The sequence below is a fragment of the Lontra canadensis genome, unplaced genomic scaffold (genome assembly GCF_010015895.1).
Source record: "Lontra canadensis isolate GAN:19392208 unplaced genomic scaffold, GSC_riverotter_1.0 scaffold24, whole genome shotgun sequence".
NCBI classification, from domain to species: domain Eukaryota; kingdom Metazoa; phylum Chordata; class Mammalia; order Carnivora; family Mustelidae; genus Lontra; species Lontra canadensis.
In genome coordinates, this window is record NW_022631018.1 from 20,932,705 (window position 1) to 21,004,793 (window position 72,089).

The window sequence follows — 72,089 nt, forward strand, 5'->3', positions numbered from 1 at the left end:
AAGCAGGGTACAAGAGACAAAACTCTGACTTACTTTACAGAGTAAGGGATTAAGGGTTTTGGATACATGACTTTATTTGATATTGCCAAGAACTCTGTAAGCTGGGTATGATGATTTCCAGTTTACACATGAGAAAATGAAACTTCAGAGAGGTTAAATTACTACAGTTTGTTAGGGACAGAGCCTCAATCTCCAACCAAGTCTGATTCCAGCTTCTCTATTTTCTATTATCCTCCATGGCCTTCAGGGACCAATGAAATCATGAGTGATCTCACAAGGCAAGGTAGCCTAGGCTGCGCATCAGCTGAGAGGAATCCAGATGAGAGCAATCTGGCAAAGGCTAGCACAGCCCATGAGAGTCTCATGGAGGCACCCAGACTAAAGGACAGGAAGACAGAGCTTAGGGAAGAAAGGGAAACAGTACAGGAAGGCTCAGAGGCACGTAGGGGTGTGGCCAATCAGAGACAAAGTTAAAGTGGCTTAAATGAAAAGACTCTTACAGGACCGAACTGGGAGCCAGAGCCAGAGCCAGAGCCAGGACACACAGTGGCATACCAGAGTTGGTGCTGAGTCTTAGGACACTGGGGAATGTGGAGGTTGGACCTAGATATCATGAGAGTATGCATTCCCCGCTCTATGATTGCTGAAAATTGTTTCACCTTTGTAAAGTTACCATTCCCTTGTCAGTAAGAGAGAGGACACGGTTTTAGGTGACTTCAAGAATGACCCACTTATAGAAACACTGGAAAATCGCTGGACAGAAAGGCTAGCATATTATTACATTTCCACCCTGGATGTTATTTTTAAATACCCGCTCAGATTCTTCTTGGGGCCGGCTTGGTGTGCATACAACTGGATACATGAGCATTTAGCCAATAAAACTGGTTGAAGAATGTGAAAAATTTATCTACTCCATGAAGTCATTGTTTCATATTTGTCTGAAGCTCCCAGCGGGCTCCGAACACCAGATTTTTGTTCCCTCTGCTTTCCACATTGCTCTTTCCCATGAGGAGGTTCTTTTGATGTCAGCATGGGGTATATGGAATTCTTTGGGGGGTGAAAGGTGTTCTTTCTATTATAGTAGCTTTTTATTTAACCAGTTCACTTCCATGGAAAAGCTGCTATTAATGCAATAAACTTAGAAGGGGCGTACCAGGTTTGTGTTTTAATTCTCCTCGGCTGGGGCAGTGCTGCTGAGCAAGTTTGGTGAGCAGCTGCAATTGCTAAGGTCGCACTAACACTGAAAAAAGAAGGTCCTGACATCAACATACCCAAAGGTCTGAATAATTCTGGGCTGCCTCCAATTTTGAAATCCATTTCTCCAGGCTGTTCATTTCTTCTTTCCTTCTCCCACACCAGTTTCTGGCTTTTCCCCATTTCCTAATGAACTCAATTTTATGTGAATGTTTTAATTTTGCCTGCTGTAATGCAAACAGTTCCTATGGTATAACCTTTAGGTCGATTCTATCAAGTATTATTTGCTCGGTCTGTTCAGGGGGAAAAAAATCACTTTCTTCTGCCTAGACCTTGTGTAATTGCATGAATTCTCCGGTTTGGTCGGCTCTGCAAATCCATTCCAAGGTGCGCTGACTGCAAGGATGGGAGGGAACTCATTATACATTCCCCGCTGAAATGGTGACCTGCAAATAATGATGGGGAAATCAAGCTTGATCGCTGTGCTTTCTCTTTAGTCTAATTTCTGCTGAACTTTGGACTGTAACTTGTTTTTTGGCTGGAGAGCCCCAGGACATACTGGAGTCTGACCAAGGGGGTGCCGAGACCTGGATTTTCACACCATGAAGCTGGTAACAGTTTTGACTTCAATGCCTTGAAAAGTAGGTGATTTCAATTGCCCTGTTTCCTTTCAGGGGAAAATGCTTTCTTTGCACCTAAACAATCTTCCGGTGCCTTTGACTGACAAGCATATTGTTATGATTATGACTGGACTTCTTGACTCCTACAGGGATAGCATTTAAAACTGCCTGAGACTGGCACAAATCAAAATATTCATCAACTTAAACTATGTCAGCTAAAATGGAAAAGCCAAAATTGTAGTGTTTTATATCATGTCAGAAATCCATGAACACAGTGCAAAACTGCTTAACTCTTTCCTTGCCTGAAGAAAATTGCAGCCCGTAATAGAAGTTATCTGGCTACATTTTCAAAATTTTACCTACCATATAAATGCCCTATTATTCTCTCTTGAAGTATCCATTGATTTGGTGGGGGGGCTTTACTGATTTAATTAACTTTCCCTCGTTCCCATATATTGATTCATTCGGTCTTTCAAAGAATACATCTGAGTGCCTCTGATGTGCAGGGCACTCCGTTTGCCTTTGTGGGGAAGGGAAATTAAGTTCTTGCCCACAGGTTGCTGGTGGTCTCTTAGAAGAGACAGACATAGCCATAACTAGCTATACAGTAAGCAGTATGGTAAGAGCTACGCGATAGGAGAACTACCAACACAGGTTAATGAGGGCGAAATCATCTCCATGCAAGCTGTGGTAGACTAGAGATCTACCACTTTTTCAAGAATCTTCTTCTCCATTGGTGGCGCATGGTCTACAAGTCCTCCCTCAGGTCCAGCCCCTGGGTCACTGACCGCACTGAGGCCAGTAGCCCTTCGACTGGAATTCAGGTAGCAGAGTGCGAGATTTTGGTCTCACCATAGCCGCAGGAGTTGAAACTTAGACTGCGTCTACAGAGAGGCCAGGAAGTGTGGAGTGAACAAAACCAGCATGCAAGGAAGGGCAGAAATCAGAGCAAGCGTGGTCCTGCTAGGAACTGAGGTCTTCCGGGCCTTGGTAAAAAATGTGATTACATTTCTGTCTCTGCCTCCAGTCCTCCCTACCCCCTCTCCCAGCACCTGCATTTCATTTGTAGAGAGATGGTAGGCAAGAATGAGTTGATTTTTATTACTCACATCCCAAAGAACCCTATCAAAAGCAGAAGGCTTTGTAAGAAAGGAGAAGGATGGGTTTGTCTCTACTTAACAGAGAGTACGAAAGAGAATAGAAATCCTAGTGTTGCAGGATCATATTTTGATGTATTAACAAATGTGTTTTTCCCTGTGATTTCCTGTTACCCTTGACCCTCCCCCATCCGGGCAGCTAGACCATGAGTCATTCCTTGCCTCAAGGGAGGGTTGTCACAGCAGAACCAGAGAACAAAAGAGACAAATTCTTGGCTTTTGAGTTTAAAAGGCTGAGCTTCAGGCTTCAGACAAAAAAGATTTGGAAGAATATCTGATCAATTTGAGCCAATTTTTTCCTGCCCACGTAAAATAAAAATTCCCCTGGCTGGAAGACAAGTTGCTCCTCTAAGGCAGAGTAAGAAGGTTGGATGCTGGTGAATCTCTGAAAGCAGTTCTTAAACTGTCTTCTCGCCGCCCCCGCAACAGGCTGAACCCTAGCATGAATGTGGGGTTTTCAGGTTCTAAGAACAAGAAGACATGTGCCTTCTTTCCGGGTTGGAATCCAAAAGATGGCACATGTCAGAGAGATCCCCCTCCACCCAGCACTGTGCCAGAGAAGCTGTTGGGCACATCTAGAGTAAAAGGGGAATGGTTTTTTCAGAGTTTTCCATGGTCCCAGAGTGGTAAAGGAGGCAAGCCTAATGTTTTCTGTGGCCCCCAGAGACATGTAGAAGGGGTCGAGAGAAAGCCAGCCCTGGAGGTCTCCCACAGTCTAGTCTAAGGGATGTTGAAGATGTAATCTATAAGAGTTGAGTAAGAGGAACCAGTGGTAGCATATAGACCTTAGAGGATGTCAACCTGGACAGGTAACAGTCAAGAACCAAATCCTGAGGGGTACCTGGGTGGTTAAGCCCCTGACCCTTGGTTTCAGCTCAGGTCCTGATCTCCAGGTCGTGAGATCCAGGCCCGAGTGGGCTCTGCACTCAGCACAAAGCTCTGCACTAATACTTCCCCCAGTGGATGTTCTGATCGGATGGCGCAGGCATCATTTAGATATGGCGTACACTCCTAGATGGGGCAGAGTTTCTGCTAACCAGCCTAAGGGTGGCCGGCCTACTTTATGGCCAGCTTGAATTTGGTTGTACACACAAATACAAGAGCTCCTGACTCAATCTCCTGAGCTATATCAATTATCTACTGCTGCATAAAAAACTACCCCTCACATTATTCTCCTAAAGTCACCATTTTACTTGTTACTGATTCTGCGGATAGAAAAGCAAAAGAACTAACTTCCCGTCTGATTCTAGTCCGAACTGCTGATACGGAATGGTAAGAAAATAAAATAACGAAGTACCTATTTTTCCTCAAAATCTCGTTTTTGAGGCATGATTTATATGGAGTGAAATTTACCCTTTTGAGAAGCCTAGTTTTACGGAAGCCATATCTGAGTGAGACGATATGTAGATGAGACTCTGGACTTCAGACCTCAGGTGCTGGAACAGGTTAAGATTTTTGGAGCTGTGGGATGAAATTTGTTACAGTGGCATCCCGCTGCTTGCTACCAAAACTGGTATTAGCTTGGGCTGCCATAACAAAATGCCACAGGCTAGATGGCCTGCACACCACAAATGTATTTCTCATAGTTCCAGAGGCTGGAAAATCAAGCTCAAGTTTCCATCAGATTTGGTTTCTGGTGAGAGTTCTCTTCCTGGCTTACAGATGGTCACCTTCTTACTGTGTCCTCATATGAAAGGCAGAATGAGAGAGAGAGAGAGAGAAAGACAGAGAGCCTGTATAAGCTCTCTGTTGCCTCTTATGGGGACACTAATCCTATGGGATCAGGGTCTCACCCTTATGACCTCATTTAACCTTACTTATAAGTAAGCCCTATCTCTAAATACAGTCACAACGGAGGTTAATGTTTCCACATACATATTTTAGGACATAATTCAGTCCACAGTAGAGGCACTGAGTCATATCACCCCGACATACACAAAATCAATAGAGGTTTTCATTAAAAAATAACTGCAAACATGGCTTTGGAATTATGCGTGAACTCCACTAAAAGTCAGAGAACCAACGAAGTTTTAAGAGAGTCAGATCGACAACATCACCACCACCAGTTTGAACTGAAAGACACCAAGACTTTCCAAAATGAAGAGAGGACTCTGGACCCTCTAGTTTCTATGGACAGGAAGCAGGCTGATAAGTTTCTCAGTTGCAAACATGGGTCATTTCTTACGGAAGAGCAAAGGTATCTCCCAGTACAGAGCCGAGAACTGTGGAAAATGCTGAACTGGAGAGCCACTCCCTGAGATGAGAACTAGGCCCTTCATTACACTCCCCAGAAGAGGGGGACGTGACAATGCACCCCAGGTTAGATTTCAGAATGCCTTCTCTCTGCCTCTTGGCCCTCTTCTTTTTAAAAGGGAATGTCCGTGGAAGCTATCCTCTCCTGTCTCACACTGCACGCTGAGGTGTGGGAACAGGTGACTTTTCGTTTTAGCTCACAGGTCTTTAAATGAAGAGGAGCCACACCGAAGGCACTGGAGCTGAGGAATTTCCTTCACATAAGGGCTGGATCAGATGATGAGATCGTGGACTGCATGCCTGAAACCATAACGGGATGAGACTTTTGGGGAGGAGGTAGTACATTCTGTGTGGGAAACAAATGTGAATTACCGTAGCAAATGGGGGCAGATTGTGGTAAATTGTTTGAGAAAATGAGCACCACCAGTCCTCCCATTCCTAGATGATGGTTCCTTTACAATGTGAGTCTCCTGCTCCTCCCAACAAGATGCGAAGTCCACTCCCCCACCACTGGAATCTGGGCTGGTCTTATGACTTCCTTTGATCAGCAGAATGCAGCAGAAGTGATATATGGGACGGTAGAGCCTCATCTATAGCTTGTCTTGCCATCTTGAAACCCTGGGACCTCCATAAATAGAAGTTCAAGCTAGCCCTCTTGCAGATAAGAGACTAACTGAAGAAAAAGGCCCAGGTGACAGGCCACCAACTGCCAGAATGTGAGTAGGGCTCTCCTAGACCATGTAGCCCCGGTGAAGCCACCAAATTACTGTAACCACTTGAGAGATCCCAGCAGTATCAGCAAACTGCCCAGCCTAGACCAAATTATTAATCCATAGAGTCATGAGCAAAAAAGTGGTTCCTGTTTGAAGACAGTTAGGGGATGGTTTACTCTGCAGCCATGTATGTGGCTAGAATGGCAGATGTGGTTTCACTTCTTCAACTACATGTTGCATTAGCAATAGGAAATCAGGGGAGGACAGCTTGCGGTAATTTTCCTCAAATGGAGATTAAAAGGCCATGGGCAATAAAGGCTGCAGGGATTCACGTCCCAGTTCATGGAGTGGAGTAAGACGGCAGGATCCCCTCAAGCCCTCTCCAGGCAGCTTATTCCACCTCCATTCTCACATCTGCTCTCTGATGCTTGAAATTCCTTTGGTTGGGGGGTTAAGATTTCCACTACGCAAGCTAAAATACATTGCTTTAATATATGTCATTGTATTAAATGGGGACACACGAGAAAAGTAACCTACTTAGTTTCCCCAAGACATAACTGTTGTCTAAGTCTGTTTGGGCTGTTGTAACAGAGTAGTACAGACTGAGCCACTTAGAAACAACAGAAGTTGATTTCTCATAGTCTGGAGGCTAGAAAGTCCAAGATCAAGGTGCTGGCAGATTCAGTATCTGGTGAGACCCTGTTTCCTGGTTCACAGAGGACTGACCTCTTGCTGTGTCCTCACACAGTGGTAGGAGCAAGGGAACATTCTGGGGTCTCTTTTATAAGGGCACTAATCCCATTCATGGGCGCTCTACCCTCCTGACCTAATCACTTCCCCAAAGTCCCACCTCCTGACACTATGGCATGGCAGTCAGGTTTCAGCGCACGAATTTTGGAGGGATGCAAACATTCCGTCTGTAGCACTGCCATCAGTTCTTTCCTTAAAAGCGGGTTTTGGGGCCAGGTGAGAGCACTGGTCGCCTGGGCTATCTAAGTTAAAGCACTATTTGGCCAGGATTCTGTCCAGGGTACAACCTTAGCCTGTGCGATGGGAGACATGAAGAACCACAAAAATTCTCGTTTTCTGAGGTTGGTTCCGAAGTTTTAAAGATGTTCTGAAGTGCTGAAGAAGAACCACAGAAACATGGAGAGGGAGCTGGAAGTCAGACAACTGCCTCTGTTGGCTTTTCAAGGCATCTGTCAGTCTGGAAAATTTTCATCCCGCCGCGCTTAGTGGGGATCTTGCTTCTCATCTGGGTGAAAGGCCTGCCTCTACCACAGTGTGGTTCAGTTGCCCACTGGCTCTGGAGTTCTCCCTGACGCCCACCGGCAGCACAGCGCTTAAGGAAAGCTCAGACTAGAAGACCAGCGATGTTTCTGGACCTGTGTGATGGTGGGGCCATGTCTACTGGTAGTTTCTGAGGGAAATGCACGGCAGGTAAATGAGACAAAATGTTGCAAATGACTTGGGGTGGTTGCTTCAGCTATTTTTCAGTTATAAAAGCCAGGTCTATGTTCCCGCACTGAAAATTCTACCAGACTGTGGTGCCATCTACATGGCTGGGCGCTTCCAAGTCTGCATCTTCATGGCTTGGTTTTTGTTTGGTTGAGAAGATAAGCAGATGGACATGTCTGCAGGGTTAGAACATGAGTGAAGGCTCTGGTGTAAACTCAGAGCTTCTGGGTGTAGGAAGCAACCGACGGCTACGCACACTGTACGTGGGGGGGTATTACCGCCCAACGACTGGAATAACAGCCCGTGAAACAACGCTGCAAACTCCGATTATTCATTTCCGTCTCCTCCCTCCAACAGTGTGATGCTGTACATCGCAGGGTTATTACTTCACTCATCACATGAACCTTTGGCCTAGTGACTTATCCCTCGAGTCATGCTATAATCACTGAGAAATGCGTTCCCTGTCACATCTTATTGCTTAATTATGGCTCTATTTTAGGCTCCTAGTCATTTGGCTTGGAACGGCCTCTCTTCTCTGTGATCTTGGAACACACATTCATGTTGAGTTATCCTTGAGTTCACACAGGTCTGTTCCATTTCCACCTTGCTCTGGCTTGGGCAGTAATTACTGCTCTTTGATTCGGCAACACTTGCAGGTACTATAATGAGCTCTTATCTTTATGCTACTCTCCATGTAGGACACCATCAACCCTCTGTCAGAAAGGCATGTACTTCCTTTTTCTAATACTTGGGGGTTTTTTTGCACTGATGAATCCCAGTGGTGCCCTCTTTTAAATCATGCAAAAACCTCCTGTTTTTTCAATACTCTTACTGTGGTGGTGACTGTAGTATTTTTTGAACTCAGAATGTGTACATGTTGTGTACCAGAGACTTTTTGTTGTTTTAGTTGGGCGTGTGTTGCCCCTTACTGCTGAAGGCAAACTGAAAGATAGGGCAAACCCTAGATACATTCATAGATTGTTGGGGGGGGTGGAAAGTGTACAGAATATTTAAAATTAGAAGTGTTCTAAAAATTTAGGACTTCCGGAGGATGCAACCATGTTGTTGTGCTCCAACCGGTCATCTTGTCTCCTATCAAGAAGATATGTTCTGTATCAGCCTTTGAGTGTACATCTTGGTCCTTCAGATAGATGATAAGCTTAAGGACAAAAGGGGCAGATCATACACCTCTCACATGGCTCTGTCCATGTATGTCGCTACATACAGTGGTTTGCTCAACTGCATAAAAAGAGATAATGTTGCATTTTCAAGAAAGCTGTTTGGGATTAGGAGCTTGCAAAAGTAGCTGACATTAAGGTAAAGGCAGATGGAGAATAGTGTCCTGCTTCGTCCCTCCAGAGAGTAGTTCAAGTCAGGCCTGGGGCAGATCTACGTTAAGAGGGGGTATAATTACCCTGGTCCGGAGTGGCCCCAGGTCTTGTCTGGCAGACTGAGTTATATCTATCAGGGCCTTTTAAAATGCTGACTTGGCTCCTTAGAAATACAAAACCCAAAACATCATTTATAAAGGTCACTGGGAATGGCCTGGGTCAGAATAAGCTGAGTCCGTTTTGTGCCAATGTTTCAGAAGAGGAAGTTGCTGAATACTTAGATAAAGCTCCTTGAGACTACTGTGTTGCTAAATCCAAACAGAGAATGAGAGACGTTTATAGCTGAGTTTTTACTCTATAATTCAAACGCCAATCTAGCAATAATGTATGTTCTAGAAATTCCAATCAGAGATTTCTATCATCTGACTTGGAAACCAGCTGTGCTCTCAGTGAGTACAAAGATTTACCACCCGCAAGTGCTGTAATTCAGAATTATGCAGAGGTGAAAAGCATGAAAAACTCTCACTGTATTTTAAATGCAATGAGAACTGTGCTTTAAGAAATTCTCCGAAAACTATAAAAATGGTTCTATTTTAAGAAAGTAGTAGGAATCAAGGTATCAGAACTCTTAAATGCAGGAATACAAGTTTACCCTTCAGAGTATGGTTTTTTAAGACAATGAGTGGATATTACTGCCACTGGTTATCTTTCAAACAGAACAAGTGAGAGAACACAAAGTAGTTAACTCCTAAATTACACATCACCTTACTAAGAGCCCTGATAACCTTATGCTCCAACGATTTGAGAAGTAGAAGCAAGAGAAAAGAAGTTTAACAACGAAGAGGGACAGCTCTACAAAGTGCTCCAATAAACTCAGGGCAGTAATTTTGAACCAGTAAGTTCCTTCAAAGAAAGTAACAATTATGTGTGGATTTATGAATCCTTGTATCAAAAGTCTTTCGAATATGTTTTAAGATTTTAAAAAGATACCAGGGCTATCCTGGCAAAGCCAGTACATATGGGCCTCATACCAATGAGCTCCCCTTTCTTCATCTGCGCTTACTCCTCCCACACATGGAATACAGTTGCCTTGTGCAAAACTGATGCAACAGAACTTTGTCACTTATATCCTCACCTGAGCACTCGGATACCACCCTGGGAAAGCCAAGCAGAGCAAGTTTTTCCAAAATAATGGTATCAGAGGACCATTTATAGACATATTTGAGAGCATTTCACAAGCACAAACACAATCCCTGAATGGGTTATAAAACAAAAATTTCAAGCGGAGGGATGCAGTGAACTTTACGGCCTGATACGTGTTTAAGAGATAGACCAAGAGTTTTAGACCAGCGACCTTACTAGCACTTTACATTTACGCCAACATGCCCTCCGTGAGATCACTGGCTCTCAAATCCCTCCTCTGTAAGGTAAGATGGCAAAATCAGATGATCTCTGAGGTCTCTTCTAATTCCTTTATTTCATGGTTCTTCTTTCTCCATCTACCTTATAAATATTCTGACTGAGAAGTAGATTGTAGATCCCTGTATATAGCTGATCTTCGAACTGCATTCACTGATGAATTTCCCTTAACAGACGCTCACACAAAAGCAGATGACTGCATCCACCACAGGGAGACACAGGCGCGTGACCACCACGGAGCGTGTAAGAACATGTACAAAAGTGCTTGAGGCTTTTTTAAGAGTAAACAAAAGACCACATTATAGATGTATCAGACTCGTTTATTACTTAGAAAAATAAGAGTATATTGGACAATGATGCTTTCAGTTTTTATGACTATCATTCATAAATAAAAACACAACTATCTATACAAATGCCTCTGTTTAGATAAGTCAGTAATGGAAAGCTATAATTTTAACTCAAATTACGTAATATAAAAATACACAGCTCATCCACACTGCTAGGATACCCTCAAACAAACTCATTTAAAAATAGAATGTCCCCAACTTTTTCAGCATTACTATAAATACAATATTACATTTGTCCTTATTCTCTTTTTTAACAGTTCTTTTTTCAAGACTTAAAATGTAGTATTTGTATTTTTTGGAATTTTTGATAAATAGATCACGATTTAATTTGAATTCACAGATTCTGTGACAAACCAACAGTATTTACTTACACATTCACATACAGCACAACACGGTGGCCAAGTATTAATGACAATAATTAACAAACTATTAAAACATTAAGAAAATCATCATTTTAACAATTTAAATGTTTTATGATAATTTATATCCAACACACATTTACTAATAACTTCAGAAAGTGTATCCGTTTTTTTGATAGGTTTCCTGTATTTTCACCCTCGCTGTAGAAATATTTTCACTGTCTAGACTTAATCGATGTGCTGATTAAAGACATGTATTAACAGCAAAGTTACATGTATTAGTGTTATATTTGTGTGTATCAAGTAATCAAAACTTAGGGTGTGAATTAAAGCCATTTAGAAGGCAAACTGAAGACAAAAATAACTACTTAAGTGTCTTTCGTAAACTCTATCTCCCAAGTTGTGTTTTGCAGCTCTAGTTATGATCCAATAAACAATTCAACGTGCTACTTTTTTTTCTCCTTCTGCCTCTTTTTCCCATGTTAATTTTGGTGTCTCTTTACTGACTACACAAAATAGGACTCTCATCATCAACACCTCTCCTAGGAGAAGTCAAACGAGTTCGGTGAGGTGTTGAGTATTATTTTCCCTTTTACTTTTCCATATTCACCTGGTCCAACAACACTCTTAACCGTGTAGTTTTTCTTCTGTCTTTTTAGGTCCTCTGTTTTCCCCCAGTTATCAGGGTACACCAAGGGAACTAGCCGTGGATCAAGGTGAGCTGTGCGCCTCCGTGTGAAATTATCATCATGTGAGGGTTTAGAATGTCAAACATGTTCTACTAAAACTAACCGGGGATTCAAAAATTAACACCGTTTTAAAGACGCACTTATCCGAGCTCACGGCGTGATCTCCAGCAGAAGTGCGCGCTACCGAACCCTGTACTAGCCACGTGAACAAACGCCGGCACTTCATGTGGTCAGAGCAGCTGAAATGGCCTTTATAGGAGTTTTAACTTCTTGATTTTGGCCTGGATTTTGAAGGGGAATGCTGCTGGGATTTTCACACTGTTCATCGATCTTTAGGGAAGTGGCGTGTTCTTGACGATTTTTGCTCTCTTCAGCGAATCCTAATGTCACACTCTCCCCAGAAGGCTGAAACGGCCTCTCCAAGGGAAGCACCTGTTTCCCTGCTCCGGCTTCTTGCTCGTGCAGCAATCTCTCCACCTCCACCTCGAGCTCCGGAGTCTCCTCGTCAGCTTGTACATCCAGCTGCTGCATCAACTCTTCCAGCTTCTTCGCCTTGCGGAGCTCGTTCTGCTGTATGATTGTACAGAGGTGCTCAGTGAGTCGCTCTTTAGTCTCAGTCTTGCGCTGCAGCTCTAGCTTCGCCGCGACATACTCTGCTTCAGCCCTGTCATGGCGTTTCCTGTAGGGACAGGTACAAAGATCGGTCCGTTGGTTTTCCACTTAAGAAGATATTCAAAGGAGGGCCTAGAAACCATAATTAAACTCCAGACTTGGGAAAAAATAAAGAAGTATAATGCAGATATGGATTCTCATATTTTATGTACACTTGTCCGACATGTCACACAAACCAGGCTGGTGATGCTCAAACTTTTACAACATCCACATTTGGACCCTCCTAATGTAAGGACATTCTTCTGCGTTCATTTCCTCTTCCCGAAGCTGGGCTTGGATGAAAGCAGGCTGAGAGGTTAATTCAGTGGTGAGCTAGCTCTGGTCGGGGACAGCCCTGATTTGTAGCATTTCTCAATTTCTGTATTATAACTATCACCACCATGGCCAATTTCAGGCTGTTAATGTGACATCACTGACTGCAGAACTGGAAAGAGAGACACAAAATCTGCTCTCATGAACCAGTGTAACCTAGCTCCAGCACACAACTGGTCAAAATGTATGAGAGGCCAAACAAAATAAGAGAAGAAAATCTGTATCTCTTAACAAATAAGAGAAGGAAGAAGAATCTTGGCAGAGAAGGATATGGACAGTGGTTGCAAGGTGAATGTAAACGATACTACGTGAGGCAAGAAGCAAGCATCAAGTAGAACAGAAACATTTCTGAGAGGTTTAGGATGGGTTTCTCAATGCTGGCACTACTGACCACTTGGACGTCTCATTCTCTGTTCTAGGGAGCAGTCCTGTGCATGGTAGGACGCACAGCAGCATCACGGGCTTTCTCCCATCCGCTGGTAGCACCCAATATTTCTAATAACCAAAAAGGTCTCCAGATACTACCAAAAATCCCCTCAGGGGCAAAAACTGGCCCCCGTTGAGAATCCCTGGGTTAAGTTGTTCCCTCTCCATTCTGCAACAACAGACTACTGTTAGACTTTGTTTAGGGCATTTTTCTATTTACACACACACACACACACACACACACACACACACACTCATTCCAAAGATAGGCAACACCAGTCTTAGAAGTAAGGTAATTCTACTGGGGAAGTCACCCTGTAATGTCTCTTTTTTTTCCTTTGTATTAGGTTGACACAAAAAGAAAAACTATCATATGTCAGTTTACTGTCTTTTACGTTTTCTTTTTCTTTCTTTTTGGCCAGGAAAAGAGACGGGCCCACATTTATCAACTAATTGTTCAGTTTAATAACCACTAACAGTTGTGAAAGTCATGGTGCCTTACCTGTTATGACTGCCTACATCAACTCAATGTAGTAAGTACTTTCTGGCACTACAGTTACAGCAAAACAGAAACAGTTATATCTCCTAACGCAAGATTCTCTGTCTTGAAAAAGAATATAGTGAAAAAAATGAAAGGCTCTGATTTTTAGAAAAGCTATGGTTCAAAACCTGCCTTTGCCATTTTCTGTGTATGTACCTGTTTTGGTCAAGGCCTTTTCTGGATGTAAAGAACAGATATCCAGTCAAACTAGCTCAGGTGAAAAGTGGGTTTTATTGTAGGATACAAGAGGCAATCTCAGAAGCATGTCATCAGAATCAAAAACTATTCTCTTTAATGCTCAGAAACCACAGTTTCTCTCATTTTGGCTTTCCAATCGTACTCCCAGCCCAATATGGCCACCAGCTGTGGCTCTGCATCACATGCACTCCACTCAGTTTCTCGTGCTCCAGTTCCGGTGGGGGGACGCTGGGGGAGGGGGGAACCAGGCTGGCTGAGCGTGGCACATCGGTTCGGACAGAGCTCCCAGCGTCCAGCCAGGCCACCGACTCCTATTCAGCCTCTGGACTGAATGTTCTGGAATCGGTGGCCCATCCTTGTTTTAATCAGGTGTGGCCCAGGGTCAGCACCGTGAGTATAAAACACACCTAGTTCCTAAGGAAGAGGCTGGAGAATATACGTGCAATGTCTGAAAATTCTAGTACAGCGATCCTTGGTAGTAAGTTCATCTGAGTTTTGGTTTATTTGTAAAATGGCAACGATATTATTACTTCATAGGAGCGTTAAGATTAAGTGGCATAAACAGGGAAAGTGTCTCACCCAGTGCCTGGTAGGCACTCAAGAAACAGAACTTCTTCAGAGCACCAGAATCCAAAAGCATTATCACTAAACATGTAGTGTATCTCAAGCTAAAATTAGGCAAAGTTTCAGGACTCGGTGTTTACACTTGAAAACTGTTATTTACATAATGTTCATTTACCATTTTTTTTTTTTTTTTACCGTCACCTAGTAACTCTAAGAATGAGAAAACTAGCTGTTTTTCAATTACCCCCTATGATAGAAGTATTGTTCCAAAGGAACCTCGTTGGACATGTGAATCCCTCATTTTCAAACTTTGTAACATGTCCTGTTTATGAATGTTCTTGCATCAAGTTTAAGAGCTCTGACAATATCTCCACAGGTATATGAATACTTTGCCCCTTCCACCAACTCAAACCTCCTTTCTGTGGTCTGGGGTCTCCCTCAGCCAGCCAGAGTCAGCTAGTAAAGATTTACTGACTGGGCTCATGAATGCTGAATTGAAATTATATTTGCAAATAGGTCCCTAGGTTTCCATTGATCTTTCACCCTGGATAAATCACTGAAGATTTTGCATTTTGTTTATTTACTTAAAGTTCTTCTGGCCAGAAACATGCATATGTATTCATGCACAGAGTGATTTATGTTTGAAATACTGATTAATTTCACAAACTGCACTGCAAGCCGGAGGGTCGGGTGGATAATACCAACTCAGTATGATGACGTTTTGAACAGAATAGTAAGAGCATTATATGTAACGCAGTAAAATAAATTGAACTGGAAATGTAATTACAGAATTGTTTTGTTATTTTAGAGGGACATCGAGTGATTTAATGAATGTTATTTAAAGGATTCTAGAATCTGTCTCTTGGTTTTGGCATCCTGATATTTTTTAAGAACTCAAGCATTAACCCTTGGCATGCTGTTTGGTTCCACTGGTCCACTTTTAGTTTTCTCGCTCCTTTTCCAAGCAGTTCTATTTGTAAGGATCAACATATCAAGGTTCTTATTCTAAGAAAGGACAGAATAAAACTACATTTTGCAATTACTGTATGGGCCCACTGGGTCCTTTTATACATCTGAGATACACTGTAGGACTGTTGAGATAGGATATATTGTTCCTATATTTTGAAATATTTTGCCATTTTATCACCCTGGGAATTATTTCCTTATTACTCATCAATTATTCCCATTTATGCAGAAAAACATTAATAAGAAAACAGAGAATGATGGAATGACCTAAAGGATGATGCCCCAGTGAAAATAAATAATCATTGTTTAGTTTCCTTATTGTTTCGTTCAAAGTATTACATTATCTTTCAAAAAGATCTAAAAAAAAAAAAAGACTAGAAACACCATATCTGTAATCTATTTTCAGCTTTCACTAAACACACTTCAGAATTAGTATTTTTCATTTTCTGCCCACAGTGACAAAGTAGAGAAAGTTGACAGATGAAGACATTTTGCAGCTATTAGACAAATCAAAAGACAAATGTTGTGGTAGGTTAAAAACATGGCCACCCACAGATACTTACTTCCTAATCCCCAGAATCTGTGAATATCATCTTACATCGTAAAAGATGTGATTTAAAGATTCTGAAAGGAGTTTATTCTGAATCATCCAGCTGCACCCTAAATACAGTCACATGTATCCTTTTAAGAAAGAGGCAGAGGAAGTTTTGAGAGAGAAGAGGAGGAAGCAATGTGACTACAGAAGCATAGAACTTGGTGCAGCCACAAGCCAAGGAGCACCCGCAGCTCCCACGGACTGGGAGAGGCAAGGAATGGATTCTGCCCTGAAGTCTCTGAAGAAGACCGACCCTGCCAACGCCCGGATTTCAAACTTCTGGCTTCCAGAAATATAAGAGAATAAATTTCTGTTGTTTTAAATCACCCAGTTTGTGGTAACTTGTTACAGCACCCTCGGAACCTAATATCAAGGCCGAAACAGCAGTCTAGGTTCTAGACGGTGAAATCGATCCCATACGGTAAAATCTCAAGAGTAGGAGACTTGAGAAAAACATGTCCTAGACGAACTTTCTCAAGCTCAGAGTCAATGAACAAAAAACGTATTTCTGAGGATAAAAAGGAAACACTATTCTCTTGGAGTTAATAATTCCAACAGAAAGAACTCGATCACACAGTATTTTAAGTACTTGGACCGTCTTGTGTTGTGGAAGGATGTAACTGCATTCTTTCAGCTTTTCATGATGTTGGGAGACAAATGTTACTTGACACAAAGAGGTCTGCTATGCTTACATTCTTATTAAAATTGTTAATAGAGCGGTTTTCCACAATCCCTATTATTTTTACTTCTATAAATTATACATAAAACATTTATGTATATATGTGTTATGTGTATGCACGTGTATGTGTATATGTTAATGGAGCATCTATTAAACATAGATAGCAAACACCGATTACAGTATTTCCTGGTCCACGAAGGGTCGAAGAAATGTTCTACACACAGCCACTCTGTTTCACAAGCTGGTCTAATGCAGCATATGGCAGCCTGGTAATCACAGATGGGAACAGAAGCAATAATTCTCTCAATTTGCTTCACTCAAAGTGTTGGTCTCCTAAAAGGGATCTATTCTAACAATACCCTACAGAAACTAATTTTAAAGCGAAGTCTGGACTATTCATTATCTAAGAACCTTTTGTGGACACTGCACTGTACTAAAAAAATATAATAATATTTTTATTTAAAAAGAAAAAAACACAAGATCTCCAATAGAAACCGGCTGCCCTGGGGATTAGCTACCAGTAGAAATCTAAACCACAATACTGTATCACCAACCTCTAATTTCTCAATAACCACAGATATAAATTTAGAAAATGTTTTAATCTTATGAGTGAACCAGATACAACACTGGTCCTAATCATAATTGTCTATGGCTTCTCTTTGATTTCTCTCAACACCTTAGCTTTTTAAAAACAGCCTCACACATACAGTACGGATATTCACATACAACTATGTCAGTATCAGTGCCAAGAGAAATGGCCATCTTTGTTAAAAGATGTAAAATTTTATCTAAAATTTTTTACTATGTAAAAACTTACTAAAATTTCATTAAACACATTTATATATTATGGGATGTTTTCTTCTTTAACCAGTAATCCAACCTTCTTTGTGTTCTCTAAAGACTAAAACTGACATTTCTTATATTATGTACAGTACACAAACGTACCCTTCTCCAGCCTCCTCTACCACAGAATTAAAATATAATGACATGATTTTCTGTAAAGGTATCCATAATAATCTGAATTATTCATATAAAGGGCTACAAAGGCCTAAGAATGTTCCTCTGGTAAACTTAAGTTACAGAGAATAAAATACACTGAAAATCCAGGATTAGTTTTATCCTAATAAAATCTTCGTTACCTCCTTAATGACCTTATTAATAGAAATCTGGAACCTCCAGTTATCAGCTACTGATGACATTAAGTTAAGCAGTTAATTAATAAAGGCAACCCATTAAGCCTAATAACATATGGTCAAACAATAATTATGAAAATCACAAGGACACCACAAACCTCTTTCTTAATAAACCCTGAGTTAAAAACCACAATCAAGCATTTCTGCTTTATTAAACTGTTAAATAAACATTCTGATGCTGTGGTTTACCCTGGACTAATGAGGCATTCTGATTGATTTCTAGTGTTACAGAGAGAGATGCAAAACTGAGTCATTAACATGGCATTCCCTTGTGAAAAAAGACAATTCAGGATGATTAAAGCAATGCTGAAAGGACTGAAAACCCTGAAATTGGACCTAATATTTTGCCCTTTTTTCTGCTTGCTAAGTTCATGTAATCCTTTACATGTGTTAGTTCATTTTAAAAATTCTCCATGATGAATTTTTCACTAAAAAATGCCAATGGTTGAAACCAAGAAAACACATGATAGCAAACTATTGTATCAGAATACAATCGAAAAGAAAAACAAAAAGAGGAAAATCTTCAAGTTTTCAAGACAGAGTGGTATTTTCTTTAAAATACTCATAGGCTTTAAAAAAAAAAAAAAAGCTAGATTTTCTTTCTTTGATGAAAACTGAAGTGAGAATTAGGCTAATCTCCAAGGACCATCTCAGATAACCAAATTTCTTAATAGAGAGTACAGAGTTGGTGTTAGAACAACAGAATTTGGGGACAAGTCATTTAGACACTTAGATTCCCAAACATTACATAGCTGATGATTTAGCAAGAAAGACTAAAACGTAAATAAATAATGCAAGAAACGCTCTAACAGGAATATGAACTAGGGTGGGACGAATTTAAGGAAGACTTCAAGAAGAAGAGATGCTGCATTTAGTACAAAACAGGAAGAGAGCACCTAACGGTACTGTTATGAGGCTTCAATGACAACATACCTGAGAGCTCCTGGCTCTGCTGGCAATAAACATTGATTTGCTCTGACTGCCGGGTCAGAGTTCTTTCAACTCACCGCGCACAGGAATACTCGAGGCTGGCCTGATCGATCCGGTTTCTGAGGATTCCAATGTCAGCTGACACCATGTCATCTAGCGCCTGTAACTCCTTTTGAATCCGCTTTAGTTTCAAGGTCTCTGCTTGAGTTCTTTTAGATCTAGAAAAATGAATAGAAAAATAAAAACATTTAAAAATCATGTATCTATACACAATATTAAGTGAAAAAAGCAACCTACTGTATATATAATATGACTTTAATGTATAATTTTTAAAAATTAGAAAAAAAAACCCAGCACAAATTGAAATAAAACAAATGCTGGCAACATTCTGGTTTATCTCTAAGACCGCATTTGTGCTGTTTTCCCTTATTATTCCAATACACAAAGGAAAACGTAAGATTTAAAAAAAGAAACAAACCAATAGTTCACTTATAGGTCTATGTTTACTCCATGAGGATGAGAATAAGCACTGGAAGAATGTATCTGTATTCTCTTTACATGGAACATCCAACAAAGCTTTCTAAATTTCTAGCCTTAAATTCTTGCTAAGCCCATTTTCATGTGTTTGATACTTAGTGGACAAAGAACTGATGCCTGTATTAAATACCATTTCTTTATATTTTTTGGTTTTAACCTTTTTAGGACCCATTTCCTCCAAAGTTTTATTACTTTAATTTTTGCTTTTTCGGCAATACCACAGTTCCTCAAAATTCCTTCTGGGGCTCAAAACCAAATACTCTTTTTTTCCCCTTTGTTTAAAAGCACATTCAACTTCAGTGCCCTCACCACCCCCAAACACACTGAAGAAACAGAATAGAAAAGCCAACCTTCAATCTGATTTCACTTATTTCAAAGTTTCATGCCCATTCTCACAGAATAAAACTCCCCCAGAAAACCATTATATTGCCCCTTATAATCTCCTGATTTCTACTCCATTATGCATTTTCACTTGTTTTCTGCCTACAAAAAAGTTAACAGTAAGTACTTCACTGGTGCATTTATTAATAATCTAATCAGGCTATGTTTCCTTACATTTCTGCCTGTATCAATACTTTTTGTCTTCAACCAAATGAAAATAAAGAACAAGTGTTGAGCCTATAAATCTTTTTATAAAATCCCCAGTGAACAGCTTCCCCAACCACTTCCAAACGGAAGACTAGTAACTGAAGTGATTTCTAAAATCACTTTTCACTTTCAATAATCATGTTGTTTTTTTCTTGAGATGTAAGTTCAGTTAGTTGCTTATTTCCTATGTTTCATGAAAGATCAAGGGGGACGAACTGAAGGAAAAAAAAATCCTCATTTTCAAATACGTATATCCCTGACAGACAAAATTCTGAATGACTCATATACCTACTTGCCCTTCTCTCTAGCCTGTCCCTTCCCCTCCCCCAACATATACACCAGCTTCAACAACCAACAGTTTTGCCAGGTTTTTCTGGAGATCTGAAAAGAAAATGCCAACAATATCGCTTGCATTTCATTCTTATTATTCTCAACCATTATTTCATTAACTAAGTTCGGTTTCCTAAGGCCACAGCACACCGGAAATTACAAACTAAAAGGGCAGAAAGATTGGATGAGAGAGGTGGAAAGTGGCTCAAATGGGAATGTTGCTTTTGGAGGCTAGCACAATGTAGTAAAGGAAAAACAAACCGACACTGGGAGGTGACAGAAAAATCGAAGTGCATGTTAATAGCACAGAGTGCTCACAACGGTGACCTTGAATCACTGATGAAACGTTGTATCGTGTATTAGCGAGGGCAGGTAAATTATTCAAGAAAAATGTCCATAGAAAACACAATTAAAATTTCTGGGAGTGGAAGTCACTTATGTGGAATAAACAATCTTACTCTTTTACATGTCGCATGACTAAAATCTCCCCACATCAAAATTAAAACCTGCATTTGTTGCTAATACACTTATCCTGATGGCTAGTCACCATTTCCTTAGGATGTGTAGATGGTTAAAACGGAAAACACTGATGTCGATTCTGAAGTTCTAACTACATCTGTATTCACAAATTCGGTATAATTTAGGCTTACAAAGTCCTCCTTAATAAATGGACGCTGGAGTTTCAGTATCATTTATAAAAGATAATTTGTATAGTTTTATTTTATTTTTTTAAAGATTTTATTTATTTATTTGACAGATCACAAGTAGGCAGAGAAGCAGGCAGAGAGAGAGGAGGAAGCAGGCTCCCTGCTAAGCAGAGAGCCCAATGCGGGGCTCGATCCCAGAACCCTGGGATCATGACCTGAGCCGAAGGCAGAGGCTTTAACCCACTGAGCCACCCAGGCGCCCCGATAATTTGTATAGTTTTAAAAGTAACACTGTAGAGGGCTGCCTGGCTGGCTCAGTCAGTAGAGTATGTGACTCCTGATCTCGGGGTTGTTGAGGTCAAGCCCCATACTGGGCATGGAACCTACTTTACAAAAAACAATTAAAAAGGAATGTTGTAGAGAAAATGTCAATTTATCAAAAGAGACAAGGGAAAACAAATACAGAACATGACAGAACCGATCCCAGGTTACTAACAACCTCTCCTAGTTCAGGTGCCTCACCTTTCTGCAATAGCTTTAGCCAAAAGAGCTTTCTTACGTTTATTTTTCTCCTCCATTAGCCGTTGTTCCTCCTGGAGGACTTCCCAACGAGACTTTTCTTGCCTAGGGAACAAAAAATTTAGAAAAATTAGTTTCTGAAACCCCATCCTACACCTTACCAGGTTTAGCCCCCCTCTGTATAAAATTTAATCAACCAGATTATGTACATTTTCTTTCAAAAAGAAAGAAATTTCCTCTTAAAAGGAACCCATCTGCAGCTTGTTATTTTGTTCTAATAGGAACCAAGATTATGATTTGAAGTCAAGAAGGCTTACATAAACTGGACCTTTGAAATCCATTATATGTATATAATCTAGGAAGCCACAAACTGGAAGCCAGAGTACTATGGCATTTCTTAGGAGAACAAAGAAAGTTGTTTAAGTTTAATTATGTATTATATCCAAATTGAGAGCAAAATAAATTGGCATGTAGCTAATATCATGTTTTATCTTTTAGAGTTTCTATACTGAAAGTCTCTACCACTTAACACTCTCAGGATAACAAACATTTCTTTCTTTTTTTTTTTTTTTTTAATTTGCTTACTTCCAGCTCTCAAATATTTTTAAACAGAGTAAAACACCATGAGCTAAGATTTGAATGCTGGGCTACCAAGAAACTTCAAAGATCTGAAAATAGCCTTCCATCTGTTCAATTCTGAGAGACTTAGATTAAAATTTCTCATAAATTCAACAATGTGATATCAACTCAAACAAGGTCAAAATCAAGCTATTCATTTCTTTTATTGTCATTTCTTATGGCCATCATTATCAAAATTCTCTAGTCCCAGATCTAGTAACCAGTTCCATATTTATCACTTTTATTCCCATTCCCACTGCCTCCACCCTGGAGCTGGCACTGGTCCACTCTCATTTTCACGATTGCAGGCATCTTCTCACCCAGTGCTGGAGTTCCAGTTCAGCCAGCGCCCTCTCCTGAATGCGCCACCATGCTGACACCTCCATTTTCTCTAACCTCTGTTTTGATCAGGGTATCTCTTCCTGGAGGCCTTCGTGATACATGACTGTATCAGGGAGCTCGACAGACAGGAAGCCTCAGCTTCCACATCCTTCTTCATCTCCCTCATTCTCTACTATTCTCTGGCCTCACTTCTGCCTCTTCCAGAGATGTGAGATGCCATCTCTGAACATTCTTTCCTTTCCCTTTCTTATAGGCTCAGAATTCCTCCTTTTCAACAACAGTCCCCCAAATTGCATGTCTTCTATGAAAATTTTCCCAAGTACCTAAAAATTCTTTTTCCTAACAACATTCTAAATTGTCCAGCTCAATTTAAACCCACCCTCTCCTACTTGTCTCAGGTCTGTGCAGATAAACTACATTTAAAGACATTTAAATGTATGCACTTGTTCAATGTTGTTTTCAGAATTCATGTGGCTTTGTATCTCTTGTAAAAATGATCTCTGGGTTGTGAACTCATAGCACAGAATCTGGATCAGAGAAATCCTAAGATACTGTGAGACTCAGAAAATGGAAAACAGAAACAAATGCCACCCTGATAAACCAGGAAGAAACAAACATGAGTGGATATTAAAACATAAGCTATATGATAAATATTTTGAGAATTCACAAAGTGATAGAATGGCAATTTCCATAAAGAATGTGTCTAAACTAAATTCTGGAGGTAGTTTCTAATAAAAGCACATTGAACAAAGAATAAAAAGAAATCTAATGATGGAGCTGAATTGTTTTATTAGTCCTCTCCATTTCAACTTTCCTTTGACCATCCCTTCCTATCTTTTCACAAATGGATCCAGAAAGACCTATATGTGAACCCCAACTCTGCTACTTACTAGCTATGTATTTGCTTTGCGAATAAAGTTATCTTTTCTGAGTCCAAGATATCTATGGAGTGAAAATCATGCACAGGTACTGTAAGCTGCTGCAAAGACGAAGTGACATAACATGTATGGCATGACCAACACTGACAGGCTTACAATACATTTAGGGGTAGGATTCTTTAACAGGTTATGCATTATACTTCTAGGTTAGAGCATAAAGGAGAAAATGTTAAAACTATTATTTCTTCAAAGCCTAACTGAGGAAAAAAAAGTAAAATGGAAAAAAGTCTCACGGATATATAGACTTACTAACAATTCCACTTTCTTTTTTTCCATTTTGCAGTCTGGCTTTGTGGGCAGAACCTTGGCATTTTTGTGACTATCATGGGAATTCTCAAGTCCCAGTTCCCTTGGTGGACTTTCAGTCCCCTGTGGTTTTCCATCACCGTCAGGAGAGGTGAGTGTAAGAGGACCAGGAGGAACCCGGAGAGAAGACTGTGGTTCTGGACTATTAAAGCTTGGTTTTGGTGCAGAGAGCAGCTGCTCTGGAGGTACTGAGCTTGATCCATCTTGAAGTCCAAGTTTTTGGCTTTGCTCTTGAAGAGCTTTTTCCCGCTGAAGTTGTTGTCGACTTTTCTTCACAGGGAGACGTCGCTGTGGTTCAAATGGATCTGTGTAAAAAAGAGAATGGAGAAAAATTCCCTTGTGTGAGCAGCAAATAGTCAGAATTTCTCTTAGAAAATAAAGGATTAACATTAAACTTTGATAATAATTCTACAGGGCTTCTCCCTTCTTCCCTACCACAAAAGCCCAGGGAAAAACAGCCATCTTCCCATGGCATTTTAACAGTTCTCCAATCACACTGTTAATATTTAAAAAAACTGTCTCAACTCAAAATTTACCTTAAAGGAAGTGCATTTGTCTGCTGAGTTAGGCCTCAGAATAAAAATGCAAGGTTTCTTTATCAACTTGAATTGAGAACTGCCTCAAGAATCAACTAATTTGACCAAACAAGGTAGACAAATGAATCCTTGATTGTTCTTAAATTTGATTTATGATTCTATCTGCTCTCCTGAACTAAAACGGTGGCTGCATTTACAGACAGGCTACGCCTTTAACTAAGAGCAGATCTTAGGCCAATCTGATACACAGGTAGATGCTATGCATGAAGTATAACTGAATGAAATCTCTTATTTCCAAGAATGCTAGTTAACCCAAAATTGTTAGCTTTCCTCTTTCAGAGCAGAGCAAGGTTGTGTTCCCCAAAGTCAGTTAGCCGTTAATCAATATATGCAAACTAATTTTAATAGCAGCCTAATCAAACCAATAGAGGAAGATAAAACAACTGGGAGGAATATTTTTTAAAAAAAGCACTATAAAATAAATAATACCTCACTATACTTTTTGGGTTATCCATGCCAGTGTTAACCTTTTAAGACAGAGTATGGGAGAATTTACTCACTACATTTAAAGTATTTACTTCACACTGTATTTAATAAGATCTGTAAATGGTACTATTTACAAAATACCTGGGAAAAGAAACTGTGGTGAAGTCCCTGTGAATGAACTCAAATAGAGCTTTTAAAATTCTGTACATTGACTTCTGAAGCAACACAAACCTACTATTTAAATCTTCCAAAGGAGAATTAAAAGCTCTAGAGTCACAGTTCCAGCTTTTGTCCAGCTCAGTAATCTTAAGCAAGTCAATTAATTATTCCACACCTCAGTTTCTTCATATGTCAAAGGGGATGAAAATTTACCTGCTCTACTTAACTCATGGAGTTGGTGTAAGGATTAAATGAGACAGGTAAAGAGAACATCTTTAAAAGATATATGTACCATCAAAAGTAAAATGTTATTACTGTTCGCTTTTGCCAGAAACACAAAGTAGCCCCTCTATTCTGGAACAGAAACTTATTCTCAACCACCAGTCTTTAGCCGCACCATCAGCAAATGCCACTGAGCCTGTTTACTTCCCAGTTATGCTCACGAGGCTGAATTAACAGTCCCTACGAAATCCAGTCCTGCAGCTCCCATTCTATTTTGCATTTTCACAGAACCTGCATATGAGACTAAAACTGCTACAATAATCAAGTAACAAATAATAAATCAAGCAATAAACTAGGCCACTTAAAAGCAGAACATATGATATAAAAACACCTGGAACTAATAAGCCGTTATAAAAGGTTGCAGAATGCAAGATTAATATACAAAAGTCAAATGCTTTCCTATGTACCAACAATGAACAAGTAGAATTTGAAATTAAAACACGATGCCATTTGCATTAACACTAAGAAACATTAATATTTAGAAATAAATCTAAGAAAGTAGAAGATCTATAAAGAAAACTACAAACTCTGGTAAGGAAATCAAAGAGCTAAATGGAGATACTCCGTATTCATGAACAGAAGATTCAATACCGTCAAGATGTCAGTTCATCTCAACTTGATCTACAGATCCACTGCAATCCCAATCAAAATCCCAGCCAAGATATTTTGTGCAAACGGACACAATGACTTTCCAGTTTATACGGAGAGGCACAAGACTCAGAATACCTAGTATAATATTGAAGAACAAAACTGTAGGACTGGCATTACTTGACTTCAAAACCCACTATTAAGCTGCGATAATAAAGACAGTTGGTATTCGTGAACAGAGAGACCAATGGAGCAGGACAGAGAGCAGAGGAATAGACAAAATGACTCACGAAATAGAAGAGAGAACCCAGGAAGAGGTTCCGACATGCACGGAGCACTAGTACATGACTGAGATGACACGGCCTATCAAAAGCAGAAGGTGGACTCATTCAGTAAATGGACTTGAGGAAAAAACTGCTGTAAACAAAAGATAAAATCAGATCCATACCTCACACCATACAAAAACAAACAAAACATTCCCCAACTGGGTTAAGGGCTTAATGTCAAGTCAACACTTTAAAATTCTTATTAGAAGCACATTTCTTTATGCAGCGTTTTGAATCTGTTGTAGTTTACAATAAAAATGACTGTTAAAAACTCTTAATTGAAAATAAGCATTAATATCTTATGGTAGAGTACTATCACCTCATGGTAGGGTACTAAGTTCTTAAGACACAAAAATGTTGACAAATTTCATCATATTAATATTAAATACTTTGTTCATCAAAAGGCAAAAGTTAAAAGACAAGTTATAAGCTAGGAGGAGATATTCATACTATACCCAGCAAAGATCTACTGTCAAGAATAAATAACTTATGAATATTTTCTTTAGACATTGACAGCTTTGTAGCTGCACTTTTTTATTTCCAGTTTTTTAGTATGAAATAAGTCATACATCAAATACATGTATGTGTTATAGACACATATCCAACCTGGATGGATAATTAAAAACAGTAACATTTACAAATAAAATATGACTATAATAGACATAACTGCTATTTAATGACAGACGTTATCCTCTCTTTTGGAACACACAGATAATTGCACTTATTGGCCTCCAAATCATATTACTTGCTTTTGTTAAATGAAATGTAAGTAGGAGTGACACCTATCATTTACTGACAGAAGCACTGAGTTGCTCATGCTCAATTCTCAACCTTTTTCTCCTCATGCCACGGTGAACTCCTAAATGATAGCACCAAAACACAATGTGAAGTCATTATGTTGGGAAGAGTGAGTTGCCCGACCATATCGGACATGAAGCTAGAGTGAAAAATAAACATGTATTATTTTAAACAGTTGATATATTAGGGCTATTTGTTACTGTAGCATAACTTGTCTCAACTTGATTTCATCATTACCAATACTGTTGAAATTCCCGATGTATTTGCCCCTTCCAGATAATATTTCCTTGCCTCTCTAGTATCCTGCACTTTGATGTCCTATGTTCCCAAAGAATATACCCAAAGAATATACCTATGTTGTATGATTCTGATCTTCTACAAATGGTATCAGCTTGTTCTGTGACTTGCTCTTTTCATGAATTTTATTTATGAAATTTACACACGTTAATGCTTCTGGGTATACTTCAAATATTCGCGTAGCTGTACAGCAGCCCACTGGATGTATATTATAATACAATTTACTTATCCCCCCCTTTTTTAAATGAACACTTGGTTTGTTCCCAGCTCTTTAATACTAAAAGTAAGAATTCTAAATACAGGGGTGCCTGGGTGGCTCAGTCAGTTAAGCGTCTGCCTTCAGCTCAGGTTGTGATCCCAGGGTCCTGGGATGGAGCCCTGCGTCAATCCTGCTCTGCGACGAGTCTGCTTCTCCTCCTCCCTCTGCCTGCCACTCCCCCTGCTTGTGTGCTCTCTCTCCCTAACTCAAATAAATAAATACAATCTTTAAAAAAAAGAACGCTAAGAACATTCTTAATCTTTCCTCATGTGCATATGGGTTTCTCTAGAGTGCTGTCATGCATATTTTTGCTAGCAGCCAGCTCCATCTTCATGGATTACTTAATTGTATTTTTAAGGTTGGAGAACAACTGGAAGGAGCCTTAAAAACTTTAAAGTTCAGATCTTCTAGTTTTACAAATGAGAAATCCGAGGTAAAAAGATTTAGAGGTACAGCTAGGAGATCTATATGCCAATCACTGTGTTTGGCTACGGGTGTACAAAAATGCCAAGTAGGGTAGACACAGACTGGTGGTTGGTGACTGTGCTCTAAGTCTTGCTATGGTACGACGGGCCTGGACACTAACATCCTTCCAGCTCTTCTCTATCCCAACCTGCAGAGATATTTACAAGTTTACTTCTACATAATAAATCTACTGTTACAATTTAGTCTATATTAAGTCTTCTTTCCCTTGGCAAACTCACCTCTGCTAACACACAATCTCTGAAATCTTTCCAAGCTCCACCCAACCCCCAGCTAACTCTGTAGCAAGCTCTTGTAAGTTTTCTATTACCCATTACATTATGGTTTGTCTCCTCACTAGACTACCCGCTCTTTGAAGGACGACGACTGCTTCATCTTCGTCCGTGTAATACAGAAGCTGATACCTCCAACTTCCCGCAGACCAGAAGCAAGGACACTTGTACTCTGTACATTCAGGTATGTGAACCGATGTTCCAAACACAGAGCAGAAAGAATATGAGAACATCAAGGCAGAAGTCCACTGTAGTATCCCTTTTATGATACAATTCTTTTTTTTTTTTTTAAGGATTTTATTTATTTATTTGACAGACACAGATCACAAGGAGGCAGAGAGGCAGGCAGAGAGAAAGGGGGAAGCAGGCTTGCGGTGGAGCAGAGAGCCCGATGCGGGGCTCGATCCCAAGACCCTGGGATCATGACCTGAGCTGAAGGCAGAGGCTTAACCCACTGAGCCACGCAGGCGCCCCTATGATACAATCCTTGAAGACCTCTGGGCCAGTCCAAAGTTCCTCCACCTATATAATCCACCCTGGCCCTACGTTCCTACTTGACCACTTTCTCCATGTCAGCCTTAGGCTTTTACATCTGTGCTGACAACGCACAGCCTTACCTGAGCAACACCCAATTTGATCACAAACTAACAAAACGCATGCCAGGGTTCGTTCCATTGTCTCCCAAAGCAAAGTCTGTGAATTACGGTTCCCAGAGCGCCGGAGCGTGCACCTCCAGGATCACCGCAGTTTCAGGAAACTTCAGCACAAACAAAGCGTAATTCATACAATAACAGCAAAATCAGTTCCTCCATTAAAAGAAAAGCGAACAAAAAGCTCACGTTCCAGCGAGGGAAGCACAGCACCTCAGCTCACAGCGAAGTCAACAGGTACACCCTCCCACGCACCCTCTCAAACACTCTAGGTGTTCTCACTCTCGAGAGGCAGAACTACGTGTCATCTGGCGACCAGAAGCGAACCCAAGACTCCAGATGTACCATGAAAAGCACCGTCTTTTCGCGTCTATGCGGACCCCTGTGCTCCCTCCTGCCCAGCCACTGTCAACTCTGGTAAACTCATCGCAGTCTGACGCGGTGCCCCTCCACCTCCTCCCCGCGACCCCAGCCCTCCCACAGGCGACGGCTGGCTGTCTGCGCGCCGCCTCTCCCAAGTCCCATTGCTTCCGCCGGGAAAGTCACGTCCACATCCCTGAGCCGGAATCCAGAACTTCCCCTCCTAAAACAGGATCCCGGTTCCTGGGACTCGCCCCTCCCGCCCCGGCTCCTGACACACGCACCTCGGGAGCCCCCCATCCCCTCCTCCCATCCCAGCTCCTTCCTCAAACACCAACACGTTACCCTTCTCCCCACCCCCTGCCCCTCAAAGCTGCAGCCCCGCCCCTTCCCCTCACTAAACCCGAAGACGAAACCTCCGCCGGCGCGTCCCGTTACCTTTAGCCTGCTTCAGTCGCCTCAGCTCCTCCTCAGAGAAGCCGGCCCAACCCCGCGCCATGCGCCTCGGCTGCCGGCGCCCCCAGAACGCCCAGACCTCGGAGCCCCGACTGCCAACGCGACGGCCCAGGCACATCCGGGTTCTCTCCCGTCCGCGGCCGACCGGCCAATCAGCGCTCCGCGCTCTGGCGACGAGGCCCCCTTTCGCGTGTCGCAGGGCCCGGCTCCGTCCGAGTTGCCTCCAGCGCTGCCGGACAAACCGCCAGAGGAAATCGCGGCCGCGGAGACATTTCTGTGTTTCACACGAGTCTGCTCTCTCGAGCTGTCTCCTTCCCTCGTCGGGTTAACAGCTTCACGCGGTAAGGGGAGAAATGGCGCTGCGATGAGGGTGGAGACAAACAGGCAGTTCGGAAGGGGCTGCACGTCGGTGGCGGGAAAGCACGGGCGCAGCTGCCTGCCGGGTCCTCTGGGAAGCGCTTGGGGCGGGGCCGTCCCCTTGCTGGGCGGGGCGGGGGGCGGGGCTTTCCGGGCTCGCGGAGGCCGTGCGAGGACGCGTGTGGAGGGCCTGGGTGGAACAGTGGGAAGGGAGCCGACGCGTGTAGCGGTCCTTCCTGCGGGGCTGGGTCTCCCGAGTGACCCGACGGCCGGTCGTTGCCGCGTCCTGCGAACGGTTCTCGCGTACCTGTAGCTTCTCCCCGGGGGACGCCGCAGCCCCTCTCCCTGAACGTGGCCTCGAGTCGGAGTTTGGTTCGGAGGCCGTGCGGGGCCGGGGAGACGCCGCGCCTTTCTCTCCCGGGTCCTGCCTTCGTGGTCTGGTTCGGCCTCGAGCCCAGGCCGGCGCCTCCGCTCCCAGGTGGAGCCGGACAGGCGAAGACACGTGCAGACACAGCAGGACGGTCCCGCGGCTCCGTCCTTCGTGTTCTCCTCAGAGACGTCGCCATAAAGAGAAAAATGGAGAAAACCCCGTCGTTTTGGTTACCTTCCACTCGGCTTCCGTGGGCCAGTGTTCGCCGCAGCTGGGACGAAGCCGAGCGGAAAGCAGGGGCCGCACCCCGGAATCCGGGTGCGTGAGTGAGGTCCGGGCAGGGCCCGACGGAGCCGGCGATCGGACGTCCGCGTGCGGCCTGCGGGCTTCGGACTCAAGAGCGGCTTCTGCAGCGTCCGTGCTGCCCCGCCCCGCGGCCCGCGTGTGGACTCGCGTCCCCACGCCCGAATCCAGGTGCGGTTCGGCCGGGCCGGCGGCGCGCGCTCCCCTCCGGGACGCGGACCGAACGTTGTGGCAGGCGGAGCCGTCCGGCCGGTGGTCGGCTCCGGTCCCCAACCGGGTGGCAAAAATGAGGCGCCCGCATGCCCCGTGTTAAGTTTATACGAAAACCTTTTTTTTAAGTTCTGGGTGAATTTCAAGAATTTCAATAATCTCACTAGAGAAGGAAATTTCGGTATTTTAAAGGGGTTTTCATTAGCCCCGAATGAGAGCCGACTCGTGAGATGACGGTAGAAACGGCGTCGGTCCAGATGACAGTTCCCGGCTGCCCCTCATGGTGACTGGCTTCCTCAGGGGACGCGGTGCCCTGGGGGAGCGTAGCCTCCAAGAGGGTCCTCGCTGTGCGGAGGTCCCCGCGGTCGTGGGTGGAAGGGCTCTGCAGGCTGGTTTTGCGGGGCGCTGGGACTTCCGGTGGCTTTCGGTCAGATTTAGAGTCGTTTTTTCAGCTTCTGACCTAAAATTGGGTTTCTCCCCCGCATGGTCAGGGCTCGGGTCCCAGGAGGCCGGGTTTGCTCTCGTCCCCTTAGCACGTGGACCGGCCTCTCCAGGCGGGAACTTGACTTCGGCGACCTTGTCTTCACACGTGTACAGGAGTCCCAAGCCCGCGCTCTATGCAGGTAGAGTCCCCCGTGGGTTCGCTTTTTACATCTCTTTCTGCTTTTACGTTCTAGGATATATTTCTTCTTCTTCTTCTTCTTCTTCTTCTTCTTCTTCTTTTTTTTTTTTTTTTCTTCCCTGAAGATTTATTTAGTGGGAGAGAGAGTGTGGGAGCACGAGTAGGAGGAGTGGAAGACAGAGAGAGGGAGGGACAGGGGCAGACTCCCCGCTGAGCGTGAAACCTGTTGCAGGGCTCGATCCTAGGACCCGGACAGAGATCACGACCTGAGCCAAAATCAAGAGTTGGAGGTTCAACTGACTGAGCCACCTGGGCACCCCTGTATTTTCTTCTTTTTAAATAAGCACATGTTCTAGGTTATTCGGCAGTTTTATGTGTTTATGGCAAAAGGGAATCATCTGTGATGACTTCGATCCTTATATTCCCTCTGGTGGATTCTCTGCCAGAACTCCTAGAGATGATCTTTTAAAAAGTGAAAATCTAGTGTGTGTCATCTCGTTAGAACTGAGAAGTGACTTCCCGGCATACTTTGAATGAAATACCAGTTCCTACGTGAGCCTGTGTGATCTCAGCCCTTCCTACCCCTCTTAAGTGATCATTAGGCGTGTCCTTCCCTTTACTCCACAGTCCCTACACTCCAGTCCAACTGTCTTTCTCTGGAGGTTTGGAACTTCTCAGGCTCTCCCCCTACCGCCCTACACTGGGCTTTCCCAAATGCTGTCCTTTTTGGCCCCAATAATCTTTCCCTTTTCAGTCTGGTAATTTCTGCTTCAGGTTTTGACTTGAATGTGCACTTAGACTTTCAGCAACCCCCTTATCCAAACTGCACCCCTCCAGCTCACCCCCATTTTGTGTTCTTTATTGCTTTAACAACACTAATTACAACTCAAGTAATTTGCATCGTTTGCTTCCTTGTTTACTTTCTCTTTCCCTCTATTAGGTAATGGCTCCATAAGATCAGGGGATGCATCTTTTCTTCAACCAGTGCATAACAGAATGTTTGATGCCTACTGAGCCTTCAAATAAATGTTGAAGTACTAAACTTTTCCATGTACTGAAACATGAAACATTTCCACATTTCCTGTATTCTCAGATTCCTTGTTAGTTTGAATCTCTGTGATGGTGAATAACATTAACCCCATTTAGTATTGCTAGTTGCAGCCATGGACTCATTGGTTAGTAAATAAAAGGCTAAAAATAGAGAAGAGAAAAATCAAGACACTGTTTATTTATTTTTTTTAACAAAATCTTAAAATAGTATTTCAACAATATTCTGCAGTTGTCAGTATACAGATTTTGCACATCTTCTGTCAGATTTATCCCCTAATAGTTAATAGCATGTCCCATTGTAAATAGCACTTTTAATTCAGTATTCAATTTTTTCAGAGTATCTGCTATATAGAAATAAAATTGATTTATGTTTGTTGTCAACCATGATAAATACACTTATTAATTATAGCAGCATTTTTAAAGGTAGATTTCATTGGATTTTCTACATGGATGATCATGTCTGCAAATCACAATTTTATTTCTGTCTTTTGAATCTATGTGCCATTTATTTATTTTTCTTGCCTTATTGCCCTGGCCAAGACACACCAGCATAATGTTAAATAGAACTATCTTGTTTCTCATTTTATGGGAAAAGCATACAAGTCTTTTACCATTAAATATAGTGTTGTTTTAGGGTTTTTTTGGTAGATGCCTTTTATGCTGTTGAAATTCCTTTCTGGTCCCAGTTTGCTAAGAGCTTTTATCAGAATGGATAATGGATTTTCTTGCATGCTTTTTCTGGATAATGGATTTTCTTGCATGCTTTTTCTGGGTCTGTTGAGGTGATAACAGGATTTTTCTTTTTTAGATTATTAATATGGTGAGTTGCATTGATTGGTCAGTGTTACACCAATCTTGCATCCTGTGATCAACTTTATTTAGCCATAATATATTATGCTTTTAATGTATTCTTGGACTTGATTGGCTAAAATTTTGTTTAGAATTTTTGCATATGTTCAAGAGGGATACTAGTGTCTAATTGTTTTTGTGATATCTGCCTTGTTTTGGGATTAGGTTAATACTGATCTCACCAAATGAGGAACATTTTTTTCTTCTTTTCAATTTTCTGGAAGACTTACGTAGCTTTGATATTAATTCTTCCTTATACACCTGGTAGAATATACCAGTGAATGCATCTGGAGTTTTCTTTGTGGGAAACTTTTTGACCATCAAATTGAATTTCTTTGATAGATACAGGGCTGTTTAGATTATTTATTCTTGAGTGACTTTTCATGGTTTTTCTTTTAAAGATCTTTTTTTTTAAAGATTTTATTTATTTATTTTACAGAGAGAGAGAGCACAAGTAGGCGGAGAGGCAGTCAGAGAGAGAGAGAGGAGGAAGCAGGCTCCCCACTGAGCAGAGAACCCGATGTGGGGCTCAATCCCAGGACCCGAGGATCATGACCTGAACTGAAGGCAGAGGCTTCAACCCACTGAGCCACCCAGACGCCCCCATAGTTTTTCTTTTAAGATACTTGTTTCATCTACGTTGTTGACTGTATTAGCATAAAAATCAGAATTTTTTTTAGATTTTTTAATTTATTTTTTATTTGAGAGAGAGAATGAGGGAGAAAGAGCAGAAGCAGGGGGAGGGTCAGAGGGAGAAGCAGACTCCCCACTGAGTAAGAAGCCCAATGCAGGACTTGATCCCAGGACTCCAGGATCATGACCTGAGCCAAAGGCAGACGCTTAACCAGCTGAGCCACCCAGGCGCCCCATTGCCTTTGCTGATTTTAATTTGTATCTGTTCACTGTAATAAACTTTAATTGTGAGTATAACAGCATTTCTGAGCTCTTTGAGTTTTTCTAGTGCTAATTATCAAAACTAAGGGTTGCATGGAGACCCCTAACATCTATTATCCATTAATGACTAGGTTTTGTACTGATAACACTTCTGTAATTCCTGATATTGGTAATTTGTATGTTGTCTCTGATCACTCTCCTTAGAGGTATATCAATTCTGTTTTTCTTAAACAACCAGCTTTTGGTTTTACAGAATTTCTCTATTTATTAGTTTTCTACATTTTTTATTTCTTCTCTAATCTTTACTATCTTATGCTTACTTTGGGTTTCATTTGCTCTTCTTTCTAAAGTAGAAATTGAGGTCCTTGATTTAAAACCTTTCTTCTTTTCTAAATAAATGTTCAGTGCTATAAATTTTCTCCTATAGATTGCTTTATCAGATTTCCATGAATTTTAATGTATTTTTAAAATTATTTTCCTTCAAGTTGTTTTTTAGTTTTTTTTTTTAATTTCATCTTTTAGTTACTGATTATTTAAAATTGTGTTGTTCAGTTTTAAATATTTGGAGATTTCTAGAGACCTCTCATTTAATTTTAATTCTGTTGTGATCAAAGAAGTAGTTTGTCTAATTTGAATACTTTTATAGTTAATGAGACTTGTTTTATGCCCCAGAATGTGGTCTCTCTTGGGAGGTGTTTCGTGTGCAAATAAAATGAGTGTGTATTTTACTATCATTAGATGGAATGTTCCTTAGTACCAATCAATTTTGGTTGGCTGTGATTTTTAAGTCCCCCACATCATTACTGGTTTTCTATTTATTCAATTAAGAGAAGAGAATTGAAATTTGCTACTATAATTGTGTATTTGTCCATTTCTTCTTACACTTGTGTCAGTTTTGCTTTATGTGTCTTTTTTTTTTTTTTAAAGATTTTGTTTATTCATTTGAGAGAGAGACAATGAGAGAGCACGAATTGGGGGGGAGAGGCAGAGGGTGAGAGAGAAGCAGATTCCCCACTGAGCTGGAAGCAGGACATGGGGCTCCATCCCAGGACCTGGAGATCATGACCTAAGCCACAGGCAGACACTTAACCATCTGAGCCACTCAGGTGCCCAGCTTTATCTGTCTTAAAGCTCTGTTATTAGGGTATAAGCATTAAGATTGTGTGCCTTGTTGATAATTGGATCTACTTATAATAACAAAATCTTCCCTTCTTTTGCCTGATAATATTAGTCTGAAATCTTAATCTGATCCTAATATACTACTCTAACATTTTTTGACTAATATTAACTTGATATATCTTTTTCCTTTTCTTGGTTTTTTTTTTGTTTGTTTTACACTTTTAACCTATTTGTACCTTTCTTTCAGGCAGCACAGAGTTCGTCTTGCTTTTCTATCTAATCTAAAAGTTTCTGCCTTTTAATTGGTGTGTTGATACCATTTATATTTAATGTGATTATTATATTTAGGTCTTAAACCTCTGAGCTAAAATCTAAAATCAAAACAAAACATTCCAGTCTTTGCTCTTCTTTTTGTCTCATATGTTGTTCCCTTTCCCTATCTTCTTTTGTATTCTTTTTTTTAAAGATTTTGTTCATTTCCATTGGTAACTTATTATCTATGACTTTTTTTTATTATTTTAGTGATCAGTTTGGCATCATAGTATACTTCTTTAACTTATTAAAATTGACAGTCAGGTAATATAACACTTAACAGTATAAGAAACTCATAAATATATATTTTTACTTCTTCCCTCCTGGCCTTTGTATTTTTATTTTTATACATTTTACTTATATGTGTTAGAAACCTCATAATGTATTATTATTTTCATTGAAACAGTGATCTTTTTCAAAGATACAAATAAATAAGAAAGTCATATATTTACTCATATAGGTAAAATTTCTGGTACTCTTTTGTCCTTTGTGCAGATACATATTGCCATTGGGTATAATTTTCCTTTTGCCTAAATGAAAAAGTCTTTATTTTGCTTTTGTTTCTTCAGGGTATTTTACTGAGTATAAAATTCTAGTTTGATTTTTTTCTTTTAATGCTTTACAGATGCTGCTCCACGTCTTTTAGCTTGTGTTCTTTATGACGAGAAATCTACCATTAACTTTGTTTCTTCATATATAATTTTATTTTTTTATTCTGTCTGCCTGTCAGATTTGTACCTTATCATGTTCTTGAGCAATTTGAGTATGATGTTCCATAGTGTACTTTTCTTCATATGTCTTATGTTAAGGTTAAATGAGATTCTTGGGTCTGTAGATTTTTAGTTTTCATCAAATTTGAAAATTTTCTTGCCATTGTTTATTCAAATATATTTTCCATCTTCCCCACTCTCTGGGGGATTCCATTACATGTCTGTTGACCACTTGACATTTTCCTATAGTTCACTGAAGCTCTTTCTGTATTTTAATATTTTTTGGTTCATTTTGTATAGCTTCTATTGCTTCTTCAAGTTCACTAATATCTTCTTGTCTAATGTCTAATTTCTACTAATTCCATCTGGTGTGTCTTTTTCATCACAAACCTTATAGTTTTCATCTATAGATGTTCAGTGTGGGTCTTTTTTATATCTTTAATGTCTGTCCATACTCTTTGAACATGTGGAATATAATAGTGATGTCATTATTAATTATGATTAATGGCATTTCTGATGATTCTAACATCTGTATTAGTTCTGAGTCAGTTTCAGTTGATTAATTTTCCCCATTTTGATTCATATTTTTCTTCTTCTTTTCATACCTGGTAATCTTTGATTTGATACACATGGTGAATTTTACCTTGTGAATTTGGCTTGCTATTTTTGTTTTCCTATAAATATTTTTGAACTTTGTTCTGAGATGCAGTTCCTACTTGGAAATAGTCTTTTCTTTTTTGAGAATTATTTTTGAAAAAAGATTATTTATTTATTTGAGAGAGAGACAGAGCTAAAGAGAGCACACGAGCAGGGGGTGGGAGGGATTCTCAAGCCGACTTCATGCTGAGTGCAGAGCCTGACACAAGGCTCAATCCCATTACCCCGTGATCATGACCTCAGCCTAAATAAACAGTTGGACATCTAACCCCCTGAGCTACCCAGGCACCCCTTTGAGAATAATTTTAAAATGTGGTAGATCTGACCAGAGAAATATTTAGTCAAGACTAATTACTTCCTATTACTGGGATAAGAATCTTCTGAGTACTTAACCAAATGTTCCATGAATTTTGAGGTTTTTCAGTCCGGTGGCAATAGCCACTATTCCTGGTCCTATGTGAGTGCTGTGTACTATACTCTCTGGTGCTTTTGGATAGTTCTTTCCTTGGTCTTACATAGTTTGCTCACATGGCATTTGCTTGTCACTTCTCTGCTGATCCCCATTGTTTGCTTTTTGGGATTTTTTTTTTGTTTTTTTGTTTTTGTTTTTGCTTTTTTATTTTTTTTAACTCTCTCCTTACTAGTACTTTGTCTTGCACTTTCTAGCCCCCTACTCACACTCTGAACTCCATCTCTTCAACTTAGGGAGCCCTGAAAGCTTTGCATGGATCCTCCCCTTAACTACCTTCTATACTGTGGTCTGGGAACTCTCTCAAGGCAGTAAATTAGGGCAATCATTCGAGATTGCTTTATTTGTTTCCCATGTCTCAGGGATCACTGTCCTTCATTGCCTGATGTACTGTGTCTTGATAATCATTCTTTCATATTTTATTTCATATCCTATTTGTTTGTTTTTGGTAGTTTTAGGAGGAAGCATAAAACCAGTCTCTGTTGTTTCCATTTTGGTCAAAAGGGCAAGTCCCAGCACTGTTTTAAGTACTTTACGTATACTAACTGATTAAACCTTTCAACAACCTTGTGGAATAGTTTCAACTATTATTCCCATTTTGTGGATGAACAAAACTGAGGCACCGAGAGATTAAATTAGTTCCTAAACTTGCATAGCTTGTTATTAGTAGAGCTAGATTTCAAATTCAGGTGGTGTGGACCCAGAATCTGTGATCTTAACTACATTGCCATTCTGATTTTACAGCATTCCTTAATTTACAAAGAACTGTGCCAAACATTTCATTAAATTTTTACGTAGCTCATACAAGCAGAATGTGAATGACTGACAGCCCTTTACCTCACACCCACATGTTATTTGTATTTTCAAAGGAATATGATTATTCATCTAGAAGAATATTTACTAAGTTAAATACTGACAAAGAGAAATGGGAAATATTTCTGAAGTGTAACAAATTCTTTTTAGTCACTAACTCATCCAATTTCACTCTACCTTGGAATTTTCTGGCTTGGTTTCCCTAAGTTGGTCCTGATTTTTGCCAACTTCTTTTACTCCATTCTTTAAATTGTTACGAATGGCCTAAAAGTTTCCCTTTATTTCTAGGCTTTGTATCTATGCCATCAGGTACTAGGAAAGATGGTGGTTATTTGTATGTTAGAGTCTTTTAAAAATGAAGACCTATACTTCAGCAATGGCTGTAGTAGGCTTTTTCTAGATATGTCTCCTGAGGCAAGGGAAATAAAAACAAAAGTAAACTATTAAAACTACATCAAAATTAGAAAATTCTGTACAACGAGGGAAATAATGAACAAAACTAAAAGGCAATCTACTGAATGGGAGAAGATATTGGCAAATGACATATTTGATAAAGGTTTAGCATCCAAAATATATAAACAACTGATATGACTCAATGCCCCCCCAAAACAAATAATTCCATTAAAAAAGTGGGCAGAAGATATGAACAGATAGATATGTCTCCAATGCAAACATCCAGATGGCTAACAGACACATGAAAAGATGCTCAACATCACACATCATCAGGGATTGCAAATTGAAACTGCAGTGAGATCACCTCACACCTGTCAGAATGGCTAAAATCAAAACCACAAGAAACAAGTGTTGGCAATGACGTGGACAAAAAGACACCCTCATGCACTATTAGTGTGAATGCAAGCTGGGGTAGCCACTGTGGAAAACAGTATGGAATTCCTCGCAAAGTTAAAAAATAGAACTACTGTACAGTCCAGTAATCACACTAGTGGGTATTTACCCTAAAAACACACAAAAAACCCCACATTAATTTAGAGGGATACATGCACCCCTATGTTTTTGCTTTGCCAGCATTTTTTACAATAGCCAACTTATGGAAGCAGCCCAAGGGTCCACCAGTAGATGAATGGATAAAGGAAAGGTGATATATATATATATATATATATATATATATATCAATATATAGGAATATTATTCAGCCATAAAAGAGAATTAAATCTTACCATTTTCAACAACATGGATAGAGCTAGAGAGTATAATGCTAAGTGAAATAAGTCATTCAAAGAAAGACAAATACCATATGATCTCACTCATATGTGGAATTTAAGAAACAAATGAGCAAAGATTAAAAGAGAGAGACAAACCAAGAAATAGACTCTTAACTATAGAGAACAAAATGATGGTTATCAGAGGGGAGGTAGGCAGGGGTCTGGGTGAAGCAGGTGGTGGGGATTAAGAGTGCACTTACTGTGATAAGCACTGAGTAATGTAATGAATCATTAAATCACTATAGTATAATTGAAACTAGCATAACTATGCTAACTATACAGGAATTAAAATTGAAAACTTAATAAAAAATGAAGTGACATGAGTAATTTCACAGCTTGCATTTTCCTTTGGGAAGCATCCAGAGCTCCTTCTATCTGCTTTTGGATTCCAATTTATTGCTTTGTATTAGAATTTTTGTCTGTCTCCAAGTACATAACTATTAGGCCGTTAGGAGAGGTATGTGGGAAAGTATTTTTGTTTACAGCTACATGACAACTAGGGCAGTGCCTGAGGTGGCAGCTCAGTGTTGTTGAATAAATGAGTGACCGTGTGGATGGATCAGGGCATGCTGGCGACCAGCTGGAGGAGCCACAGGGATGCTGGGCAGAGCAACAACAGTGCCAGACCGCATAGTCCCCACGGAGTGAGTACCTGGCGCACAGGCAGGGGGTCTTGAGCACATGATGTTCTGGCTTTGGGATGTCTTTTCTACTTACATTTGAATACAGTTGAGTTTTGATTTCACAATTCATCATACTTATAATAAATCATACTGATTCTAAGATGATACTGGGAAACTGAGTTTCTCCTTCTTTTCCATAGGCCATCTCTACTAGAATTTTAAATATGTGTCTCAGTGAAGAGGCAGTTCCTTTTAACTGCCTTAGTATTTCAAGCAATTTTTTTAAGTGAAAATGTATTAAAAGCATTGATGTGAATTGCTGTGCAAAATAGCTCTCCTGTTTAAGAGTTTCCATCAGTCTTCAGTTTAATTACTACGTTATTCTGCCAGCTTCCTCCAGAAATCATTGAGTGAATGAAGTCATTTCATAGGATATTTACAAACATTGGACTTGTAAAGGGGGTGTCTGTCAATTCCCCTTTGGCTTGGAAATGACAAGTACACAACTGCTATTTTGGGCTTAGCATATTTTCTTAGTCACCAGCTCAGGAAGATGCTGGGAAGAAAACACAGGAAGGTAAAATGTTTGCCTTTTACACCCAGTCCTGGTTTTATAATCTGGACTATAAGTTTACTTGAAAAATAAGTTTACTTGAAAAATGAAAATGGTTTTATAATCTGGACTATAAGTTTACTTGAAAAATATATATATATTATTTGGTCGAAGACACAGAGTGGTTGGATAGTGATTTGTGTGTGTGTGGTTGTTAGCATATCTTGTTAAATATGAATAGTCTGGAAGAAATGTGCAGTTTTGAGCATCAGTAGTCAAAGCTTAAACGCTGGCTTCTCAATCATGGTAAAAATGAGTTACCAAGGTCAGTCTGTGAATATTACCGATTTAATAGTCACAATAAAGTTTTTGTTTTGGATTAAATGACAAGATTTGATTGTGAAGGCATAATGTCAAACTAGAGATCAGACAAGAAGAAGATCAGGCTGGAAATTATTTTAGTGAGGCAGCCTATGGGAAATTCCAAGAGACAAGACCAATATAAATGAAGCTTGTGAAGAATTGGGGTAGAATGCCAGATCGCAGTATGCAGGTTCAAGTTTAACTGGGGCAGCCCCCACTCATGGAAAAAAAAAAAAGATACAGAAACTTCACATGGTCCTCAGAAGGAATTCCATCCGTGGCAATATTTACAGCGTGTTGAGTTCAGAGTGGGTATTCACAGTGGGAAATGCTGAGAGGTGGGAGGGCGGAAGTAAGACTATCGGGTAAGGTGCTTATTTAACCAGATAGTAGATACAGTAAATGTCTTACGAGGAATGCTAAGAAGTGAGATGGGTAAAGTTCATGCAATTATGAAGAGTATAGAAATTATGAATCTAAATTTAGTTCTTACTTGGATATACATTTTAGCCACAGAGGAGGATGAATCTCTCTCTCAAAGGTGACCCCAGAGTAATTCAAAGTGCATTTTAGTCTGTCCTATCGTAGCAATTTAAGTTCAACTGTCTCAATCCCAACTTACTAATTTGGCGAGAACCCATTGGGCTATTTTCATCTGCTATGGCAGCAGCGAGTTTTGCAGGACACAAAGCCTGCACAGTTTTTTGGGGGGGGGGGCTTCCTTAGGAAAAAAATAATAAATCCGCACTTACCTGGATCCCTCGAGAAAGCAGAAGGCCTTCGAGTTTGACCTTCTGTAGCTTCGAGTCGATGTTTCTAGTTGACAAATTTCATTTCTTTTACGTAGGATGAAAAGCTTCTTATAAGTGAAGAGCAGCTAGAAGGTCAGGGTGGTGGAAAGAGGAGTGGGTTCGATTTAAAAGCTGCGTTCTAGCCTAGGCTGTGGCGCACGCCCCGTTTCCCCTGTGCTGGGTGCAGCAGGGTAGAAGACACGACGGAAGTAGCTGTGAGCACAGAGGATCTGTGCTTCAGGAGTAAAGTATCCCAAGCCCAGTCGGAATTTAGGAAATAGTATGCACCCTACTCTCCCCGCCTTAGCGAGACACAGTAGACTTCGATATATAAATGGCTCTGAGAAATGCTGCGGTCTGAAAACACGCGCATCACACACACCCAGTGTGACTTCATTTGTTCCAGTTTTTAGCTCTTTTCTTTTTCAATGTGTGTAACACGGAGTAACATCACTTGCAGAACATTTGGGGCCGTGCTGCTATGAGGAATTCTCTCTCTCAGCCTCCTTAACTGTCATCTGCGTTCTCAGGCTTTCCCCTGTGGCCAAGTGGGGACTGTCATTCTCGAAGAAATTCCGGGCAGTGTGCTTATACAGACTTGCACACTGGGACTCGGTCAGTGGCTCCTACTAAATGGTGTCCCCGCATCAAGCAGACGCTGGGGATGGGATGCAGACGCGTGCTTTACTGGGAAGGGGGATCTAGCCCTCCGCAACCCGGGCTTGTCTTCGTGACCACTGAGCAGACCGTCTGGAAGCATCCTTTAGGCACCTCAGACGGGCTCTGCTTCACGGCGCCGCCGCCTGCGCGGGTGCGTGGAGGCCACTGCATTGGACTGTGCATACCACCCAGGCAGCCTAAGCAGCGGTCGGAGGGCCAAGCCAGAGGGAGATTCCGCCCCTTCTTCAGGGTGTTTCTGGATGTGGAAGCCTGAAAAGAGGCCTTTTTGCCAACTAGGGCTTGAAATCCAAACTTAATGTCAGAGCCACCACACCTTTTTAAAGGTAATTGCCACTTACCAAACATTTCTGAGTTCCTCATAAATTGGTCCCCTCGGCCCCTTAATCCTTTTAGTAACTCTTCTCTGAACTTGGTCCAAATATTCTACAATCTGGGGAACGAGGGGCTCCGGAGGGAACGCAGTGTCCAGGGGCAGCAACCTTGCCAGGACACTTGGTGTGGCGGGAGGGAGCAAGAGAAAGATGACACCACCCGTGTCCCTTCGGCTCTCGTAGACATATGACGGCTTTCCAACAAACAGTTACCCGCACAGTAAGCGCGCAGGTGAGGAGACTGGAAATTGCCCCTTCCTTGACTGAGGTGGAAGAGAAGCCAGTGGCCTGGCTTGAAAAGCAAGTACTGAGTGTGTGGGAAGTTGAAGAAATCCTTCACTTTCCATACTTGACAGGAGAAATGACATATAGCCATACTTGACAACAAGAAATCATCTAAGGGGGCGCCTGGGTGGCTCAGTTGGTTGAGCGTCTGCCTTCAGCTCAGGTCATGATCCCAGAGTCCTGGGATCGAGCCCCACATCAGGCTCCCAGCTCCATGGGGAGTCTGCTTCTCGCTCTGACCTCCCCTCTCATGCTCTCTCACTCTGTCTCTCTCTCTCTCTCTGAAATAAATAAAATCTTGAAAAAGAAAAAGAAAAAGAAGTCATCTAAGGCCAAGGCTGAGAGGTTCTTAGAGGGATATTTTGAGGCAAGGTTAAGGCCTAATCTGACAGTTACTGTTGTTCTAGCGTCTCTCAGTATTAACATCATATTTGTGTAAATAAGATCATTAAAACAGTGTTCATTATTTTTGTTTTCTCATTTTTGGGTGGATCTCAGAGGAAATCTGATAAAATCTAGAAGTCACTTGAAGTTGAGCTACTTTCTCAGGATCAAACAAATGAGTAATTGGAAGAGTCAGAATTATACCCCAAGTACGGATGGTTTCAAGCCCTGTACTTTTCACTTGCGGCTAAGCAAGCCAAACAAAAACACTCCCACCTCCATATCCTTTTTCTAACACTGGTGCAGGAAGTGAGATGTTAACACTTACTGACAAGTCTGTTGGCTTTTAAATGTAGTTACTGTATCATTTGTGTCCATAGTTTTTTTTATCTTGTAGTCATTAGTTCACTTCACTTTTCTTGGATAACTTTCTCTTATACCAAAAAATGAAATTCCAAAGACTTAAGCATCTGGTACTATGGTAAAAGTAAGTTATGTCAAATTTTGTTGGGGTTCTGGGAGACCCTAATGAGGATACTGGTGAAATGTTGTTAAGGTTTAAGTGCAAAAGTCAATAATAAATTCCTGAAAAATATAGGGTACTCTTATTTCTTGATATCTGGGACATTTAAACAACTATTTAACAATCTGATTCTAAGGCTAATTAAACATATGTATAATGGACCACCCTAAGAAATACATAAATTACTCAGGCAGGAAAGTACGTATCTCTGTGGCAAACTAATGTTTGGACCACATTTAAAATGCATAAATATTGCCATAAAACAAAACTGGGCAAGGAGAACCATACCAGAAGGAATATAATATTTAATGACAAATATGCATATTATTGCAGCAGTTTAAATACACTTTTTATAATCATGAATGCTTAAGATTTCAACTGAAATGCCATTATTTCTCACAACCCTGGAAGATTGCTTGCTATTAAGATTCTCAATTCACCATCTCTGATGGCGGGGAGGGGTGGCGGTTAAGCTCCCAATATTGGGTTGGGCTTGTGTTCTAAGCAAGCTTTAGTGTAGATTTGTCCCAGACCACTGCAGGGAGGTTGCTTCATTAAGGAGCCTCTAATCAAGTGAGGGTTTTTAGGGGCTCGAATACTAACTCCATGGAATACTACCAGAACTTCTCAGGTCTAACAACACTTTGCACCAGCCCTATCCAGCTTTGGAGGCTGGGTTCTGGAGATCTTTGAACACAGCTGGACTCTCAGGTAGTTTGGTCTTTGGGGGCTGATATACCTAAAATAACTTCGAATAGTTAAATCTGACCACGTGTGAAATGGCAGTTGCCTTTTAATTTTAATGGAATATTTTAGAGCATTTTTATGGAAAAGCTCTTAAAGTTCGTTTTTTTCACTACCTTAATGAAAGGGGAAAATGTGTTGCTGTTGCTGTTATTTTTTATAATAAATTTAAAGCAGTTCCTGCAAATCTTAACAAGTAGAATCAAATATTTAATGCTTTTGGCAAAACCCCTTTATAAAATTTCCAGAACAAAATAAAATATTCTGAATTTAAACTTCTTTGAATAAAACAGACTGGATTTCGAAGAGTATTTACATCATGTATCAACATTTCCAAGTTAATTTAGTATGTGGAACCAAACCACATCATTTCCACAATAGTTACTGTTGCATCTGAAAAGATTTGTGCTCAGATTTTTAACCCAGAATAGAAAGTTGTATTCATGACTGTGTTATTCCAGATAGAAATATATTTGTTCTTTTTTATAGCACATTACTTTTATATATGCAAATCAGGGTATCTTATACTTGCTTTTTACATTGTGAAAGCTGCATCTTAAAAGATAATGTGGGTACTCTTAACTTTGGGACTTTGCAAAGGCTGGTGTTTTTGGATAAGAGGTAGTGATGAGCTGGTAATTTTTAACAAAAAGCTCTCCGGGGGAAAAAAAAAAAAAAGTCAACAACCACCTCCATTTGATGATTCCTAATAGTGTAAGTGTGAAACATGGAGGTAGGAACAGGTGTGTAAATCACCTCTTGCCAGTCCACGCCAGCCTCCTGCAGCAAACCATTGATGATGGGTTCCTTTATATTTGCTAAACATGCAGTATGGAAGCCATCAGTTATAAAAACCTTTGTTAGTGGTAAAAATCGGTTTAACTGGGTAAGATGGACTAGTAAGTTGCTGTGGGCATAGACACCTGGGAAGGTTTCCACAGGACTTAGTAATTTTTCAGATGGATCATTCTGAGAAAATGCCTCCTAGTAAACTATCCGTTATATGGTCTGACGAAAGGAATGGAAATAGAAAAAGTCAAAGAAGTAGTTTTTTTATTATGATAGGATGCTAATATAATGCTAATATAATTCTAATATAATGCTAATATAATTCTGAGAAAGATGTCTTCCAGGGAAATATTTTCTTAAAGTGGTCGTAGCTAACATTTATTGTGGTAGCCTCTATTCTAAGAGATTCTCATGCATTGTCTTACTGAAGCCTCACAACAACCTTTTTTATTCCCCCCACTCCCATTTTACAGGTGAGAAAACTGAACACAAACAATTGTAGTCACTTGTCCAAGTTGCCACACCTGCTAGCCGGGATCAACCCAGGCAGTCTGCCTCACGGGTTTGTGCTCTCAGTGGCACACTCTTACAAGTCAGGTGTTGGTTTTGCTTTGTTTTGCTTGAAAGAAGCCTACTCATTACTATAGTTAACTGGTCACTTTGAATGTTTCAAGTTCTGCTTTTAGATCATTCAGTCTATGCACAGTTCTTTCCACATATGTGCTTAAGAGCTACAGTGAAGCAATCATTGATTTTCAGAAGAGTAGACAGTCTGAAAACCATCTTAAGGTTAGGACAGTTCTGGGCTAGGTAATCTTTGGATTACATTAATAAGATGGAGATTAAATAGTAATGAGTTAAACTGTATCCTTGTCTTTAGTTAATTGAAATCATCCATCAAACTATAAATGTATATTCTTTCTATCCCTGCCTGGGATGGATATATATATCACCTAAAATTCAACATATATACACACACATATATGTGAACATGGACATATACACACATGTGCAAATATATACATGATCTTTTTTAAAGAAGTAAAGAAATCCAAATTGAGGGAACATAAGAATAGGAAAAATAAAATGGAGCCAAGAATGTTGACAGGACACGGAAACCACATTTCAAGGTCTTATACTTTCTAGAGCTGCATTATGATTTTGGGTCTGAAACTTTTTAGGGCCAAAGCAGGGGAAGGAAATAATATGTGGTGCCTATGTTATTCCAATTGAAAATTATTTGTATACATTTATAATCACATAGTGATAACAACCTTACTGTTAAGATCCAGAATTAATCCGCATCTAAGAATTTCCACCATCTCCCAGAGCACACACGTCCCTTAGCAGAATTTTTCAACACCACACCATCAACTTCCATTTTAAGATCTTTTGGAATCCTTTTCATTGATTGGGTGTATTTGTATACTCTCCTATCATTGTGTTTTTGATTCCTGATTCCTTAGGAATCAATTGCTAAAACATTAGCAGTTGTCTTAACTTTAGGGTCAATCGTCAGTTGTTATTTGAACTTAACTGCAGGCTTTACATTTGGTTACAATTTTTTTCTTATATTATCTTCTTTCTTAAATTCAGTTTTTTAGTTTGTTATAGTACATTATTTTGTATTTTTTCCGAAAGGCTGTATGTGTTCAACTCATACTTTGCATATGATTATTTGTCCTGGTTTACATTTTTAAAAAATTTTTTAAATTTTCCTGGTTTTTAAAGGATGGTTTAATTTTTCATGTGAATTCTGATTGTCTCTGGTTAATCCAAAGTATTCTGTTGTCTCCTGGTATCTGTTGCTACAGGTGAGAGGTCCAATGCTGTTTTAATTTTTCTTTCCACCTGGTTATACTCTTTTTCTTTCATAGTCTATTACAACTTCCTACTTAATGTTGGAGGTAACTCATCTTAATACAGTATGTCCGGATGTTACTGCTTGCCCTACTGAAGAGACTTTGTTCATCTGGCAGAAATTTTGTCTTGCTGTTCTTGTTTCTGCTACTTATTTTTTTTTCCTTCTATTTTTTTTTACTTTAGCTTTCTTGAACACTTACTAGATGAATGGCAGAACTTTTAGATATATATATATCTCGTCTTTTCTCTCTTCCTTTTAATCTCTATTCTTGTCACTGAATTCTGATACTACCTTTCTTTTTAAGATTTGATTTACTTATTGGACAGACAGAGATCACAAGCAGGCAGAGACGCAGGCAGAGAGAGGGGGAAGCAGGCTCCCTGCGGAGCAGAGAGCCCGACGCGGGGCTCGATCCCAAGACCCCGGGATCCTGACCCGAGCCTGAGGCAGCGGCTTAACCCCCTGAGCCCCCGGGGAATCTGAGGTCTCAGCCATTCTGCAGTTCAGCCACATTTTAATAATCTTGATAATTTCCAAAAACTCTGCTTCTTTTTCATCACATCCTGTTTCAAAGTATTTTTTTTTAATTTGACATCTTTTCCTTTTGAAACTATCTATAGTTACACACTGTGTTTTTCTGATGATTCTTTCCAATTCCTGCATGTTTTCTTCTTTAGGAATTAGCTCTTTTGTGGAATATTGCAGGTTTTTAAATTATTTTATTTTACTTTATTTTTTCAGTGTTCCAAGATTCATGGTTAATGCGCCACACCCAGTGCTCCACGCAATACGTCCCTCCTTAATCCCCACCTCCAGGCTCACCCAACGCCCCACCTCCTCCCCTCCAAAACCCTGTTTGTTCCTCAGAGTCCACAGTCTCTCAGGCTTCGTCTCCCCCTCCCATTTCCCCCAATTCACTTTTCCTTTCCTTCTCAGCATGTCCTCCGTGTTATTCCTTATGCTCCACAAGTAAGTGAAACCGTATGATGATTGACTCTCTCTGCTTGACTTATTTCACTCAGCATAATCTCCTCAAGTCCCGCCCATGTTGAAATAAAAGTTGGGTTTTCATCCTTTCTGATGGCTGAGTAATACTCCACTGTATATATGGACCACATCTTCCTTATCCATTCGTCCGTTGAAGGGCATCTTGGTTCTTTCCACAGTTTGGCGATCGTGACCATTGCTGCTATGAACGTTGGGGTATAGATGCCCCTTCTTTTCACTACATCTGCATCTTTGGGGTAAATACCCAGCACTGTAATTGCAGGGCCATAGTGTAGCTCTATTTTTAATTTTTTGAGGAACCTCCACACAACATTGCAGTCTTAAAACAAGTGGTTGGCCTTCTCATGCAGTTGATATTTGGTTTCCTGCTCATGCTTGCTGGTGAGTCTGCCGTCGGAGGTTTTTAACTTGGAAGACCACAGACCAATGCAGATAGAATTCAGGATGTTGTGACTTTGTCACTGATAGACACCACACACATTTCCACATCACAGTAGTTTGTAAGTGTGAATTATAATCATCACTGTTTTGAAGCTTTGGCCGTGTTTGGCCTGCTGCTAGATCTTATCATTTTACGTGTTAATAAATAAGCAAGTATATTTTTATAATTTAAAAATATTTTGATACTTTCCTTTCAATGTAATTGGTTTCATTTATAATCATATAAATTTTCAAAATATTATACATCTCAAAATATTATTCTGAGAAGGACTCCCTAGGCTTCGTCTGACAAGGAATCCGTGTGCTATAAAGGAAGCTGAAACCCCCAGGCTAGGCCGATCACTGCTGCCTGCTGGGACGCATTTCACCAGCCTGGGGAATGACATTTGTCCCCCGCTAATTTGTGCAAAGGACGGGTATGACATAGGCAGGCTTGGGGGTAGGAGATACTTGTTTTCTTCTATGAGATCTCCTAACCCTTATGATAGCATAGCTAAGGGCACATACCTCTCCCACAGCCCATTCTACCCATCCTGGATGAGAACTCCCATTTTTATGGAAGACCAGTATTTGTGCTTTCTGCTTTGGGCAACACCAAAGTGGCTCTGCGTGTGGAGCTGGGGTCAGCTGTTCTGTGCCCTTAATTACTTGTTCACTCAGGTCTGTTCCTCCTAGTCCCTGCTGTCTCTGATTCACGGGTTTAATCTAGGATTCTACTAGGTAACCTTAGATTTTCAGGAGAGTGTCTCCTTCATTTGTGTGGATTTAAGAGGGGTGTGTGTGTGTGTGTGTGTGTGTGTGTGTGTGTATCTTTTGGAATTTGCACTCAATCTGATTTCATCTGCCAGTTCATGGACACTGGTGATATCTTTCCTGGCACTTCAGGCTTACTGTGGATTTATTTTGACTTTTATGCTTTCTCGATTTGGGCGAGGTAGAACAGATGAACAATTATATACAGTGGCTTTTTTGAACCAAAAGTCTTGTCTTCTTTATGTTGGCCTAAGATAGGATTTAGAGTGTATAGCAATGGGGTCCTCAAACTGCAAACTGGCAGACCTCTTTTAAAGGAAAGCCAAAGCTTTGCAGGATCCTAGCTAGAATTTACTGACTTAGCTTTAGAAACAGTGTTGTACCTTGAATCTTCACTGGGTTTGCACTTCCTTTTTTTAAAAAAACAAAACAAAACAAAACAAAAAACCAAAGATATTTGTAGATTGGGCAGTAGTCATCCTATAGTTCTTTTTTCTGACCCAGCACACCTCTCATCCAGAGGTTTTAATGGTCTCTGTAGTTAAAATCTTATTCTTTGCTGAGACACCGATATCAGACATTTATAACTGTTCTTTCTTGGGCTACTGACTAGAAACAAATGTAGCAAAATCTTATGTGTGCTTTTATCCTGGTTACACTCTTGTTCTTCTGCAGGTGTCTTCTGTGTTGGAGACTTACCAGTACAGACCCAGGACAAATCCCACTTGCAGGGGCTGCCAGCAATCAAATTCTGTATGCTAGGTTTTTCCCACATCAGAAAAATCCAAGTGTTGATACTGACATAAACATTTAGGGATATTTCAGTTTGCACCAAAATAATTTGTCATCACTCAAATTTAGAGATGGAAGTCATGGTTCCTGCCTATACTTTTAGCTTATTAAGTAAAGTTTTACTTCTTAAACTTATTTAATTTCATTTTAGAATTAGCTCATAATAGAAATTCTTCATAATTTCAGTTTTTAAATCATATCAGAACTTTTTAAATAACGGAGAAGAATAATTTTGAGAAGATAGAGAATTGAAAAAAATCATCCCACCTCCCCCAGTTTTAAGTATAAAACTCAAAATCTCAAAAGATTAGTTCCATCTCAGGTTGGATCTCTAAATATGCAATACGACTGTGGGCAAGATAGAGCGGAGGTTATTGCTTGGTGCGGTGGGGAAATGAGCATCACCTCACAGAGCGTTGGGCGTGTCCTGAAAGGGCTGGGGGAAAAGTAAGGTCAGAATTTATTGAGGATTGTAAGTTTTGCTTAAATCTGATCTTTCAATGTGGGAAATTGATTAGGATCAGGCAAGCAGTCCAGAATTGGTAGAAAGATCAAGGGGAAGGTTTTGAAGCAAAGGATTCAAAGAATCCAGGGGCTATACCTGTCAGTTGGTGGTTTCCACGGAAGAAGTGGTGGGTCCTTGGGGAAATTCCTGTAGTGAACATTCATACCATTTCTTGGTTGGGTAGTAAAGTTTAAAAAAGTGCTAATGAAGACAGAGGAATAGAAAAATTACATGAATGTAGGCATTAAGATGTGGTTTCCTTCCTCAGTGCCCAAGCTGATATGTGGGTAGATGATTTTACTTCTCAAGATTCTCAAGATTTATCTGGGTTGTACAACCCTGCATTTGCTCTGCGGTCAGATCTTTTCGGGGTCCTTCTGATTCTCTACTCCTCAATTTCACCTAAAGCAGGAATACCAATGGTGTACCTGGCACATTCTGAAGTCTTTGGATCATGGCATGAGACAGAGTGATTCTTCAAAGCCCACATCCAAGAGACAGAAGACCCAAGGTTCAGTTCGTCCCCTCCCCAGCATGGGCAGGGGCAGGACATGTGGGCTACCAGCCTTGCACAGTGTGACTTTGTAAGTAGCAAGAGAGCTTTAGCTACGGAGAAACGAGGGCCTAGCGGTGGATAACATATAAGCAGTTTGTTTCCAGAGTGACCAGTGAGATTATCAGGATGGGATTAAAAACAAAGGCTCTTTAAGGGTGGCTCTCCATTATCTCTTCTCTCCCACAGACTTTGTCAAGGCCCCAGCTACAGCCCAAAACAGCTGTCACAATGTCAGTAAGATGAGTAAGTCTCTCCTGTGACAAACACAGTCTTTCTACTCTTCTTCTCCCTCCAAATACCTATCACCTTCCTACCTGTATATGTAAGATCCAAATGTCCATGTTATTACATTTTGCACTGAGACTCCTGTTAATGTACTGTTTTCTGTCTTTAAGGTACTTCCAAAGGTGCATGATAGCCAAAGTTCCAGAGCACCCATCAGATTGTTTTGTGCCAAGGTACTGAAGGGCGGGGGGGAGGCTGAGTAAGAGGAAAAAAAAATTCAAAATCTTATTTCAGGGATGCTCAAAGGATCTCTCCGCTTTCAAAACTTTCAGACCAAGATAGGGTCCCTTGTTTTTTGTAGCTTGGAGTAACTTTCCTGCCAACCGCGCATCTAACCTCTGTCACTAGAAAGCTATGTGCTGGCAAACCGGCCTCCGCAGTTCAAGGTTGGAGAACTCCAGCCAACGCCCGAGGGCGGGACAGAACCCAGGCGCCAAGCAGTGTCCTCGGGCTGCTAATTTGCTGGACACACAGAGCCCTGTTCTGTAACCTCCCCCTAGGTTGTGGGTGAGTGGAACCCATTAACATTTAAAAATATTTGCAGAAATCAGAGGGGGAATAAGGTATTTCTGGAGGGCCAGTACTCAGTGCACTTTCGTGCGTGCCAAAGTTTGCTGGCACGGCTCAGGCTGTGATAGAGAACATCTGGGCGGCTGCTGCTGTAGCGTATAGTGGCGCGGAGGGCAGGGAACAAAGGGGGCTTGTGAGAGCATGTTCGAGGGGGGAAATGCTCTGCGCAAAGGCGGCCTTACTTAATGCCTATCCCAGGCTCAGCTGGGGGAGGGGATTGAGGACAGGAATGGAAGGTTTTGCCCTTCTGTTGCCTCGGTGATGAATGCCGGAGACAGGAGCAGCACAGCACTAGGTAGTAGGGTGGCAGAGACTTTCGTTTCTGCTGCTCGACAGATATGTGCCTAAGTATGAAGACATGGCTGACAGCAATCACCCCTGTTAGCCTCTTCATGCTGTCCTTCTCTTGGAGCCAAGCTTCTCTTGGAGCTGGGGGCAAGGGAGCAGGAGGTAGATTGGAGAGGAGGGAGGATTGGTAGACCATTTCCAGTCCAGACAGATTTGTCATTGTTTCCCCCCATTGCCAGTCCCATCCATATGGAAACAAGATAAAATGAGTCGCATATCATGAATAGGTATATTTCAAACACAGAAGTGCTTTTATTGACTGAAGGTTAAGGTCAGACTGTTGAAAATCTGTCATGAGTAGAATTTTGGATTGGATTCTGATTTATGCATGCCGCACCTTACTGAGCGTGCACGTCTATGCAAGAGAAATCCCTGTTTGGGCATTTATTAAGTCATGGAAGATACGAGTTGCTGATAGATGATAGGAACCACTACAGTTCTTTATATGAGTGAAAGAACCACTACCCTCTTTACCGGTCATATATTAGTTTATATGTAAGCTGGCCTGGGTGTTCTAATAAGTGTGATGTATATACTTCATTTTCAAAGTCTTCCCTCTCTGTATGCTTTGTTCTCCAGGTCATTCTTACCTTAGTGATCAGCTCTGAAAAATGAGTCCCACATTTTTAATATTGCTAAGAGCTTTCTGTTCTGTGGATTCATCTCAGAACCCAGACATAAAACTTAAAAGTGCTACAGGTTTTGTCATGGCAGGGATGTCAATACTGTTGGCCTAAGGATGCCAAGTTTCTGGAATCTTCACACTCCATTCATTTAACAATATTTATCAACTGTGTACTGCAGTGGACTCTAGGGTCATGATGTTCAACAAGATAGCCCCTCCTTTCCAGTGCTGGGAGCCCCCAAATGATATACTTGATACTTCAAATAGTGAATTCTGGCTTGCTTGAAAATTGGTAGGCAAAAATTATTCAATTCCCCTAATTGCTCTGGTGACTTTTATTTTATATTGATTTCTGCTATTTCAGATTGTTCACATTTTTAAACTTACACTGCTAAGATTGCCTGTTCTGCTGTCCAAAGACAGCTACTAAATTAAGGCTAGTCCATGACTTTGAATTTTAGGTGATCTGTTAACTATGATATGTCTGTCTGTCTGCCTATATTTAGCCTAAAACAGATCACCTGGTGTCTTAAGAGGTTTGACTTTGACAAAAAATAGTTTAAAAACTATTGTTAGTCCTAAGTTTGTTGAGAATTTGAGTTTACTTCAATTATTTGTGTTAAGAATTATACTCGCTACTCATGGCTTCGCATTTCTAATTGTTTTTTAGTATTTTAAGATTTTCTTTTACCCCTAAGATTTTCTAAGACATTGCCCTTTCCCTCTCTTGCATTTTCCAAGCAATAGATCAGATCTATCAAATGGCAGGTTTATGGCCAGTTGCTCCAGGAGAAACGATTTTTCAAACTAAAATCACTACAGATTACTTCAAATACCTTCAGGTAGTCTCTCTCTGAAATATAATTATCATAAACTAAAATTCCCTTTTCTCAGAAGTGATAGGCATCTTGTGTTATATGGAAATAGAATCTATAACTCAAGCTACAAAACAATGATCTTGACCAATTTTTAGTCTGATGAAAACACCAGAAAGATGCATATTAACACTAAATTTTGCCTCCATCCTTGCACAACTCTGTATCTGTTGGTAAGAAACTGTACCCCAGGTGAGTAGCTCCACTTCCGTTTGAGGTTAACTGACATTTGTATGCAATCATTGCCTCTGGTATGTATTGGATGTTCAGATGTTAAATAGAACTTACATTCTTGAAATCAAGACATCTTAATGATTGAGAAAATGGCTTATCGGTCTTAGTCATATCAGGGGTATAGAAGTTGACACCAAAATCCTGAAAATACTGTCAAATGTATCCAGCACATGTTAACTGAGAGTGAACCTACATATGCGTGTTTGTTTCTCTGATCTCCAAATTGTTATGTCACTTTTGTGTTATATGGAGACTCAAACACCCCAAATGATTCATTAAGTTCCAAAGGAAATGTAGACATCATCATTTTAAACCAGAGAGTAATTTTTTTGAATTCATTATTCTGAAGCAATAACTGAGTTCCGACTAGAACCTTTGGAGGGTCTACTGGGATTTTGCTTCTTTGACCAGACTAACTAAAGTAAGTCCTTTGGAATTACCCTCCATTGAAGGGCAGTGCTAGTGGCATAGGTCCATGTCCTGATTTCTTCCTTCATCCGTATCCAGTCACCAATGGCCTCTAACATTTGGTGTCTATTTCCCTTTGTCCATCCAATTGGCTCATAGCAACCTGTTTTAGCTGGCAAGACGCTGAAATGACGAACACATCCAGTGGTCAGTCTTACAAAAGCAATGGCTTATCTACATTGCCCAAGGTTCCACAGTTGGTTTTCAAAGAGGTCTTCTGAGTTCGATGTCAGGGACCCACTGCCCATGGAGAATCTCGGGCATTAAGGCCACCTTGCACAGTTGTTGGTTAGTCCAAAGCTGTCCACTGGGGTAACACATGCGCATACAGCGGAGAGTTTGGGGTTGTCCATCTGGACGTGAGGGGGAGGATCGACCCAGCTGCTACAGATGATCCAAAAAGCTCTGTGTTTTTCGTGACTGATTTTATAACCCTATTTCATCCAATCCCTGGATGAGCTCAGCTGTTTTGTCAGCCCTTCGTCTGCATAGTGGCCCTGCTCTGCTGCTTCAGCCAATGAACGTGGTCTTGAAGCACCCTTCAGGCAGGAGATGTGACTCGTTTATTGAGCTGCTCAGGCGTTTCTGTTACACAACTCCACAAACAACCTCACTGCTGTCTGAGATCTCAGCTTGAGCCCGTCCTTATTCTACCGCATTATCATTGCCCAGTCCCTGAGCAAGACCCGAAGTGTCATAACCCACGTAATAGTCACCCACAGCCCACTGTTGGCATGATTCTGTCACCTCTAGCATGCTTATTCCCTCTTTAATGTGAGCTCAGCAGTTCTGTTCATATAAGCTCAAGTGTCAGCTGGTAATTTTGACAATATAAACAGGCACTCATTACCACAAACTGTCATTAATAACAAACTTCCCTGAAACATTCAGAAATTCAGCAGCAGATATGATATCGGAACTTGCCACGACTATGGTTGTTCAGTGCTACGCAAATCATCTTGAACTACTCACTATTGCCCAGAGAGAGATGATCTGTTTTTCTTTTGTGTAAAATATTATTCAACTAAAAAAAAAAAATCTAACCTTTATGAGGAGCCACACTGAAGAAGTAGGGTTGAAAACATGCTGAGCAGAAATCTCAGTGAGGCAAAGAGTGGCAGAGTGCGATCAGACTCTGACTGTAGGCAACAATGCCCCTGCTCTGACAGAAGAAAATGTGTGTCAGTGTTGTCTCATCTAAGCGAAAGGTCATTTTCAAAAGCAATGTATGAAACTTCGTATAAGACTGACAACTGTAAAAGTAATATTTGTTTTGCCATTTTCCTCTTTAAATGAGTGTGGGACTGGCGGTGTGAAGAGTGAATCCTCACCCAGAGATCTTGTTCCTCTGACTTAAGTTTATACCTAAGAGACCAAATAGCAACAAAGGTCGGACATGGTCACTGCAATAAAATCTCTGGTGGAACCCCTTGAGCTAGTAACCCAATGTTTATAATCTGATTTTTTGGGTTTCATTTACCACAGAGGAGATTAAAGGCTTTAATTCATCTCTTTCCTGTAGCATGCCTCACGGGGAGAGTATGTTGTCCCTCGTGATGTTTAAAGAGTTCTCCAGCTGCTGGGTTTCTAAAGGTGTTTCTCAACCTTTTTATAACCTCTGCCCCTCTTTGATAAGGAAAAATCTCATGTTTCTCTGGAAATTATTTTATGCCCTGCCTGTTAATGGGGAAGACGGTAATGGGTGAGGAGGGGGGAGGCATGGTGGTTCCATTTGTTTTCTGTTTTCTGAGTTTCTTTACTGGCCACAAAGATTATATCAAACTTTATCCTGCAGCTTTTGAAAAATCTTTTTGTTTATTTGTTTTTAGATACGGAAAGATATAATATTGAACACGTTTTATCCAGTCTATGTATGTTCCACACCTCAGTTCTATTACCCTTTTCTAAATATGCAAGACTCTAGCAACATGCTCTGATAAATGGAAATAGTATTGTTCCTCAAAATGTCAAACTACAACTAAAATTTTGAAGCACAGGATATGTTTTTAGCTCCTCTGAGGATAAAAATATGAATCTGGTTTATGTATACCTCAAAATTATAATCTATTTTTTTAGTTCTTTAACCAATGGTTTTAGTACAAGATAGACAATAACCAATTTCAGAGAACAATGAAAACACTATTGTGTCATTTTGCACTTAACCAGCCAAATGAAGGAATTCTTAGGGGACATCTTCAAACTGTTAGTAATCACCAACAAGTAATATTCTGATGAGTATTGTGCTTTTAGCTCTTTTTGTCTTTGTTGGTAAATTTTTCAGTTGTCTGATGAGAATACATCTAGATATCTTTTACCCGTATCAAATCATCTCCTATCATTAGCAAAATCTACTTTTAGTCTAGTCCTGAATTTGATTTACAAGGTTACTAATAATCCGCCATTTTACTTAGAAAACTAGAAGATTTAAGTGGAGCTTCTGCACTGGTCATGCTGTCTGATTTCCAATGATAGGACACTGCTCCTTTCCGTGTAGTCCACATAATCTTTTGTAAAATCTTTTGGTTACATCTGTGATCCCCTTAAGTAGCCACTTTTTTTCTCTCTCTCTCTTTTTTTTTTTTTTTGCTATGAGCCAGAAGCTGTTAGGCATTCATACCCCTGTGCCTCCCTAATCGCATAGCAGTCTATTAAGGTAGTCAGTGTTATCCCCATTTTCCTGATGAAGAAACTGAGATTCAGAGAGATTAAGTAACTTTCACAAGGTCAACCAGTTAGTAAGCGATAGAGCCAGAATTCAAACCCAGATCTGTCTGAGTCCAAAGCCTGTGGTCTGCAGTGTGACTGCATATAATTTTCAGATGTGATATATGACCCTTCTCCCAACATTCTTTGGGTCTTCACTGAATTACTTCTGGAGCCAGTTGCTTTGTTTGATCTATCTTGTCTGAACTTTTGATAAATATCTCATACCACCTTGAACAATATGCAGGTAACTTGCCAACATTCCCAGTCTTCTGGTTTCCTTTGAGGACCCTTAGCTAGACTATTGCTAAGCAAGTCCCTGTTGGTATAGTTTGCTCAGACCAAATGCTATGGATGTCTTCTTTTATCCTGTACAGTCATTTTTTTCCCCCTTGTGGAACTTCTCCTTTGAATTAGGAGAATAGGAATAGGCTAAAGTTTTTTCTAAACTTGAAAATTCAAGAAGTTGTCAATGGACATTAAAATACTGCTCTCTGTCCTGGGTTAGCAAAGTTTCCCCCAGACTACATTTCGACAATTCAGATTTCATGTGTGAGAGGCATTGATGTCACAAGATGTGAGAATGGTGACCATGCCCTGAGAGCACTTTTCCATCTCTGCAAATTGAGAAATATTCACAGGGATTTCGGAACCCAAGAAAGTATTGTTGGCAGTGAAAGTTCTGTATATTAAAATACACTATTTGGAATTTCTTCGGTGAGGGCAACCAAATTTGAGGACCAACTTCATGTTTCTTAGATATCTTAATTCCTTGGCAACAACACCAGATCACTTGATAAAATTTGGCCCTGGAACTTTTTGATGATGAAGATAACTATCATTGCTATCCTCTAGAGCTGAAAAGTAAAATTACATGTGGCAATCTGGACCTTTTTTTTTGCTCACAGTACTGGCAGAAAGTTAGTTGAGTTTTACAAAATATACCCACTGAAATTCAACCATTTCTGAAATGAGAGAGGGTGTCATTTTCATGTACTGAATGATGAATGTCCTCTGGAAAAGATGCAGACAGAATAGAAAAATGTTAACCAAGAATCTGATACCCTAGTTAGCAGTGAAGTTTAAGAAAATTTCCCAAAGAAGACATAAAGATGGCCAACAGACATATGAAAAGATGCTCAACATCACTGATCATCGGGGAAATGCAAATAAAAACTACAGAGAGAGACCACCTCACACACATCAGAATGGCTAAAATTAACAACAGTTGTTGATGGGGGCATGGAGAAAGGGGAACCCTCTTGTACTGTTGGTGGGAATGCAAAGTGGTATGGCCACTCTGGAAAACCATATGGAGCTTCCTCAAAAAGTTAAAATAGAGCCACCCTACCACCCAGCGATTACACTACTAGGTATTTACCAGGATGTAAAAATACTAATTCAAAGGGAGACATGCACCATGATGTTTACAGCTCCATTATCTATAAAAGCCAAATTATGGAAACAACCTAAGTGTCTGTCAACTGATAGATGGATAAAGAAGATGCGAGATATTTATATTTTGTATATCTCACCAAAAAATGAAATCTTGCCATTTGCAACAACATGGATGGAGCTACAGAATATTATGCTAAGTGAAGTAAGTCAGAGAAAGACAAATGCTGTGTGATTTCCCTCATATGTGGAATTTAAGAAACAAGACAAACAAGCGAAGAGAAAGAAAAAGATTGAGAGAATCAAGAAACAGAGTCTTAACTAGAGAGAATAAACTCATGGTTCCCAGAGGGGAGGTTGGTGAGGGGATGAGTGGAGTGAGTGATGGGGGTTCAGGAGTTCCCTTGCAGCGGTGAGCTCCAGGTGCCGGGCTCGAGTTTTGAATCGCTATATCGTACACCTGAAACTAATATTACGCTGAATGTTAACTAACTGGAATTTAAATAAAAACTTTTAAAGAGATATTTAAGAAAATACAGGGACAAATAGAAACAATACATTTTTAAAGGCCAGCATTTTAGGAATTCAAACATCTCATCCATGTTCTTCCACTTAAAACTAGGTAGTAAATGGAATGTCGGGTTGTATCAATGGAGTAATTCTATTTTTAGAAAGTTCAAATACTAAGCTTAAACTGAATTATAAGTTTAAACAAATATTTAACGTAATTTTGCTCATAAATGCTAATGATATTTTTAAGTAGATGTCAATTATATGGAACTATTAAGTAACTGAGTGATTTTGTATAAATTTCTAAATTACATTTATCTTGTTTGTTAACATAGGAAAGGTTAGTTTCAGGAAGGATTTTCTCTATAGAAATTGGGAACAAAGGAATAAGGAAAATAAGTTTAATACTAATTAGAAGTTATTTGTTCAGTTCTGACATTTGGAAATGTAGTCAAAATTATTTTTTCCAACCAACTCTGTATTTCTAAATTCTTCCTAGATCTAAGACTATGTTGCAGAGGGACATTGCTTTTTCCAAAGGGTATATTTATTTTTTTGAAAATATAGGCTCCTGGAAGAAGCCCTACTAGGTGGCTTCCCTGTTATACACAATCTTAAGTTATTTTGATTCTATTATAATGGAAGTATTTAGGCTCATTTCAGTGTTATTTATGTATGTTAGGACCTGGGAAAGATACAAAGTTAATTCCCATCCTTAAGCTCCCAGGAGATGCCATCTGGTTGGAATTCTTCATTTGTGAATATTCCTATTTGCCTTTTACAATGAATGCTTCATGCTTCATCTTCATTTTATTCTAATAATTCTGTGTAACAGGGCAGATGAGAAAACTCAGCACAGAGAACTTGTAGAATCATTTTATTATATAATAGTTGTTATGGGAATCAACCCTAGACCAGAGTCTTCTGATCCAAACCAGAAGACAGAAATCCAAAGCAGGAGTCTGGAGGACGGAGTCTAGTCCTGGTTGTCCGGTTACCAGCTGTGCAGCCGTGGGTCAGTCACTAACCTCCGGGCCTTCGCTTTCCCGTACCGCGTGACAACTGGGGTGGGAAGGTGACGTCTAATCCTGCTTCTAGCTCGGCACCTCCCAGGCGGTTTTCCCTAAGGAAAGTAACGTGACAACCCGGAACAAAGACATGCTGTTTAGAGGCGTACTTTCCTCCTCAACTCTCTTTTCCTGGGTTCCTAGTCTCGTTTCTTCCTGTGAATCCAGCTACAACTGAGTTTTTCTGAAGATGTGCCCTTTCTCCTCCTTCCCAATGCACTTCACTCTAGGTCCGCGCTCCTGGCATCTCCCTTAGGGACCCGCTGCTGTGCTCCGCATTCCGAGGGCCTCTTTCTCACTCGCGCATCCCGCTTCTCGGAACGCAGGAAAGCTCTCTTCGCGTTGGAAAGCCCCGCGTTCTCTCTCGCAGGACTCATTGTAGGGATTTACCATCGCTTCCACCTCATCTCCCATGACCTCATTAAGACTCTCCAGTTGTACCGGCCACGGAGCGTTGGGAATTTGAGGCATCTCAGGTTTAAGACTAAGGAAATCGGGTCCGCTCTCGAGTTAAGACCTCTTTCCACACTGTTCATACCATTTCCCACCGTCATTTGCCAATTTTTCTTAACCTGCTCGGCCCAATGTGCCAAAGTCCCTGACCTCGGCCACCGTCAGCCTCAGCTGTCGCCGCTGAGCGGCGTAACGGGCGTCCCCCAGCCCATCCTGGCCTCACAGCCCCTCCCGGCCGCATCGGCTGCGGGGTGGGCCTGCGGCGGGTGGAAGAAAGTTAAAATTTGACGTTTGCGCCAAAGGCCGCAAGTTTACGTGGCGGCCAGGGGCGTTGCTCAGGAGCAGCCGAGCTTTCTTCGAAGGCTGTGTCTCGCGCACCGCCTGTTAACGACGGCGCGGGGCCAGCTCAGCCGCTCGCCCGTCCGGCACCTCGGGCAGGTCCGCGGGCTCGCAGCCGGCCCGTGCGGTGTCGGTGATGCCCCAGCCGGACTCCGGGGCTGCCTGCGGAGTCGCGGGAAGGAGGCGGCCGGCGCGGCTGCCTGCAGGCCAGGCTGGGTCTGTGTTTTCTTCTCAGTGTGCCCTGAACGGACGTGTCCGTGTCCGCGAGGGCCGGTTCCATCTGCTTCGAGCAGCAAACTGCAGAGCACGTGCCCCAGTTTCTGCTGTGACCTTGGAAAGTTCCGGGAACTCCTCGGCCGCCGCCTCGGGTGCGCGTCCTCCCCGGCCCCGACGTGCTGCCCACGCGCGTCTGCACCCGGGCGAGTCCTCCGTGTCGGCGGCGGCCGGTCCCCCGCGGTCGCACGCCGGGCGCGCTGTCCCGACGCCCCGAGGCGGTGGCGGGCTGGAGACAGCTGGGACGACCCGCGCGCACGACCGCGCACGCGGGGCCGGGTGTGCGCGCGTGAGCCACGGCGGTGCGCGCGGGTGGACGGGCCGCGGCCGAGGAAACAAAACCTGCTCGGGACCCGCTGCAGGTCCGCGCCTCGGCCTGCCGGCGCGTCGGGCCCCAGGAAGCCTTCCGGCCGCTCCGTTCTTCGACGCCTTCTTCTGGGAGACGTTTCCCGCGGCGTCCGCCGGCCTCCGCCTCAAGGGGACCTTCGCAGCGCGGCCCGACGCGCACGGTGCGGTGAAACGGCCCCGACGGCCGCGCTCTCCGGGCCCGACGAGGGGCCGCGCCGCAGGCGCCGCGCGCAGACCTGGCCCTCGGCTCTGTGCGACGCGCTCGAAGGCGCCAATTTTGTTTTCCACAGTAGAGGTCGCGTCGCAAGTCAGAATCTGAACTTCCGAGCCAGACCCGGTCTCGAATCCACGCCACGGCTCTGTTGTCCTTAATTAAGTACTCAAAGGCGAGCCTCGGCGATTTTGATGGAAATCGGCATCGGAATGTCCAACCCCATAAGGCTTTCTGAGAAGCGCCCACAGGCCCCGTGTGTTACATTCCCTTGGGTCCTGCCCGAAGCCTAGAGCCCCCAGAACGTTCAGGATCCTCGTGTTCTTCGACCTACAATAGCCCGATGATCCAAAGTCTGACCCCTTCCTTTCAGAAGAAGTTGGTTCCTTCTCAATAATGGCAGCTCGATGAGGGCATGGGATACCTTGGTGATGGCCGGGCTTCGTATGACCTAAGATACTCACAGACCAGAGTTAGGAAGTCAACCATTCAGGAAGCTCTAAAAAGGATGTCATTTCTGTGTAGACTTGTTGAATGAATGAGCTCGTTCACTCAACAAATAATTCTGGCGTACTCACTACATGCCTGCCAATTGTGCCATCTAGGGGATGGCAAGCATTTTTAAATTAAATTAAAAAAATACAACTAAATGAAGTTAAGTGTAGTGAAGAAAAGACATAAAAGCTGAGATCCTGAGTTCCTTTCCAAATCTAAGCTACATGATTCAATGTCTAAATTTCCAGAAAAGTGGAAAATTATTCACCACATTGGAAATGTGGAAGTGGAAATTTCAAGATCCTTTGTAAATTTGTTCAACCCTGCTTATTTATTCTTAGGTTCTGTTCCTTCCTGACTGGCCCATCTAGTCCGAGTGTCTTGGCGGTCCACTCAGCGTCCCTGTGTCCATGTAGATGTGACTCTCTCTACCTGGAACTTTTTCATACCACTACTTAAAACACTCTTAATCCTGCCCAGGTTGCACAATTTCACAACGAGCTGGTGAGACTAAATGACCTCTAAGATTTCTCAGGTTTAAGATATTTTGATTTCTCTAACCCTGCTCATGAAGGAAGAGACGACACTGTGCTCCCCAACTTTTTACTTCTGAATTGTATTTTCTGTGGTCGGTTGTCATGATGAACTGTTTTTAGCTTTTCTCGTATCAGAGCTCCCAACAGGAGAAGCTGGAATGTAGGGCATGCATTACATGAAAAGTGAAATGCTTTGAAAGGACTTTGAAGTGTTGAATAGGAATATTGTATTAAGAACATCCCACCAAATGGAAGAAGCCTGGAGACTGGACAAGCTGTGGATGTGCAGATGGTATCACTAACCATCAGTCAAGCAGAGAACACAGCCCGCGTGTACAGATCGATACGTCACGTCTTTACATGTCAGGATGTACCAAGAGGTTGTCAGCACTTGTTATCTCTGTGTGTCCTGCTTCCAAGGAGAAGAGTCAAATTGCCCGTGTTACACGCCGAGGAGTTTCAGTTTTGTCTGTACCAATACGAATGAATTTACTTACTATGTCTCCTGGGAGAGAGGATGCTTCCACAAATGCAAATTGCCATAAAATGGTAGGTTTGTTTGTGGATGAGCTGGGGGGCAGGGGAGGGGCAGAAAGGAAGATGCTCTAGCTTTACCATCCTTTTACAAATCTCGTTTATCCTAAAATCAGACAATCTACAAACTGTAATAATCCAGCGTGCTCCATACCGCCCCACAACACTTACATTTAGAATGTGGGCAAAGAGCTCTCCCCCAGTCAACACGAATGTTAGAGAATAGCAGAGAGCCTTTTAGGTAGGTATGACCATGAGTCAGCCAGCCATTTGAAATATTACAGAGAGGTGTTATTTCTCAGAGATAAGGAACAAAGAGGTCTTAATATCCGGCTCAGCTAGGGCAGGAAATTGCCTACTTCCTGAGCCGGAGTGGTAGAGGCTGTGGGATGGGAGCCAGATATTAGAGGGAGGAGGCAAAGTACGCACTGGAGGCCTCGGTATTTTATCGTCGGGCACATGGACTTTGTATCAGAATGTCAAGAACCCATTTTGCACAGAAAGATGCTTGGCAAAGAATTAATTACACTAAAGCATTTTTACAATGTCATAGACAGACATTAATTTTCACAGGTGGATACTCGCTCTCAGATGTTTATGCTTTCACCCCTGAACCTCCACGGTCCATGGTACTTGACAACGTTTTAATTTTAAAGTCCATTAATTATCCTGTTAATTCTAAATTCCAGTATAAAAGTGTAAAGTACCAGGCTGACCTTACATCCCTGGTCCTAGTTACATACACGTGTTTTTATAGACCTTCTATCCAACCCCAATGACACTAACTAGTTTGCAAAGCACTTAACCCCTCCATCTTTCTTGTCCTCATTTGTAAATCCAGGGTGTTGAACTAGATGATCTCAAAGGTTTGGGTTCTCCAGAAAAGTGGCGAAAATCCCTCAGGTATAAGGCTCTATGGGGGAAAAGGGAAATCCTAGGATCCTAGATACTGAACTTGAACCTCTGCATGTCCAATTATTAATGTGTGATATTGAGAACATTCTTTAATCTCCTCAAGCTAGTTTTAACATTGGAACTGGAATAAAACCTGAGTTTTATGGTTGTTATAAAATTAAATGACATGGGGCATTAAAGTGTCTGGCAGATAGGTATTTAAGCTGTTCCTTTTCCCTCCCTTCTCTTCTTCCAGCGTGATGTAGATTTAATAGAATTTACTAAAATTTATTAGAGAAAAGCCCAGGTTCGGATGGTAAAGTTGAAAGAAAAGAAGCAAAAGATTAATTTTACAGGAGCATCTGAAGATGGGTTGAACCTTGACAAGGAAAAATAAGGAGGAAGGACAGCCTCCACAGGGAAGAATATGATCGAAAGTGTGGTGGTTGGGACAAAATGGTGTGTGTGGAGGACGGTAAGAGTCTGGAACTGCTGAAATGTGGACTAGAGTGGCCAGAGTTCAGATACATATACTTTATGTGTTCCTTCCAATCTATCAGTTAATTTTTACTTAAATGTTCATATATCACACGCAATATCCTTTATCCCTTTTTTTTCTTTAAAAACACATCTTGTGCTGGCAAATTGAACATAATAATAAAAAATTTTTTTTAATTAAAAAAATCTTGAAGATCTTCCCCTATCTGTACGTAAAACTCTTCCTTTATCTACTAGTTATCATATACGAGTATATGTGTAATGCTCCCGTTGTACGAGGAGTTCTCTATGTGAAGTGTGCAGGTGGCTACCATATTCTGCTTTTCCAGACACACTTGCAGTGAGGAATCTCGTATATAAATATCCCTTTACTACATGCGTGAGTAAATCTCTAGGACAGAATCCTAAATGGGGAATTGCCAGTTAAAGGGTATGTGTTTTTGTGATTTTGGTTATTATGGTCAAAGTACCCTACAAATGGGTTTTATTGATTTCAGTGCACGTAGCCTCTTTACAAGGGTGTTTCCCTGAACGCCAGCCAAAACACAAGTATCACACTTTCTGAATGTTGCCAATCTTTTAGACTAAAAAATTCTATTATAATGTGCTTTAAAGTGGCAATTCTTGACCATTTTGTCATGTATTTGAGAGTTGTCTATATTTCCTTTTCTGTGATCTGTCTCTTCACAGTCTACACTCATTAGGCTAACAGATTGTTGGATTTTTCCTTATTAATTAGTAGGAATTCTTTATACATTAGAGAAATTAGAGTTTTATATCTTATGCAAACAATTTTTCTCAATTTTTTGTTTGACCCTGACTTTGATTATTGTGTTCTTGCTATTCAAAATATTAAGTAAATTTCATATAGTCAAATTTATCAATTTTATATAGCTTCTGGATTTCATTTGTACTTAAACTTTTCACACTTAAGGGAGTAAAATTTTTTTCATGGTTTCTCCTACTACTTTCATGATTTTATTTCTTACACTCAAATTTTTGACGAATTTTAAATTTATTCTGGTGAGAGTTATGAATCCAAATTTTTTTCAGGTGGCTATCCAGGTTTCCATCACAAATTATTATAGAATTCATATTTTCAATGCCATTTTGAAATGTTTCTTGGATCTTGTATGTATTTGGATCTACTTCTGGATCTTTTTTCTTTTATAGGCCTGCCTATTCATGTGCAAATAGCAAATTTTAAATTTTTATTAGATTTATAAAACCCGGTAGAAGTAGTTTCTTTCTCTTGCTTCAATTTTTCAGAAAATTTCTGGCCATTTTTATTTGTTTATTTTTCTAGATGATCTTTAGAGTCAACCTAGTCCCACACCTACCCTCTAGAACAAATGCATCAAATTTATGAATTAGCTTAGGTGACTTTGACTTTTTAAATATTTTTGGATATTCCTTTCCAAGCACATTCTTTACCTTTCTTTATGTGTAAGTGTGCATATGTGGATGTGTGTGTGTATATATGTATGTGAATGTGTGTCTGATTGTGTTTTGTGATTCTCAAGAGAATTTTTAAACTTTCTTCACATTGATCCTATTTTTTTTTTTCTAGTTAAGCACATTCCTAGGATTTGGGGCTGTTATTACTTTGTTAAGTGGGATCTTTTCTCCTATAGGTTTTCTAAGTGGGATTTGTTTGTATGTATAGGGACCAACAATGTATGTAAATTTTTTTACCCAGACACCTTACAGAGTTATACTATTTTAAATTAATTCCCTTGTTTTTCCAATTATACAATCATATCATCTGCAAATGATGATAATTTTACTTTCTATCCTTTTTATACCCTAGTTTATTTTTCTTATTTAATGGTGTTGGCTAATACCTCTAGGACAATGTGAAGTGGAAAGCAGTGGTAATAAACATTTATGTCTTATCTGTGACTTAAAAAAAATTTCCCTGGAACAGTTTAAATGTCATTGGAATTTTCAATTTTTTTAAATTAACATATAATGTATTATTTGCCCCAGGGCTACAGGTCTGTGAATCATCAAGCTTACATATTTCAGAGCACTCACCATAGCACATACCCTCCCCAATGTCCATCACCCAGCCACCCCATCCCTCCCACCCCCAGCAACCCTCAGTTTGTTTCCTGAGATTAAGAGTCTCTTATGGTTTGGCTCCCTCACGACCCCATCTTGTTTTGGAATTTTTCAATTTTTTTAAGATTTGGTAGACATATCCCATTAAGTCAGATAATGTCTGAGATATATGCTTCCTTGCATTAAAAAATATAACTATCATTTTAATTTTATTAAGAGCTTTTAAAATCAAGAACACATAAACAGAGAACAGGAAGAAAATAGATCATGTAGTGTGATATGTTTTAGTAGAAGCAGTAAGAACAGAAAACATGACATAAATGACAGAATTAAGACCAATCAAGACTGGTTTCCACAAATATAAGTGGATAAATTACCTACCAGGAAAAAAAACAAACACGTTTGGTCAAAACAAAAAGCCCTACTCTATGTTTTATATGAGTTATGCTGAAAATAGGTGTCTTGGAAGAGCTCAAATGAATAGCTAATTTTTAAAAAACCCTCATATCTCCTTTAAAGTGATACAGGTGTTACATGTTAACAATGAATCTTGAACACTACATCAAAAACTAACGATGCTCTGTATGGTGACTAACATAATAAAAAATAATAATTAAAAGAAAGATGTTTAACCTGACACATACAAGAGAAGTATACAAAATACTAAAATATCCCTTTTTACCCACCAGATTGGCAAAAATCGTAAAGGTTAATAGCATGATATGTTGGTCAAGGTGAGTGAAACAGGCACTCTTACACAAAAGTAGTGAGCGTTTGTGTTATTAAACCTCCCTGGAGCCCGACATGGTGATTGCTAGCAGGATTACAAGTGCATATAGGACTTTGTCTTCATGTCTCTACTTGTAGAAATTTACCCTATGAGCACACTTATTTCTGAGGTTATCTGCTTCAGTATTGTTTATAATGGAAGAGTTTTTAACAGTCTACGTGTTTGATACTATGGCCTTAATGAAATACGTTATGCAGGTAAACACAATGTAATAATAGGAATCCCTTAAAAGGAGTAAGGTGTCGGCACATCACTATCTTTGAAGTACATTTTTAAGTTTAAAGAGCAAGAGTGGCACATTATGATTTAGTGTTAAAATAGATGAGCATACGCACGAGCACAGGCTCCGCTGAGCACGGGAATGCACACGTGTGCCCGCACCTACAGAGGTTCTTTCTGTAAGGACTGCTAGGGACTGTTCACAGCGATTGCTTCTGCGGAGGAGAACTGGTTGTCTGGGTGGGAAACAGAGGCAGAACACGTAGCCAGTGTTCACAATTTTTCCTTCTTTGCCTTTTGAATTTTGTGTCCTTTGCATTACTCCTTCAAAAAAACATTTCTAAGAGTGAGGACAAAATAGAGTTATTTCAAACAGATCAAGTGTCCGAAATTTTACTTCCACCATAACTTTGCTGAAAGAAATGGTCAACGCTAAGGCCTGTTACCAACAGTCAATGTTAATGCCTAATACACTGTTTTTAGTTTTTAGTTTTCAATATCTCATTGAATTTAATCTTCACAAAAATTTGATGAAGTAGGTGCCATTAGGATCCCTCGATTACAGATGAGAATTGGAAATTTCTAGAGATGAAATCCTTCGCTCAAGGTCACGCAAATAGAAGAGTGGGAGTGTAGGCTTGCGTCTAGGCAGGCCGATGGCAGAGCCTGTGTTCCCTGTAGGCTCTGTTCTGCTCTGTCTTCTTGTAAAGAGTGGAATGCAAGAAGCAACTGTCAACATCAGTAAAACACGGTGATCCCTCCAAGTAAACATTTCATTACAGTCATTCTTGGTTTTTAGTACATCTAAATCTAGAGAACACTGACTTCCTACTCTGGTGGGAGGAGTTCAGGTTTTTAGGAATACTAATCTCATTTTATTTGGGCACAAATACAAATGCTAGTTCTTCCTCCCCTTTTTAAAGCAAAATTTATGCATTCAAGGAAAAATAAAAGGGACCGTGGGTAAAATAATAAAGTATATAGTGAAAATAAAGAGAAATGTGATGTAGCCCATGGAAGCCAGGAAAGGAGGCAGCAGAGAAAAAGCTCATGATTAATAAAACAAAATAAATTAGCATAAGACTGACCATATCTATAATATTTAATGCAAAAAATAAATGAGTTCAAAAAGAAGAGGTTTTTAATGATATGCTATTTACAAAATAGAACCAAATGACTTAAGTCTGAAAATCAGAGATAGAAGTACACCAGGCCAAGATTCACCAGCTCAGAGAGCACAACTGTACTTGCATCACACCAAAGAAAATGTAAAGTGGCTCCTATGCCACATTTTCCAGACTCTACTTTGTTTAATAAATTTAATTTTTTTGTTTTTTTGTTTAATAAATTCTACTTTGTTTAATAAATTTACTTTGTTTAATAAATGATTGAATCCATCATCTATAAATTTATGTAAGGGCTCCGTTTAAGGAGCATACATAAACTTTTTACTGTTTAACCAGGGATGTGCATTTAGAAAGGAATTTTTCTCTTTTGACCTTTTATTAAAAAAAAAAAACCTTTAAATATTGATTATAAGCTAATTTTCTCAAGTTAGGAGGGGATCCTGTATATTTTTATTTATTTTTTGTAAGCTTAGGCCAGTTTTGTTTTGTTTTGTTTTGTTTTTGTCCTCCCCTTTTTGGATTAAAGAGAACCTTTGTCATTTTTTCAAAGCTCATGTTCATACGGAAGTCTCCCCGCCCACTCAGCTCTCCCTGGTGCCTCTTTCCACTTTGTTTTTACTGAAAAAACATTCACCCAGGATATGTAGTACAATAGCATGGAGGTTTTTCCTTTCAGGGTTAAGACAATGTTTTCTGCACAATTTCTGTGTGGTTTTTTGGTGATTTCCAAAATTAAATGGCCCTTTATCTCAAGGAAATAGCCTTCAGTGACACCGAGGCTCTTCCTTTTAGCTGGTGACAACTTAAGTCTCTGGAGCCCCAGAGAAGGAGCAGTTAGGAAGTCCCAACTTATTTGACTAAGTATTCAGTTCCAAGTTTAAGTGTCTGTATTGAACTATGCTTTGGGAGACTGAGAGATGATTAGGGTGTGACCATTGCCTCTGCAGCTCCTAAGCAAATCAAGGTTTGCTATCACTAAAGGGATTTAATTTGTAGGGGAAGCAAAAAGGAAAGTGAGTGTTGCCTATGTTCAAATGAATCCTGGCCTTATTTCCAGAAACAGAGATGATCCCACAGTGAGTGGCAATTCTTACCTTTTGTTTTTTGACTCTTGAAGGTTTTTTTTTTTTTCTAATGTTATGTTAGTCACCATACAGTACATCGTTAGTTTTTGATGTAGGGTTCCATGAATCATTGTTTGTGTATAATGCCCAGTGCTCCACAACCTGTGCCCTCCTTAATACCCATCACTGGGCTAAGCCATTCCCCCACCCCCTCCCCTCTAAAACCCTCAGTTTGTTTCCCAGAATCCGTAGTCTCTCATGTTTGTCTCTCCCATTATTCCCCCCTTCATTTTTCCCTTCCTTCTCCTAATGCCTCCATGCTATTCCTTATGTTCCACAAATAAGTGAAATCATATGATAATTGACTTTCTCTGCTTGGCTTATTTCACTCAGCATAATCTCCTCCAGTCCTGTCTATGTTGATACAAAAGTTGAGTATTCATCCTTTCTGATGGCTGAGTAATATTCCATTGTATATATGGACCACAACTTCTTTATCCATTCGTCTGTGGAAGGGCATCTCTCTGCTCTTCCACAGTTTGGCTATTGTAGACATTGCTGTTACAAACTTTGGGGTGCATGTGCTGCTTCTTTTCATTACATCTATATCTTTGGGGTGAAATCCCAGTAGTGCAATTCCTGGGTCATAGGGTAGCTCTGTTTTCAACTTTTTGAGGAACCTCCACACTGTTTTCCAGAGTGGCTATACCAGCTTGCATTCCTGCCAACAGTGTAAGAGGATTCCCCTTTCTCCACATCCTCTCCAACATTTATTGTCCTGTCTCTTTAATCTTTGCCATTCTAACTGGTGTGAGGTGGTATCTCAATGTGGTTTTGATTTGAATTTCCCTGATGGCTAATGAGGATGAACATTTTTTCATGTGTCTGTCAGCCACTTGTATGACTTCTTTGGAGACCTGTCTGTTCATGTCTGAATCACCAAGGAAATGTTGAAAAAGAAAAACAAACCTGGGGGCATATTGCCTGATTTCAAGCTATATTCCAAAGCTGTGATCACCAAGACAGCATGGTAGTGACACAAAAACAGACAAATAGATCAATGGAACAGAATAAAGAGCTCAGAAATGGACTCTCAACTCTATGGTCAACTAATCTTCAACAAAGCAGGAAAAAAAATATCCAGTGGAAAAAAGACAGTCTCTTCAGTAAATGGTGCTGGGAAAATTGGACAGCCACATGCAGAAGAATGATATTTGACCATTCTTTCACACCGTACACAAAGATAAACTCAAAATGGATGAAAGACCTCAATATGAGGCAGGAATCCATCAAAATCCTAGAGGAGAACATAGGCAGTGACCTCTTCGACATCAGCCACAGCAACTTCTTTCAAGACATGTCTCCAAAACAAGCAAAACAAAAGCAAAAATGAGCTTTTGGGACTTCATCAAGGTACAAAGCTTGTTCACAACAAAGGAAACAGTCAAAACAAAGAGGCAACCCACAGAATGGGAGAAGATATTTTCAAATGACACTACAGATAAAGGGCTGATACACAAAATCTATAAGGAACTTCTCAAACTCAACACCCAAAATACAAATAATCAAGTCAAAATATGGGCAGAAGACATGGACTTTTGAAGTTTAAATGACCTAATGCCCAGAGGATTAAACCGCGTCTCCAGCCCTCCTTTCCTGTCCTGTCCTTGTTTAATGAAAAGAAATGTACCACTGAATTGAGGGCCCAAACACCTTAAGCTGTAATTTTATTAATGTTTTCCAAATTAGTTCTCATGCAATCACACTGAGGTTAGCTATTGAGTTTC

General features: G+C 40.7%; 1 protein-coding gene across 1 annotated transcript; it reads right to left on the bottom strand.

The window, feature by feature from the left end:
- Positions 1–10,447: 10,447 nt before the first annotated feature.
- On the bottom strand, positions 10,448–29,517 carry GORAB (golgin, RAB6 interacting). Its single transcript, XM_032863011.1, has 5 exons — positions 29,376–29,517; positions 23,389–23,746; positions 21,241–21,342; positions 18,694–18,834; positions 10,448–12,219 (listed from the first exon to the last, which is right to left on the bottom strand). Exons 1-5 carry the CDS (start codon positions 29,509–29,511, stop codon positions 11,763–11,765), a joined length of 1,194 nt encoding a protein of 397 aa, XP_032718902.1. The 5' UTR covers positions 29,512–29,517; the 3' UTR covers positions 10,448–11,762.
- Positions 29,518–72,089: the final 42,572 nt, after the last annotated feature.

Bases quoted from the DNA above. Each gene is read 5' to 3' on its own strand.
- GORAB (XM_032863011.1), bottom strand. From the start codon at position 29,511: ATGTGCCTGGGCCGTCGCGTTGGCAGTCGGGGCTCCGAGGTCTGGGCG. The intron at 23,747-29,375 runs GTAACGGGACGC...TTTTTTACACAG, and splicing joins GCGACTGAAGCAGGCTAAAG to ATCCATTTGAACCACAGCGA. The intron at 18,835-21,240 runs GTGAGGCACCTG...TCATTTTTCTAG, and splicing joins GCTAAAGCTATTGCAGAAAG to ATCTAAAAGAACTCAAGCAG.